Consider the following 72,089-nt stretch of genomic DNA (forward strand, 5'->3'; position numbering starts at 1 on the left):
CCTGTGGTAAGTGTATTTATCCCAATACTTTTGGTCCCCTGAAATGGGGGGACTATGTACAAAAAGTGCTGTCATTTGTAAACGGTTCACCCAATATGAATAAAAATACCCTGTACTTTAACCTCGTAGTCATTGTATAATTTCAAATCCAAAGTGCTTCAGTCCAGAGCCAAAACTACGGAAAATGTATCACTGTTCCAATAATTTTGAAGCTCACTGTATATTTAGCTGTTTGCTGTGAAAATGCCTGCTACATATTAATTTTTGATGGGTACAGAGGTGCAACATAAAACTAGAAACGGTCAGGGTCTTTGGCTCAGCAGGGGGGAAAGTTATTTTAGGGCTCAGGTAGGGTGAGGCCATACTAGTAATAACAATATATATATCTGCATATGTTAAACATATTATCTTGTCTTGAACTGTTTTGTGAGAAAAAGCAGGTTCAAATCTCGGTGGGGCAGTGTGGCCATAACGGACTGCACACAAAATATATTGCACAGGAACACACGTAGCAAGGGTTCAGAGGGCCAAAAACATAGGCCAAGTGTATATATATTGAAATATATATATAATTGTTGATGCAAGGAAATGGTGCTTTGTAGGACACTCTTTCAAGGTCTAATGGCTACATGGAGCTCAGTTTGTGCTGTGAAGTCAATTACCAGCCGCAATTACCCTGAGTGCTATGGGTAGGTTAATCACAATCGTTTAACATCCAGCTGACACTCCATTTTTCATAAATTCTCCAAAGACGTCCCGTGATGCAAAAGCAACCTTCAGTATGTATAGTATATTAGGGGTTAGGTACAAATGCACAGACTTTCAATGGCTTACTGTGGCTCACAGTAAGTGTATGGTCACTTTTCTGGGCGGGAAAATATACTGAGGGTTAGGCGTTAGTCTGAACGCTTGAAGTTATAAAGTTTTGTTGACTAGGTTTGTTGACCTATTTTGCCATCTTGTAATTCACAGAGTGCACAGGTTATTGACTGCCTTTGCAAATTTTACAGTCATGGACGTCTCCCCAGAGTGACTGTGTGAAAATGTAGTTATCCACGTGCATTACTGAGGCTGTCTTTGACTCAATGTCTTTTTGTTTACCTTCCAGGGCCCCTACACTTATCCAGATTTGGCCACACTTCCAAGCTTGTCCGAGGAGTCCAGTTGAGAAAGACAAAAATGGGTACTAAAAGCTTTTTAGGGTGTGTCTTCCTGACTCTCCTTCTCAACCTCTGCCAGGCTGGGCTGGTGAGAAATTTACTTAGGCATAAACGGGCGACCTTGACCACCCCTGGCGGAAACAATGTGACCCTGACCAGCGCTGACCAACCAGTGGTCTTCAACCACGTCTACAACATCAACGTCCCTTCCGGCTCACTATGCTCAGTGGACCTGGATGCCCTAGGAAGCACCAGCCTCAAGCCCCAGGACGCAGCTCCACCTTCAGGCCTCCGCACCACCGAACATACCCTGGATGGGCAGAACCAGATAGTTTTCACTCACCGCATTAACATTCCTCAGCAGGAGTGTGCATGCACTGATGGGCTCCCGGATCTGAAGGACCTCCTGAGCAGATTGGAGATGCTGGAGGGAGAGGTGTCCACGCTGAGAGATCAATGCGCTAGTGGAGACGCTGGCTGCTGCAGCGTTCAGCCAGTCACAGGTACTGTATACATGTCAACCTAACCACCCCCAGCTTCTGATTGGCTCATTCATCCCCTCTCCTAGTTTAGCATACTTAGTATGAATGTCACCTATAGAGAATGATAGAAGACTCAAAACTAAGGAAAACTACGGAATCTGTCCCAATATGGCATCTGTCCCATTATGGCACCTGTGAGCACAAGGGCAGTGCCATTGATGCCATCACCATTTTGAAGTAGTACATGGTCTTCTTCTCCTACTTCTATGAGTTGGTAAACAAACTGAAAGGGTGCATACTGCCACCTGGAGTGTGTTTAAACAGTTATAAAGCCAGTGTTATTGATTTACTGCCACCTGCAGTTATGGAATGTTTGCTCACAAGTATAATTAATTGGCTAATCCCTCCTGATGACCTGGATGGAATTATGTGGTCCTTCCTTATCCCATAGGAAGTCTCACCCAGTTGACTACTTCAAAATGGTGAATGTCTTGAATGGCACAGCCCATGCTACAATGGACTTTTTGGCACTAGAGTCCTCCGTCATTCTCTACTCTGTCACATCACCTCTCCTTCCTTCAGAGGCACATCTATTTTACTCAACCTCTAGGAAGTGTCAATGGAATCGAATGTGGGATTGGGTTTAACAGTGCTTTCTCTTTTACACCACAGAGAAAGGGAATGGAGTGGAATAGAGTGGAATAGAGGCATAGACATATTCTGTACGGATTAGTACTGTAGGTTGTTATTCAGAACATCATTGGGTGTCCTGTCTATGATTACAGTCCTGACTTGATTACAATATTTTAAAATGAAATGTCTTAGTGAAAAGGGGGAAGATAGGGATTATGATTCAGAGGGTTATAATCTCTAAACTCTGCTCTTTTAGGTGAGGTGGGGACCAAGCCTTATTGCAATGGCCGTGGCAACTACAGAGCTGACACCTGCGGTTGCATTTGCGAGCCTGGCTGGAAGGGACCCAACTGCACCGAGTCTGAATGCCCCAACAACTGCCAGGACCAAGGTCGCTGTGTGGATGGGAAGTGCGTCTGCTTTGAGGGCTTTGGCAGGGACGACTGTTCACTCAAGGTTTGCAAAGTGGACTGTGGTGGGAACGGACAATGTATTGGTGGGGTCTGTGTCTGTGCCAAGGGTTACACTGGAGAGGACTGTTCTCAGACAGACTGCCTGAACAACTGCCTAGGCCATGGAAAGTGTGTGGACGGGGAGTGTGTGTGTGAAGAGCCCTGGACGGGCTACGACTGCTCCGAACTCATCTGCCCCAATGACTGCTACGACCGCGGCCGCTGCGTCAATGGAACCTGCTACTGCGAAGAAGGATTCACCGGGGTGGACTGTGGGGAGAAAACCTGCCCAAGCGACTGCCTGGGAAATGGTTTCTGTGTGGACGGCCAGTGTGTCTGCAGCGCTGGCTACACTGGAGAGGACTGCTCTAAGCTCACCTGCCCCAGTGACTGCAACGATAGAGGTGTCTGCTTTAATGGAATGTGTATCTGTAATGCTGGCTACCAAGGAGAGGATTGTAGCCAGCTGGCTTGCCCCAACAACTGCCATAACAGGGGACAGTGTGTCAACGGGCAGTGCGTCTGCAATGTAGGCTACCAGGGAGAGGACTGTTCTGAGCTCTCCTGCCCCAACAACTGCCAGGACCAAGGTCGCTGCGTGGATGGGAAGTGCGTCTGCTTTGAGGGCTTTGGCAGGGACGACTGTTCACTCAAGGTTTGCAAAGTGGACTGTGGTGGGAACGGACAATGTATTGGTGGGGTCTGTGTCTGTGCCAAGGGTTACACTGGAGAGGACTGTTCTCAGACAGACTGCCTGAACAACTGCCTAGGCCATGGAAAGTGTGTGGACGGGGAGTGTGTGTGTGAAGAGCCCTGGACGGGCTACGACTGCTCCGAACTCATCTGCCCCAATGACTGCTACGACCGCGGCCGCTGCGTCAATGGAACCTGCTACTGCGAAGAAGGATTCACCGGAGAGGACTGTGGGGAGAAAACCTGCCCAAGCGACTGCCTGGGAAATGGTTTCTGTGTGGACGGCCAGTGTGTCTGCAGCGCTGGCTACACTGGAGAGGACTGCTCTAAGCTCACCTGCCCCAGTGACTGCAACGATAGAGGTGTCTGCTTCAATGGCATGTGTATCTGCAATGCTGGCTACCAAGGAGAGGATTGTAGCCAGCTGGCTTGCCCCAACAACTGCCATAACAGGGGACAGTGTGTCAATGGGCAGTGCGTCTGCAATGTAGGCTACCAGGGAGAGGACTGTTCTGAGCTCTCCTGCCCCAACAACTGCCTCAACCGGGGCCGCTGTGTCAACGGACAGTGTGTGTGCGATGAAGGGTTCGGTGGTGAGGACTGCAGCATCAAGATCTGCCCCTCAGACTGCTATGGCAGTGGAGATTGTGTGGATGGCCGGTGTGTCTGCTATGCTGGCTTCACCGGTGAGGACTGCAGCGAGCTGAGCTGCCCCAACAACTGCCTGAACCGCGGACGCTGCGTTGACGGGCAGTGCGTCTGCGACGAGGGCTTTACAGGGGAAGACTGCACTGAGAAGCACTGTCCCAATGACTGCCTGGACAGGGGATACTGCGTGGATGGCAAATGTGTCTGCCTGGGGGGCTATGCGGGTGTCGACTGCTCTGAACTCACCTGCCCTGATAACTGCAACAACAGGGGGCACTGTGTTAATGGGAAGTGCATGTGTGAGGAGCGATACATGGGAAACAACTGTGGAGAGCTGAGCTGCCTCAACAACTGCCAGGACATGGGCCGCTGTGTGAATGGACAATGTCTCTGTGATGAGGGATACATCGGAGAAGACTGCTCAGAAGGTAAGAACGGTTTCTTTCAACTAAGAAAAATAATCTATGTGTGGATAATTGAGTTCAGTTCATTTGAGTAATTGTTCTGTTTGATATTTCCATGTGCTTGTTGAATGACATATTAAATCCAAAACTGAATCAAATCCCAAAATAATGAAAACCATTTTTAAAAAATTGAAAGAGATTGAGAAAAGGATTAAAAGTTCCATTGTGATTTCCTCTGATTCCAAAAGCTGTGCACTTAAGTCTGTATTTCTGTCTCAAAGATCTTTGGCAGTCCAGACCACTGCCATATGTAAGTCTGGGGAATGCATTTTCTTTGTGTAGAGGACTGTTAGCGGATGAGTGCATGGGAAACCAAGTGTCTGAGACAATAGAAAGGTCAAACTATTTCCTGTCTCTTTCTTTTTCTTTCTTTCTCGCTCTCTCTAGTTTCACCTCCAAAGGACCTGACTGTAACAGAGGTCACCACCGAGACAGTGGATCTGACCTGGAACAACGAGATGCTGGTGACAGAGTATCTGATTGCATATGTGCCCACTAGTCCTGGGGGTCTGTACCAGGAGTTCAGAGTGCCCGGAGACAAGACTGCTGCCACAGTCAGCGAGCTGGAGCCCGGCATCGAGTACCTGATCAACGTCTATGCCATCCTCAGCAACAAGAAGAGCATCCCAATCAGCGCCAGGGTGGCCACAAGTAGGTCAGACCTTCTTAATGGAGCTCAGATCTGAAGACTTCGCTGAGCAGCCTGCGTTCATGGGAATGCGGTCCTCTTTGGACTGTCAGGAAAAGACCATTAGCACATATTAACCATAATCAAAATGCTATCCGGTACAGTGGATGAACTTTCACAGCACAATATTAACACAAGGCTTTCCTTTTAGAATAGGCGATTTAAAAAAAACAACAACTACATTTCATTGATGCTTCACAACGTTTAAAACCCCACACTGTCTCGACGTACAATATTTTGGCATCAGGCATAATACATTCCTTTGTCTCACTCTGTCCTGTCAGATCTACCAGAGCCAGATGGCTTGAAGTTCAAATCGGTGAGGGACACCTCAGTAGAGGTGTTGTGGGATCAGCTGGACATTCCCTTTGATGCCTGGGAGCTCTATGTCCGTAACACGGTGAGTCTGTCCTTCTCTCTCTGGCAATTTATCCATCTCTATGCAAGCGATCCCTGCTAGGTCTTGCCTAGGATTTCCCTAAACCTTAGGGACAAGACAGCAGATCTGCACAAGCTGCTCTTTTAGTGAGATCTTGGCATGCTTGGCTAGTTATCGTGTCCAGCAAAGTAGCAATAGCTATCAGGGTTGAGGTCAGTTCAGCTTTCAATTCATCTAACTCAGAATAACAAAGGAAAACATTTAACACACACAACAAACCACAAATTGCCATCACACTACCAAAGTGTGCTGTACTTTACACATTACACAATGATGTTGATGTGAACCGGTACATGGAAAATAACAAATCACAAATCTGCTTAGCTGCAATATGGCAAAGGTCTGTGCAACCATAAACCATAAATCCCTTCTTATTGTCCATGAGTACATTTTTACGAAGGGCTGTGTAACCTCGTTTTAATACTCCTCAGGGAGGTCTCGGGATGCCAGGACATTCTCAGTGGTGTTTATTCCTTTCACTGTCCTTAACCCATTCTCCTGTGCACTTTGGCTTTATTGTCCCCATACATAAAATGGAAGGACCTGTAATCGATGATCAGCACTCAATCACTATCACCATGGGCCAAATGGGCTTTGTTTGCAGCATTCTTATGTGAAGCAATCAAAGACTTACAAAAGATTCCGCTGCAAAAAATGAAATATTGTAATAATTGGTATTGTTTAAGTCAACATTAACTGTGTGAAAGATTTATTTCCTTGATCCAAAGAAAAAATTGATGTGGCTTACCTCAGACTGTTGGGTATGTAAGTAGGCTATGTATGATTCCAGAAGTAGCGTTGTTTTAAAACCGTATATGTCTTTGACCTTTCAGAAAGAGGAGAATGGGAAGATCCTGACAACCCTTCCATCCTCCCAGACTATGTATGAGCAGTCCGGGCTTGGTCCTGGTCAGGAGTACGAGGTCTCAGTGGGCATCATCAAGAACAATACCAGAGGACCTCAGTCTACTAAAATCATTACCACCAGTAAGCTTACACCACATTTGAATGTGTGTAATGTGCTTTTTCCCAGCCTGGTGTAGATCTGCATGTCCCAGCTGAGAACTCAACTCTTCTGACATTGTCATGCCTTACATGAATGAATCTGGACCAGGCTACTCCCATTCATCCTGGCGACTACACATATCCCATGGGTTAGATAAGGAAAATCCTTCCACCTCACAAATCACACAAGCAGACAGAGGAACAACTGAATAGACCAATTTAACTTTCAGTCATAGTATTAGGTCTATATGGAAAAAGTGGCTAAACTCCCATTGTTGTTTTACACAGTTAAATGTAAGCCTTTTTGCTTGAATGAAATACGCTGAATTTCAGGCCAACCAACATTTTGCAATAGAGTCTTTGTATTTTTCAAGGAGCCCTGCCATAAACTCTTGACGGGGGTTTACCGTAGCAGTTCCTGCACACTGTTACTCCATACATTAGGGTCAAATTCTCCTCTTAATTTATGGAATAGGAATTTCTTTCTAGCATGAACTACCTCCTTGTGTATGGAAAATTCATTTAATTTACAATTCTTCCATGATGGATGGACCCTGTAAATATCTTCTCCTTTTGACTTCTGCATAATGTATTTGCAGACTTAAGATCAGCACAGTTTTCAGGAATAATGAATAATAGAGTCGGTGATTTAGGCTATATGAACCTATATGGCCTATATCACACACTGATGTCACCACAGCACAGAATTTAGCAATTTCTCCTGTGAAAATAAATACAGGAACATATCAAAGGTCCTATCAGAACACAGAACAGTGACATCACAACCAAGCAGTCAGAGTAACCAAACTTAATGACATTTGTTATGCCATAATTATAACATGTTGTACCGGTCTTTAAATGTATTTAAAATATGTGTCCTTGTGTCTTTTGCCCTAAGTGATCACTTAAAAATGCATGGGATCATTGTCCAATACACATAGAACATAACAGCCTATGCACAGATCGGTCATCCTCCTTGTCTCTCTCCCCCAGGGATTGATGGCCCCAGACAGGTAGAGGTGCGTGACGTGACGGACTGCTCAGGCTTGGTCACCTGGTTCCAGCCCGTGGCCCAGGTGGACGGTGTCACTGTGTCCTATGGCCCCAGCTCCCAGCCCACAGAGAGGACCAGCGTGGACCTTTCCACCTCAGACAAACAGTATAGCATCGACAGCCTCAGCCCAGACACTGAGTACCAGGTGTCCCTGATCTCAAGGAGGGGAGACACCACCAGTGAGCCAGTCTCTGAGATATTCACCACAGGTAAGGGCATGATTATATCCAATCCTGATAAGTGTAAACTCTGTTTGATTAAACAACATTTTTACAGTCCCAATTCCATTTCCAAGTCCCTTTTTAAAGTGTTCCTGATAACAGCATGCTTTGGTTTAGTGCATGTTTGGATTTATCAAGGGTTGACTGTAAACAGTCCTCATTATACTCCTTTCTTCTTCTTGCATTGTTACAGACCTGGACGCCCCCAAGGACCTGCAGCCCCTGGGCCAGACAGACGACAGCGTCACACTGGAGTGGAGAAACAGCCGGGCAGATGTTGACAGCTACAGGGTGAAGTACAGCCCCATCTCTGGGGGTTCCCATGGCGAGGAGGTGTTCCCCCGTGGGTCAGGAGACAACACTCAGGCCACCATCACTGGTGAGGGTCAACCATGACCAAATCCTAAAATGCAATTATGTCAGTAGAAGGTTTAAGGGTTTTTCGCACGTTAGGATTTGCTATGACAATAACAACACTGTTATTCTTAATGCCAATCAAAACAGGTACTGAAATCCACCTATGTTCTTCTCGATTACTGGACTGAAACTAATCAGGTAGTCTAATCCATCTTTGTTCTCCCCAATTATAGGAATGAAACCGGGTACAGAATACGGGATTGGTGTGACCGCAGTGAAGAACGAGAGGGAGAGCCTTCCTGCCACTACAAACGCAGCCACCGGTGAGAGCATACATCAACACATTCTCATAGGATAGCCACTGTTCAACAGCTGTCCAAATACCCACCACCACAGTGACCACACACACTCTGCAGCTGTAGATTCAACTTTCAATGCAAACACATCATTATCAAATCAAATTACATTAGTCACATGCGCCGAAAGCAACAGGTGTAGACCTGACAGTGAAATTATTATTTACAAGCCCCTAACCAACAATGTAGTTTAAAAAAATAAGAATAAGAAATAAAAGTAACAAGTAGTTAAAGAGCAGCAGTAAAAAAACAATAGCGAGACTATATACAGGGGGTACCGGTAAGGAGTCAATGTGCGGGGGCACTGGTTAGTCGAGGTAATTGAAGTAATATGTACATGTAGGTAGAGTTATTAAAGCGACTACTCATAGATAATAACAGAGAATAGCAGCGGCGTAAAAGAGGGGGGAGGCAATGCAAATAGTCTCGGTAGCCATTTGATTAGATGTTCAGGAGTCTTATGGCTTGGGGGTAGAAGCTGTTCAGAAGCTTCTTGGACATAGACTTGGAGCTCCGGTACCGCTTGCAGTGCGGTAGCAGAGAGTACCATCTATGACGAGGGTGGCTGGAGTCTTTGACAATTTTTAGGGCCTTCCTCTGAGACCGCCTGGTATAGCGGTCCTGGATGGCAGGAAGCTTGGCCCCAGTGATGTACTTGGCCGAACGCACTACCCTCTGTAGTGCCTTGTGGTCGAAGGCCAAGCAGTTGTCATATCAAGCAATTATGCAACCATTCAGGATGCTCTTGATGGTGCAGCTGTAGAACCTTTTGAGGATCTGAAGACACATGCCAAATCTGTTCAGTCTCTTGAGGGGAATACGTTTTGTCGTGACCTCTTCACGACTGGTGTATTGGACCATATCAGTTTGTTGGTGATGTGAACACCAAGGAACTTGAAGTTCTCAACCTGCTCCACTACAGCCCCGTCGATGAGAATGGGGGCGTGCTCGGTCCTCCTTTTCCTGTAGTCCACAATCATCTCCTTTGTCTTGATCACGTTGAGGGAGAGGTTGTTGTCCTGGCACCACACAGCCAGGTCTCTGACCTCTTCCCTATAGGCTGTCTCGTCGTTGTCGGTGATCAGAACTACCACTATTGCTTCATCGGCAAACTTAATGATGGTGTTGGAGTCATGCCTAGCCGTGCAGTCATGAGTGAACAGGGAGTACAGGAGGGGACTGAGCACGCACCCCTGATGGGCTCCTGTGTTGAGGAACAACATGGCGGATGTGTTGTAACCTACCCTTACCACCTGGGGGCGGCCAGTCAGGAAGTCCAGGATCCAGTTGCAGAGGGATGTGTTTAGTCAGGTTGGTCAGGATGTAGGTGGTGAAAGTTGGGCAACAATGTGAGGCAAACATTTATGGTTTTGAAGGTTCTGATATTTCCAAGTGGTTTGGCACAGAAACTTGTAAAAAGAAAGTTAAAACCTCAGGACTACATGGAGCAGATATGATAGAAGAGAATGAAATATGAAAGAACTGTCCTATCCACATTTGAAATACTAAAATTATGTTCTGCCTTTCACTATCCTATGAGTTTACTAAAGGCTTGATCATTGCTGATTGAAAACTTGACCACTTTCCCCCACAGATCTCGATGGGCCCAAGGACTTGGAAGTGAGCGAGTCCACAGAGACAAGCATGAACCTGGTGTGGAGGACACCCAGAGCCAAGATCACCATCTACAGGCTGGTGTACATCTCCAGGGACGGTCGAAGGGAGGAGGTGGAGGTCCCTGGAACTGCCACCACCTACGTCCTGAACAACCTGACCCCCGGCATGCTGTACACCATTACCCTGGTCGCTGAGAGGGGCTCAAAGAAGAGCACACCCGTAACCCTGTCCGCATCTACAGGTGAGGGTTCAAATAGGATCTCTACAACTGACTCCACCCTCATATTGCAAGGCACAAATATGTGTGGGTGATCCGTAAAGAAAATAGTTTTAGTTCTGTTCCAGGCATGGATAAAACCATTGTATCAGGTGGGAAACATTCAACATGCTGAGTGCTAAATGTAAGGATCCTGTTGCACCCACTAACAGTTTTGAATTGCATTTTATAATCCTAAGAGAAACATAAAGAAAGATGTCTGCTCTTCTGGCTTGGGATGCAATACTTCACCAATCCAAACATATGTCAGAACACAAGCTCTTTCTCAGATACATACCAATATTTGACAGAAGAATGTGGAAAATGACTAAGGGCAACGGTCCTGAAGATGTAGGCTATAACATACTTTAACTGGGGGGCAGAAATGGACAGCACTGCCTTCAACACTAACAGTGCAGTAAGACACTGAGACTAACAGTGCAGTAAGACACTGAGACTAACAGTGCAGTAAGACACTGAGACTAACAGTGCAGTAAGACACTGAGACTAACAGTGCAGTAAGACACTGAGACTAACAGTGCAGTAAGACACTGAGACTAACAGTGCAGTAAGACACTGAGACTAACAGTGCAGTAAGACACTGAGACTAACAGTGCAGTAAGACACTGAGGCTAACAGTGCAGTAAGACACTGAGGCTAACAGTGCAGTAAGACACTGAGACTAACAGTGCAGTAAGACACTGAGACTAACAGTGCAGTAAGACACTGAGACTAACAGTGCAGTAAGACACTGAGGCTAACAGTGCAGTAAGACACTGAGGCTAACAGTGCAGTAAGACACTGAGGCTAACAGTGCAGTAAGACACTGAGGCTAACAGTGCAGTAAGACACTGAGGCTAACAGTGCAGTAAGACACTGAGGCTAACAGTGCAGTAAGACACTGAGACTAACAGTGCAGTAAGACACTGAGGCTAACAGTGCAGTAAGACACTGAGGCTAACAGTGCAGTAAGACACTGAGGCTAACAGTGCAGTAAGACACTGAGGCTAACAGTGCAGTAAGACACTGAGGCTAACAGTGCAGTAAGACACTGAGGCTAACAGTGCAGTAAGACACTGAGGCTAACAGTGCAGTAAGACACTGAGGCTAACAGTGCAGTAAGACACTGAGGCTAACAGTGCAGTAAGACACTGAGGCTAACAGTGCAGTAAGACACTGAGGCTAACAGTGCAGTAAGACACTGAGGCTAACAGTGCAGTAAGACACTGAGGCTAACAGTGCAGTAAGACACTGAGGCTAACAGTGCAGTAAGACACTGAGGCTAACAGTGCAGTAAGACACTGAGGCTAACAGTGCAGTAATACACAGAAGTTAACAGTGCGGTAAGACACAACCTCTAAAAGCTCCCTTATCTGAATTTGTGCATTTTTGTTTCTGTTGAGGCATCTTTAACATTTTATTTAGCCAACCCGGTCCCTGAGTTTACCACTGTCATATGATCGGAGAACAATATCATTAGCTTTGTGTCGTTAGACGCCACAAACCCAGACCGACAGATCTCAGGGATGGGGTTGAGCTCGAGTATGAGCTGGCAGATCTGACGGTCTCAGTTGTAACGTCCAAAGGATTTGAATTCTCGTGGGAACCAAAGGCACATGTTGTCTATGATAGTTATGTTGTAGAATGTAGAGACAATCTGGGATTATGGGTATTAAAAGAGGTCCATCTCTGTGGAGATGCCACCAGTTCTACAATTCGAGGCCTGAGGGAATCCACTGAATATTGAGTAAAGCTTTATGGAGGAAGCAAAGATCCTTGACACTTGAAGCAGTCACAGTTACAGGTATACTGTGTGCTTTTCTTTTGGGCTGCATGCCTTCAGTATGATATATATCCCTTTGTTGTTGAAAGATCTCTCATTTTAAGTCTACCTGGATAACAAAGTTAGGATTTGAACGAAAGAGTTGCGAAGTTCAAAATCAAGCCTTTCATGTTTTGCATGATGGTATTGCAATTTTAAACTGCATTAGAGCAGACAGTACGCATGGCAATTCTTTACAAAATGGCCATTTGGCTTCATTCCATCTAGTCACTTCTTGCATGCTGAGGATGGCACTCCTAAAACAGAGAGTGTTGCTTTCAAACTATGAAGAGGAATCCATGCCATTTCTATTCCATAGAAATTCAGTTGAAGGATCTTACTAAAATTGGGTGTAGCAAATATAGCAATGCATACCGTGATTGTAAATGCTGTAATTTGCAGGGCATCAATACATATGGGTTGTTTAAAAACACCTTGTGAAAATAGAAAAGTTGACACCTTAGCTGAAGAGAAAATGCATTAAGAAAACCCGTCTTCCCCGGAATGGCTATTTCAGTGGTCACAACCACTGTTTCCCTGCAGATCAGCATGTCATTCAGAAAAGTTGATTAGACTACATTTGCACACCAATTTACTCCTTCAGTAGCAATTTTAAAAGCAACCATTTGCGCTCTGTAGGTATATGCCAAGTTCTCAAAAATCCATCCACTTCACTGTCATTGCTTGCGCCCCATTCACATTGCATTTTCATCCACAGATGTTCATGGTATTGCTTGCGAAGAATAATGTTATAGTGTACTTTGCATCTTGAACCAACTGTACAGGTCCTGCAGCAACAAGACTCTCAAATTGAACCCTATGGTGTTTGACCAGGGTCCTGTTCCAATATCGACATTAGCATACCACATAGTGCTTACTGTATGTATTGATATTGGAATGCAGACAAAGCCGTAGGATAACTTTGGCAGTGCATGGCTTCTTCATCTGTTTGAAGTGTACTGGGTACTGTCACTACGGTGGACTACTCAGAACCTTCAAAAATTAATGGCCCTCGTTCAGGGGCCATTAATGCATTAGCTGCTCAGTGTAAATGTACGTCTCTGATGCATGTGGATGTTTATGGTCCCTGACAAATGAACCTGCACAGTGCCATAGAGAGAAAATGGTGATGAATGGAGAATTATCACTTCCAAACCTCAATAGGAGAAAGTTAGTCAAAAGGTAATGAACCTTTTGTTACTGTAATTGTGTTTGTGTGGCTATTTATGTTTCAGCTTTTACTCCACCAGTTATTTCTTCTATCCAGATCTTCTTCACACAGGTTAACCACTCTTTTTTTTTCTTCTGCCCTCTAGAGGTTACAGGTTACACTTTTAATCCTTTTGGATGTACTTTGATTTAGCACCCAAGTCTACCTCTCCTGATGTAGTCGCTCTGAATGTCAAAAGTGCTCAGGCGACAGCTCCTGACACAGGAGCTGTTCATCCAACAGTCCTTCCCCTGGCTCCTCTGGTCACAGAGGGACCTCCATCTCTGTTCTCCACAGGGGACCTCCTATCTGGGGCTGAACCTGAACCAGAGGGCTCCAGCTCCAGCCTGGAGATTCTAGGGGACCGCCTGGTCAACCCCAGATGAAGCCGTTGATAGCTTTTTGGTGGAGGTGAATGCTCTGTCAGGGATGGCACAATTTCATGTGACCAAGGTACCAGGAAGTGCCAAGATGGCCCAAATAGAAGGCTTGTCCCCTGGGACATGATATTAGGTTTCATTGTATGGGAAGTTGGAGGGGGAGCAGTCTCTGCCTCTTTATGCTTATGTCAATACAGGTACACATAGCAGTGATTCTTTGCTATAGACATCCATAGCCATCGGTCATCTCTCGCTCTCTCCATCCCATCCCATCCGTATTCATTTCATCCATCATCTGATTCATCCACCTGTCTTTGTATTCATGTGTTCCGTGTCATCAAAACTGACTAACAAAGTTCTGCTGAAACACATCACAGTTTAATCCCTGCAATACATTGTATAGTTGATGTGATATGTCAATATAACATACTGTATATGGCATATACAATATGATGTGAAAAATCTATTTAGGATATATTTCACATATATATTTTATTGACTCTACCATGATCTGTTTTTCTACTAGAGGACCTGAGGCCTGTGGTGGCCAACCTCACAGTCTCTGACGTGACATGGGACAGCTTCAATGTGTCCTGGACTCCCGAGGACGGGGAGTTTGAGAGCTTTGTCATTGAGGTGACAAACTTACAGGAAGGTTTAGAGAGCGAGAACCTCACCTTGTCTGGTGATGCCTTCAGCCTGGGCATTTCTGGCCTGAGTCCTAACACCTCGTATAGGATTGGCCTGTACGGGCTCCACAAGGGCTCCTTCCAGGAGCCGGTGTATACCGAAGTCACTACAGGTACCTGCGAATGGAGGTGTCCCCCAGGGTTCTGTCCTTATCGCTCTTTCTTTCTTATTTTTTAAAATCTTTCTTCCCTGTGCCTTTTAATCAGTTTTTTTCTATTCTAGTTGGGATCTGTGGTGAGCCACACACACACACGCAAACGCGCGCACACACACACGCACACACACCTCTGCCTGTTTCCTTTCACACTTAAGCATTCACAGCACTGTACTTAGCAAGCAAGTGAGATCACTGACATAACCCTTCAATTTTGCCTTTTATCACCAATGACAATGTTCCATTCTAACAACACCATGCCATGTGCCATTCTTACCCACCAGCCACTGTGTCAGTCTTGTCACCACAGGGCAGGGTGCTGGGCATCACCCACACAAACCCTTTAACCAAAACAAGCAAGCTGCCCGCAAGTGACCAACCTGACCCTGTCTCTCCTTGCCCCATCCTCACATTTCGTGCATGAAGCCCTCCCCTCCTCCCATTAGATGTATTGTGGTGAGTTTTGATGTGCTGCAATAAATGCAAAAGAAAAACAACCAACAGCCCACCACCTTAAACAGCGTCCATTCATCCTTATACCATAAATCCCCCCCATCCTCATAGACTGAGTCATTAACCTTGATAGCTCATTTGCCTGCTGGAGTCATGCCTTAACTGAGTGGACAGAGCGGCTGAGTAACCTGGGACGTTCTGGTCACTCAGTTAAGGTATGACTCCAGAGGGAGGCGTATGTGATGAGTCAAAGTTAGTGCAGAAAGGGTAAATGCAGAGAGTCCGGGTAGCTATTTGGTTAACTATTTAGCAACCTTTTGCTTGGAGGTAAAAGCTGTTCATGGTCCTGTTGGTTGCAGACTTGATGCATCGGTATTGCTTTGCTTGCCGTGCGGTAGCAGAGAAAACAGTATATGACCTTAGTGGCTGGAGTATTTTACAAGTTTAGAGCCTTCCTCTGACACCGCCTGGTATAGAGGTCCTGGATGGCAGGGAGCTCGGCCCCAGTGAGGTACTGGGGCATACGCACTACCCACTGTACTGCCTTCGTTCGGATGCCAAGCAGTAGCTATACCAAGCGGTGATACAGTCAGTCAATAGGCTCTCAATGGTGCAGCTGTAGAACTTTTTGAGGATCTGGGGCCGGTGCTAAATCTTTTCAGCCTCCTGAGGGGGAAGAAGTCTTGTCTTGCACTCTTCACGACTGTGTTGGTGTGTGTGGACCCTAATAGATCCTTAGTGATGTGGACACCGAGGAACTTGAAGCTCTCGACCTGCTCCACTACAGGCCCCGTCGATGTGAATGGGGGTCTATTTCCTGTAGTCCACGATCAGCTCCTTTGTCTTGCTGACGTTGAGGGAGGAGTTGTTGTCCTGGCACCACACTGCCAGGTCTCTGACCTCCTCCCCATCATCGTTGGTAATCAGGCCTACCACCGTACTGCCGTCGGCAAACTTAATGATACTGTTGGAGTCATGAGCGGCCACACAGTCGGGGGTGAACAGGGAGTACAGGAGGGAACTTAGCACAAACCTCTGAGGGGCTCCTGTGTTGAGGTGATGTGTTGTTGCCTACCCTCACCACCTGGGGACTGCCCATAAAGAAGTCCAGGATCCAGTTGCAGAGGGAGGTGTTCAGTTCCAGGGTCCCTAGCTTAGTGATGAGCTTGGAGGGCAATATGGTGTTGAATGCTGAGCTGTAGTCAATCAACAGCATCCTCACACACTGTAGATGGGAAAGGGCAGTGTGGAGTGCAATAGAGAAAGCGTCATCTGTGGATCTGTTGGATTGGTATGCGAATTGGATTGGGTTCAGGGTGTTGTGACCAGCCTTTCAAAGCATTTAATGGCTACAGATGTGAATGCTACGGGGCGATAGTCATTTAGACAGGTTACCTTCGCATTCTTGGGAACACAGGGACTTTGGTGGTCTGCTTGAAACATGTAGGTATTACAGACTGGGTCAGGGAGGGGTTGAAAATGTCAGTGTCACTTGCCAGTTGGTCAGCACATGCTCTGAGTACGTGCCCTGGTAATCAGCCTGGCCCTGCAGCCTTGTAAATGTTAACCTGTTTGAAGGTTTTACTCACATCGGCTACGGAGAGCGTGATCACACAGTCGTCCAGAATGGCTGGTGCTCTCATGCATGGATCAGTGTTGCTTGCCTCGAAGAGAGCATAAAAGGCATTAAGCTCGTCTGGTAGGCTCATGTCACTTGGCACCTCGCGGCTAGGTTTCCCTTAATAATCCGTGATAGTTTGCAAGCCCTGCCACATCTGACAAGCATCAGAGCCAGTATAGTAGGATTCGATCTTTGTCCTGTCATGATGCTTTGTGTTTGTCGGAGGGCGTAGCGGGATTTCTTATAAGCATCTGGATTAGTGTCCCAATCCTTGAAAGCGGCAGCTCTAGCCTTTAGCTCAGTGCGGATGTTGATTGCAATCCATGGCTTCTGGTTGTGATATGTATGTACGGTCACTGTGGGGACGTCGTCGTTGATCCACTTTTTAATGAAGCCGGTGACTGATGTGGTAAACTCCTCAATGCCATCGAATGAATCGCGGATCATATTCCAGTCTTTGCTAGTGAAACAGTCCTGTGGCTTAGCATCCACTTCATTGGACCACTTCTGTATTGAGCACTTGTACTTCCTGTTAAAGTTTTTGCTTGTAAGCTTGAATCAGGAGGCTAGAGTTATGGTCAGATTCAACAAAATGGAGGGTGAGGAAAGAACTTGCATGTGTTTCTGTGTGTGGAGTAAAGGTGATCTAGAGTTTATTCACCTCTAGTTGCACAAGTGACAAGCTGGTAGAAATGAGGTAAGACGGATTTCAGTTTTCCTGCATTAAAATCACCGGCCACTAGGAGCGCCGCTTCTGGTTGAGCATTTTCTTGTTTGCTTATGGCCCTATACAGCTCATTGAGTGCAATCTTAGTGCCAGCATTGGTTTGTGGTGGTAAATAGACAGCTATGAAAAATATAGATAAACTATTTTGATAAATAGTATGGTCTACAGCTTATCAAGAGGTATTCTAACTCAGGCGAGCAGAACCTCGAGACTTCCTTAATATTATAGATTGTGCATCAGCTGATGTTGAACAAAGAGCTTATCCAACGCTGCCATTCTGTTCTGCCGATTAAACAAAGGCGAAAACATTATGTAAGTAACATTAAGTTAAGATCATTGCAAAAAATGTAATAAATAGCAGAATTGGTCAGGAGACGGTAAAACCAAAAATGTCAACAAAAAATTATCCAAATCCTGTCATGGTGAGCTAGTGGGCTTGCCGCCTTTTGTTCCAGTCCAGCACTAAGTACAGGTGAATAATTAATTATTTGAAACTGATGTGTTAGTGCTGTGCTGGAACAAAACCCTACATTACACACCCAGCAGCTGTTCAGCACTGAAGTTGGAGACCCCTGCCTTGCTCACATTTTTACACTAAATTTAACGGTACAGTTTTGTCAACCATAATTGTCAAGTCTAGCAAATCCGAAGCAAACTTTTACTGTCAAAGATTCCCTGTCCTGTCCTCTTTCTCTCTCTGAATCTATGTCTGTCTGTCACTCTCCTGGTTTGTGTCAATGTCAGTGTCTTCCTCTGTGTCTTGTCTGTGCACTAAACAAAACCTAGGCTATACATCTATTTTGGAATACAAGCTGGTCCTGACCTGGCTCAAATTGAAATAATGATGATACACTTATATGCCACACGTCATTATTATTCACGTGACACATGATCAGTTCTGATTTGTTACACTGCAATACATGATCTTTATTCTTCACCACATAATCCAAAAGCTTTCCGTTGTATTGTCAAAATGAAAATGTTCACATAATACATTTTTCATTATATTCAAAGACTATAGAGAATGGCAGGTGGGAGGGGAGTGCCATGTGAAATTGCACTTATTATTCTCATATCAAAATTATCCACAATCTGTTTTCTTCACCTTAAATAGATAATTGACTATGTTACAGCCAACAGCGTGACATTATAGGCATATTGTATTGCACATTTTAGCTTATTTGGAAATACAACAACTGTTTCTCCCTTTAGTGAGCGAACCAACGGTTGGCAATCTGTATGTATCTTACTTAACGTCCGAGACTTTCTCCATCTCCTGGAATGGCACTGAGGGAGAGATTGGCGGTTATGTCCTGGATATTATTGATTGATTCTAACTGGCTGAGGAAGCCAGATGAATATAGCATTTCCCAGAATGCAATGTCCCATGTCATCACAGGGCTAAGTGTAACGGATGTGAAATGGCTAGCTAGTTAGCGGTGGTCCGCGCTAATAGTGTTTCAACCGGTTACGTCACTCGCTTTGAGACCCTGAAGTAGTGGTTCCCCTTGCTCTGCAAGGGCCGCGGCCTTTGTGGAGCGATGGGTAACGATGCTTCGTGGGCGACCGTTGTTGTGTGCAGAGGGTCCGTGGTTCGCGCCCGGGGCGAGGGGACGCCATAAATTTATACTGTTACAATAAGGCCCAGTACTGACTATATACAGTTGAAGTCGGAAGTTTACATACACCTTAGCCAAATACATTTAAACTCAGTTTTTCACAATTCCTGACATTTAATCCTAGTAAAAATTCCCTGTCTTAGGTCAGTTAGGATCACCACTTTATTTTAAGAATGTGAAATGTCAGAATAATAGTAGAGCGAATTATTTATTTCAGCTTTTATTTCTTTCATCACATTCCCAGTGGGTCAGAAGTTTACATACACTCAATTAGAATTTGGTAGCATTGCCTTTAAATTGTTTAACTTGGGTCAGACGTTTCGGGTAGCCTTCCACAAGGTTCCCACAATAAGTTGGGTGAATTTTGGCCCATTCCTCCTGACAGAGCTGGTGTAACTGAGTCAGGTTTGGAGGAGCCTTGCTCACACATGCATTTTCAGTTCTGCCCACAAATTTTCTATAGGATTGAGGTCAGGGCTTTGTGATGGCCACTCCCATACCTTGACTTTGTTGCCTTTAAGCCATTTTTCCACAACTTTGGAAGAATGCTTGGGGTCATTGTCCATTTGGAAGACCCATTTGCGACCAAGCTTTAACTTCCGGACTGATGTCTTGAGATGTTGCTTCAATATATCCACATAATTTTCCTCATGATGCCATCTATTAAGGTGCACTTAATGGCATTGCTCCCTCCTGCAGCAAAGCACCCCCACAACATGATGCTGCCACCCCCGTGCTTCACAGTTGGGATGGTGTTCTTGCAAGCCTCCCCATTTTTCCTCCAAACATAACGATGGTCATTATGGCCAAACAGTTCTATTTTTGTTTCATCAGAACAGAGGACATTTCTCCAAAAAGTACGATCTTTGTCCCCATGTGCAGTTGCAAACCATAGTCTGGCTTTTTTATGGCGGTTTTGGAGCGGTGGCTTCTTCCTTGCTGAACCGCCTTTCAGGTTATGTCGATATAGGACTCGTTTTACTGTGGATATAGATACTTTTGCACCTGTTTCCTCCAGCATCTTCATAAGGTTCTTTCCTGTTGTTCTGGGATTGATTTGCACTTTTCGCACCAAAGTACTTTCATCTCTAGGAGACCGAATGGGTCTCCTTCCTGAGCGGTTGTAAAGGTCTGGGTGTAGCTGGTGCAGAGGAGTCAGGCGCAGGACAGCAGAGATGAGTAATAAAAGTAACTTTACTCAAAATTACCAAATATATGTAGTAATACCAAGCCCACACAAAAGGACCGAAATACATAAAACAAACATGCACAAAAACCATGGGGAAAACAGAGGGTTAAATAATGAACATGTAATTGGGAAATTGAAACCAGGTGTGTAAAACAAAGACAAAACAAATGGAAATGAATAGTGGATCGGCATGGCTAGAAGGCCGGTGACGTCGACCGCCGAACGCCGCCCGATCAAGGAGAAGGACCGACTTCGGCGGAAGTCGTGACAGCGGTATGACGGCTGCGTGGTCCCATGGTGTTTATACAATTGTTTTTTTGAGGTCTTGGCTGATTTCTTTTGATTTTCCCATGCTGTCAAGCAGAGGCACTGAGTTTGAAGGTAGGCCTTGAAATATATCCACAGGTACACCTCCAATTGACTAAAATGATGTCAATTAGCCTATCAGAAGCTTCTAAAGCCATGACATAATTTTCTGGAATTTTCCAAGCTGTTTAAAGACACAGTCAACTTAGTGTGTGTAAACTTCTGACCCACTGGAATTGTGATACAGTGAAATAATCTGTCTGTAAACAATTGTTGGAAAAATTGCTTGTGTCATGCACAAAGTAGATGTCCTTACCGACTTGTCAAAACTATAGTTTGTTAATTAGAAATGTGTGGAGTGGTTGAAAAACTCCAACCTAAGTGTATGTAAACTTCCGACTTCAACTGTAGTTTACCTCACTGGGATTGTCAAAGGATCTCGAACCCATGCTGTCATTTGTTTTGCATCAATAGGTTTTTTTTTTTATATGAAAACCAAAATGTGTTGACTACTCATTGACTTATTCATTATAACCTGGATCACTTGAAGTGTATGAGACTGGATTAAAAGGAAAACAGATCATTGAGGGAAAAATAGGACAGTAACATTGTGCCACTTCACTGACTTTTCTCTCCTATGTAGCTGCAGAGCCTGTCCAGGTTAGCTGTTTCTAACATTACCTCAGACTTTCACTGTCGTGGAGGACGGGGAGAAGACTGTCAAAAAGATCATCTCAGATTTTATATCACATTCCTCATCTCCACTATTTGAAAATCACTATTATCTTTGTCCAGAGGCTGTCCCACAGTTGGGCGCAATAGCTGTGTCGGATTCTAGCCCAGATAACTTCACCCTGTCCTGGGGCACACATGCCGGTCACTTTGATGACTTTATCATCCGGGTCAGGTCACCCTGAACATCTGTTCGATACCCTGGAGTTCACATCGTCTGGCGAGGTCCGTAAAATGACTTTCACTGGCCTAGTAGACGCCATTTACTACGACCTTGAGCTGTACGGTATTTCTCATGGGCGCCATACCCCTTCCCTCTTAGCATGTGCCCTCACAGGTACTATGTAAGTTACTCATATCTTTAAGGACCAGTGCAGTCAAAAATGAGATTTTCAGTTTTTTATATATATTTCCACACTATGAGTTTGGAAAAATATAGTGAAATTGTGAAATTTATGATAATGCCCTTTTAGTTTAAGAACTGTTTGAAAAGACCACCTGAAATTTCCGCCTGTTTTGGTGAGAGGGAGTTTTGGCCTTCCATCACCATCCCAGCTAGCACAGTGGATCTGGGCCGATTCCGGCTAAGAGTCGGGGCACTCAGCTGAGAGTCAGACTCGGCCGACGTCATGTGGCCCCAGTCTGGGCCACCTTAGGCAGTATTTCTTATGGCTAGGATGCAGGGAATGAGCTTGGGACGATTCCGGTGTGAGTTATCTGGCCCAAATGTATTACTTGGGGCTCGGGCCGATTGGGGCTACTCTCTGGCAGATGATTACACAGTCTGCTTTATATAATTAACATTTCATTATTTATTTATTTTTCCATATTTTCTCGTTGTTCTGTGATCAAAAAATACAATTAACATTTCAAATGAATTCTTTAAGAGTCCTGTTTAAGTTGTATTTTAGTATTTTGATGTTGCTTGATTATGGCAATTGATAAGCATTAAAAACTTTGTGGATGGAGCCTCCCGAGTGGCGCAGTGGTTTAAGACACTGCATCGCAATGCAAATTGTGTTGCTACAGATGCTAGTTCAATACCCGTGCTGGCTGTGACCGGGAGACCGGGCCCAGCGTCATCCGAGTTTGGGGAGGGTTTGGCCGACCGGGAAGTCTTTGTCCCATCACGCTGTAGCGACTCCTGTGGCGGGCCAGGTGCATGCACTCTGACATGGTAACCAGGTGTACGGTGTTCCTCCGACAATTTTTTGGGGGGTGGATAGGTATAATTTGTATGCATAAAATGTATAATAGTAATATTTAAAATTACTAAATCGGGTAATTTTGTATACATTTATTTAAATTTGCATCGGGCTGCTTCTGGGGGGATTCTGATAAGATGCCGGCAAAGTCGGCTGAATTCCGGTAGACGGAAATGGCCGATTCTGGGCAGTCATTCATTTTGATTCCGGGCCGAGTCCGACACCCGATTCCGGGCTGATTCAATCAGTTCCAGCCCCCCAGAAGAGGGCCGCTTCTGGGCCGATTCCTCATTGCTAGCTGGGATGCGATAAACCAGTGGGGGGAAAGAATCTTCATACATTTTTAACACACACAGGACAGACAAATCACTACATTTCCCTTTGCTTAGAAGGTATTTTTGACCATTTTAATTGAAAACAATCATAGTAAGGTACTTTTTTGTTACCCAGAAATAATTTGATATGAGATAAAAACGGCTGCATTGGACCTTTTAAAACTTATTTTGAAACACTGACAAGGCAGAAATGTGTGCCCCAGTAGCAAAATAATTGATAATGACCTCTCCAGGGACACAGCCAAGTTTAAGAGGGACTAATTTGCAAGATTTGAATACTGTGTTCCAGTGAACATTACAAAAAGGTCTGTTCTGGACACAATATTCTTTTATGAGAATCTTCACTTTTTAGCGTTTCAACACCCCCTTGTCTGCATGACATTTTACAGTTTTATTGTGAATTTATCACCCATTTATAAACATGATATCAATATATTTTGCTATGTGCATGACTAGATTCTGCTTATTGAATTTGGGTTACCTTTGCAATCATTGCACACATCAACTACCATATGTATTCTAACCACGTCTTATCCTTCCCCTATTCGACCATAACCACCCCTCCCCCCAAAAAACTCTCACTCTCTTCAGCATCCTTACCCAAAGTTGAAAACTTGACTCTTTCAGCGATCACCTCATTCGGCTTCCTTGTGTCCTGGGAGCCGCCTCATCCTCGACAAAAGGAAGGGGCTCCCTCTGCTTTTGGCTTCAGCCACTTTCACATAGGGCTGTCAGACAGGCTGGCTACTGGAGGCCCAGGAGTTCACTGTCCCTGGCAACCAGAGCTTCCTGAACATCTGGGGCCTGATCACTGGCATAGCCTATGAGGTCAGGCTTACTGGGGTGTCCAGTTCTGGGCTGGTCTCCCGACCACTGACCACAGTGGCTGTGACTGGTACCACCCACAGAGGCCGTTGAAAATTAGAGGTTATGAGCAACCTTTCAATTTGTAGGATAAAAGATATAGATTATTTCACACGCAATTCATTCAAATACATTGAATTTGGTACTCTGGCCACACTACACACTGTAGGCCAAATTCTGAGATATACTCAAGTAACACAAGTAACTTGAAAGGATAGTTCACCCAAATTACAAAAGGACACATGGTTTTGCATTTGTGGCTCAAATCCCATCCAAGTCATGGGACCGATATTAGCATTTTTCGGGCATCATGCGTGACTTTGGTGAGCTTCACAACCAATTTGAGATACTTTCGGATTATTTAGACATGATACGCGAAAAATGCTTATCGGTCCCATGACTTGAATGGGATTTGTGCCACAAATGCTAAAACATTAGCATTTGCAAACCGTGCCAGCGAAACTAAACCAAGGCATGGATTGCTGTTATACCTTGTCTATAGACTGCTTAAAGGGTAAGGAAACCAGTACAGTATGTAATTTTGTAATTTGGGTGCCCTATCCCTCTAGGATTTGGCCCTGTACAGAGGTGCTTCTCCATCACAGTGAGGTGTCATTGGGACAGCTTGTGGGATCGGTCACCATATAGTTGAAGTGAAAACACAGGTGTACTTTACTTAGCCTACTGTTTTGATTCTGATGACAATTAAGCCATTAGACTTAATTGCCATATTCAACGGGGTGATTGGTTCCCAACTTGAACTTTTACTGTAGACCTATCACAAAAACGAGTAGCCTTTACACTGTAATCTTCTGAGAAAGGATAAGAAATTGATGCCATAAATTCCTTGCTTTGGTGGAGAACCCTCAACACACAACCCAACTCACCACCTCCAACATTTCTCATCCTTTTCCAGAGTGATCTGATTACTCTCAATCTCTTCTTCATCCTCTTCCTCCTCCTCGAGGTTTTGCTTGTGTTTTCAGTTTGAAGCTTCATTGTTACAGTGAAGCAGTGCGTGGTGCTCTGCTTTTTCCTCTTTCCAAAATATGAATATGTGTTTTTATATTTTAAACTGTGTTTTTCCTCAGATTCATCATAATGTGATGCTAAACTTTACGGTGTAAAGGATGCTGTTTTCAGTGGACACATCACTGTCACATCACTAAGAATTGCTTGACATAATCAAGCAATATCTAAGTTTCACCTGTAAATATTAGACTGATAAGGCATTAACAAAACCAGTCTTTGTTTCCAGTTGAAAACGTCAGAGGATGGTTAGGAGTTAGCTCAGATTGTAACGAGCTAACGCTCCATTAGCATTATAGGTTAGGTACTGTTTGGCGTAGCCATGCCCTAGGGTTCAGTCTGGAGCGTGAAGTCAGGAGTTCTGCTTGTTGGCTTCTGCATAGAAACCTAGTGGTGCCAAAAGCCTTGGTCTGCCCTAGAAAGCCTATGTTTATTATGATCGCCAGAACAGACTCAAACATTTTTTTTAGGCGGCCATTTTGGGCTCTAAAATGTGTTTATTATGATCAAGTTCGATCCCCACGGTGAATTATTTAAAAGTTTACTACAAATTGAGATATTTAAATAATGATCCATTCTGAGCACTACATTTGTCGTCACATTGGACAATGTGCTGACACAGACCAATCACGGGCCGGCAGGCTAAGAGGAGGCTCCGGGTTGACTCTCTCAGGCAGGATGAAAACGACTACATTGACCATGATCCTTTTGTTAGTTACGGCCACTTTCATCATGATTCGTAGCAATTGTTTTGGAGCCATTCAGCCCCATTCAGCAATATGGCGCACTTCAAATTCAAATACTTCCGGCTTCATGAGCCATTGAGAGTTTTCCATAGGAATACGTGGATAACTGCAGCGCTATCACTATCTCCTGGATTTAATGTCTATGGGCGTAGCAGAGAATTTTTGACCAACCTTAACTTAGCGATACTTCCTCAATTCCTCAACTTTCAAAATGTCCACGTCTAGTTGAAGGGGGTTCGTTTGAATTAAGAAAATTAAATAATTTATTTATATATATATATATAACGATTGTTGAATTTCTTATCTAGTAAACCTATGCCATTCACCTGGATTTCGCTTACAATAGCAGATGTTCCAGAATAGCCTTAGCCAAATACATTTAAATTCAGTTTCACAATTCCTGACATTTAATCCTTGTAAAAATTCCCTGACTTAGGTCAGTTAGGATTACCACTTTATTTTAAGAATATGAAATGTCAGAATAATAGTAGAGAGTGATTTATTTCAGCTTTTATTTTCTTTCATCACAGTCCCAGTGGGTCAGAAGTTTACATACACTCAATTAAAATTTGGCAGCATTGCCTTTAAATTGTTTAACTTGGGTCAAATGTTTTGTGTAGCCTTCCACAAGATTCCCACAATAAGTTGGGTGAATTTTGGCCCATTCCTCCTGACAGAGCTGGTGTAACTGAGTCAGGTTTGTAGGCCTCCTTGATCGCACACGCTTTTTCAGTTACAGAATGTAACTTCCAACTTCAACTGTATCTACTGTTTTCGCCTTTTTCAAGCCATTGTTTTCTGGACCTTATAAAGGCTCCTCTAGCCTTTTCCTCATAAAATGTATCTAGTTGATACTGTAAATCATTCATTAAGATCAAGATGCTCAATATCTGTGATATCAGCAATGTACTTAGAAAGCTCAGATACCTAATCTCCTCCTTAAAGCAAGCCGTTTCCCATAAGTAATACAGGCTGAACGGATTTTAAATTTCAGCAGTTCCCAGTATTTCCCATTTCTGCATTAGAGGTAGCTAAATTCCAATAAAAATAAAATGGATTATTGAATTAAAAAAATTAAATCATCATGAAATAACAATGGGTTATTACATTTCCAATAACCACCAGAGTATTTATTTTCATCATTAATGTCATGTTTTGTCTTTGATCATCATGTCTTGTCCCTGTGCTTCCCTCTGCTGGTCTTATTAGGTTCTTTCCCTCTTTCTATCCCTCTCTCTCCCCCTCCCTCTCTCCCTCTCTCGCTCTCTCTCTCTATCGTTCCGTTCCTGCTCCCAGCTGTTTCTCATTCTCCTAACTACCTCATTTACTCTTTCACACCTGTCCCCTATTTTGCCCTCTGATTAGAGTCCCTATTTCTCCCTCTGTTTTCCGCTTCTGTCCTTGTCGGATTCTTGTTTGATGTTTGCTGTTCTGTGTCCTTGTTCCGCCCTGTCGTGTTTTTGCCTTCTTCAGATGCTGCGTGTGAGCAGGTGTCTATGTCAGCTACGGCCTGTGCCTTCCTGAAGCGACCTGCAGTCTGTGGTCGCGTCTCCAGTCGTTCCTCTCTACTGACGAGAGGATTTCAGTTTCCTGTTTTGGATTTACCTAGGATAATATCCAGGAGTATCATTGTTTGTTAAAGACTGGAATAAAGACTCGGTTTCTATTAAGTCGCTTTTGGGTCCTCATTCACCAGCATAACAGAAGAATCCGACCAAGAATGGACCCAGCGACTACGGATTTTCGCAACACTGCCGTCGAGATCCAGGGAGCAATGCTCGGCAGACACGAGCAGGAATTGTCTGCTGCTCGTCATGCCGTTGAGACCCTGTCCGCTCAGGTCTCCAATCTCTCAGGACAGTTTCAGAGTCTTCGTCTCGTGCCACCAGCTACTTCCTGGTCTTCCGAGTCTCCGGAACCTAGGGTTAATAACCCACCATGTTACTCTGGGCAGCCTACTGAGTGTCGCTCCTTTCTCACCCAGTGTGATATTGTGTTCTCTCTCCAGCCCAACACATACTCAAGAGAGAGAGCTCGGATCGCTTACGTCATATCACTCCTTACTGGTCGGGCTCGGGAGTGGGGCACAGCTATCTGGGAGGCAAGGGCTGAGTGTTCTAACGTTTATCAGAACTTTAAAGAGGAGATGATACGGGTTTTTGATCGTTCAGTTTTTGGGAAGGAGGCTTCCAGGGCCCTGGCTTCCCTATGTCAAGGTGATCGATCCATAACGGATTACTCTATAGAGTTTCGCACTCTTGCTGCATCCAGTGACTGGAACGAGCCGGCGTTGCTCGCTCGTTTTCTGGAGGGACTCCACGCTGAGGTTAAGGATGAGATTCTCTCCCGGGAGGTTCCTTCCAGCGTGGACTCTTTGATTGCACTCGCCATCCGCATAGAACGACGGGTAGATCTTCGTCACCGAGCTCGTGGAAGAGAGCTCGCGTTAACGGTGTTCCCCCTCTCCGCATCTCAACCATCTCCTCCCACCGGCTCAGAGACTGAGCCCATGCAGCTGGGAGGTATTCGCATCTCGACTAAGGAGAGGGAACGGAGAATCACCAACCGCCTTTGCCTCTATTGCGGTTCTGCTGGACATTTTGTCATGTCATGTCCAGTAAAAGGCCAGAGCTCATCAGTAAGCGGAGGGCTACTGGTGAGCGCTACTACTCATGTCTCTCCATCAAGATCCTGTACTACCTTGTCGGTCCATCTACGCTGGACCGGTTCGGCTGCTTCCTGCAGTGCCTTGATAGACTCTGGGGCTGAGGGTTGTTTTATGGACGAAGCATGGGCTCGGAAACATGACATTCCTCTCAGACAGTTAGGGAAGCCCACGCCCATGTTCGCCTTAGATGGTAGTCTTCTCCCCAGTATCAGATGTGAGACACTACCTTTAACCCTCACAGTATCTGGTAACCACAGTGAGACCATTTCCTTTTTGATTTTTCGTTCACCTTTTACACCTGTTGTTTTGGGTCATCCCTGGCTAGTATGTCATAATCCTTCTATTAATTGGTCTAGTAATTCTATCCTATCCTGGAACGTTTCTTGTCATGTGAAGTGTTTAATGTCTGCTATCCCTCCTGTTTCTTCTGTCCCCTCTTCTCAGGAGGAACCTGGTGATTTGACAGGAGTGCCGGAGGAATATCATGATCTGCGCACGGTCTTCAGTCGGTCCAGAGCCAACTCTCTTCCTCCTCACCGGTCGTATGATTGTTGTATTGATCTCCTTCCGGGGACCACTCCCCCTCGGGGTAGACTATACTCTCTGTCGGCTCCCGAACGTAAGGCTCTCGAGGATTATCTGTCTGTTTCTCTCGACGCCGGTACCGTGGTGCCTTCTTCCTCTCCCGCCGGAGCGGGGTTTTTTTTTGTTAAGAAGAAGGACGGTACTCTGCGCCCCTGCGTGGATTATCGAGGGCTGAATGACATAACGGTTAAGAATCGTTATCCGCTTCCCCTTATGTCGTCAGCCTTCGAGATTCTGCAGGGAGCCAGGTTCTTTACTAAGTTGGACCTTCGTAACGCTTACCATCTCGTGCGCATCAGAGAGGGGGACGAGTGGAAAACGGCGTTTAACACTCCGTTAGGGCATTTTGAATACCGGGTTCTGCCGTTCGGTCTCGCTAATGCTCCAGCTGTCTTTCAGGCATTAGTTAATGATGTACTGAGAGACATGCTGAACATCTTTGTTTTCGTTTACCTTGACGATATCCTGATTTTTTCACCGTCACTCGAGATTCATGTTCAGCACGTTCGACGTGTACTCCAGCGCCTTTTAGAGAATTGTCTCTACGTGAAGGCTGAGAAGTGCGCCTTTCATGTCTCCTCTGTCACATTTCTCGGTTCTGTTATTTCCGCTGAAGGCATTCAGATGGATCCCGCTAAGGTCCAGGCTGTCAGCGATTGGCCCGTTCCTAAGTCACGTGTCGAGTTGCAGCGCTTTCTCGGTTTCGCTAATTTCTATCGGCGTTTCATTCGTAATTTCGGTCAGGTGGCTGCCCCTCTCACAGCTCTGACTTCTGTCAAGACTTGCTTTAAGTGGTCCGGTTCCGCCCAGGGAGCTTTTGATCTCCTCAAGAAGCGTTTTACTTCCGCCCCTATCCTTGTTACTCCTGACGTCACTAAACAATTCATTGTCGAGGTTGACGCTTCAGAGGTGGGCGTGGGAGCCATTCTGTCCCAGCGCTTCCATTCTGACGATAAGGTCCATCCTTGCGCTTACTTTTCTCATCGCCTGTCGCCATCGGAACGCAACTATGATGTGGGTAACCGCGAACTGCTCGCCATCCGCTTAGCCATAGGCGAATGGCGACAGTGGTTGGAGGGGGCGACCGTCCCTTTTGTCGTTTGGACTGACCATAAGAACCTTGAGTACATCCGTTCTGCCAAACGACTTAATGCACGTCAAGCTCGTTGGGCGTTGTTTTTCGCTCGTTTCGAGTTCGTGATTTCCTATCGCCCGGGAAATAAGAACACCAAGCCTGATGCCTTATCCCGTCTCTTTAGTTCTTCTGTGGCTTCTACCGACCCCGAGGGGATTCTCCCTGAAGGGCGTGTTGTCGGGTTGACTGTCTGGGGAATTGAGAGACAGGTAAAGCAAGCACTCACTCACACTGCGTCGCCGCGCGCTTGTCCTAGTAACCTTCTGTTCGTTCCTGTCTCTACTCGTCTGGCTGTTCTTCAGTGGGCTCACTCTGCCAAGTTAGCTGGCCACCCCGGCGTTCGGGGTACGCTTGCTTCTATTCGCCAGCGGTTTTGGTGGCCTACTCAGGAGCGGGACACGCGCCGTTTCGTGGCTGCTTGTTCGGACTGCGCGCAGACTAAGTCAGGTAACTCTCCTCCTGCCGGTCGTCTCAGACCGCTTCCCATTCCTTCTCGACCATGGTCTCACATCGCCTTAGACTTTATTACCGGTCTGCCTTCGTCTGCGGGGAAGACTGTGATTCTTACGGTTATCGATAGGTTCTCTAAGGCGGCACATTTCATTCCCCTCGCTAAGCTTCCTTCCGCTAAGGAGACGGCACAAATCATCATTGAGAATGTGTTCAGAATTCATGGCCTCCCGTTAGACGCCGTTTCAGACAGAGGCCCGCAATTCACGTCACAGTTTTGGAGGGAGTTCTGTCGTTTGATTGGTGCTTCCGTCAGTCTCTCTTCCGGGTTTCATCCCCAGTCTAACGGTCAAGCAGAAAGGGCCAATCAGTCGATTGGTCGCATATTACGCAGCCTTTCGTTTCGAAACCCTGCGTCTTGGGCAGAACAGCTCCCCTGGGCTGAGTACGCTCACAACTCGCTTCCTTCGTCTGCTACCGGGCTATCTCCGTTTCAGAGTAGTCTTGGGTACCAGCCTCCTCTGTTCTCGTCCCAGCTCGCCGAGTCCAGCGTTCCCTCCGCTCAGGCTTTTGTCCAACGTTGTGAGCGCACCTGGAGGAGGGTCAGGTCTGCACTTTGCCGTTACAGGGCGCAGACTGTGAGAGCCGCCAATAAACGTAGGATTAAGAGTCCTAGGTATTGTCGCGGTCAGAGAGTGTGGCTTTCCACTCGTAACCTTCCCCTTACGACAGCTTCTCGCAAGTTGACTCCGCGGTTCATTGGTCCGTTCCGTGTCTCTCAGGTCGTCAATCCTGTCGCTGTGCGACTGCTTCTTCCGCGACATCTTCGTCGCGTCCACCCTGTCTTCCATGTCTCCTGTGTCAAGCCTTTTCTTCGCGCCCCCGTTCGTCTTCCCTCCCCCCCCCCCGTCCTTGTCGAGGGCGCACCTATTTACAAGGTACGGAAGATCATGGACATGCGTTCTCGGGGACGTGGTCACCAGTACTTAGTGGATTGGGAGGGTTACGGTCCTGAGGAGAGGAGTTGGGTTCCATCTCGGGACGTGCTGGACCGTTCGTTGATTGATGATTTCCTTCGTTGCCGCCAGGGTTCCTCCTCGAGTGCGCCAGGAGGCGCTCGGTGAGTGGGGGGGTACTGTCATGTTTTGTCTTTGATCATCATGTCTTGTCCCTGTGCTTCCCTCTGCTGGTCTTATTAGGTTCTTTCCCTCTTTCTATCCCTCTCTCTCCCCCTCCCTCTCTCCCTCTCTCGCTCTCTCTCTCTATCGTTCCGTTCCTGCTCCCAGCTGTTTCTCATTCTCCTAACTACCTCATTTACTCTTTCACACCTGTCCCCTATTTTGCCCTCTGATTAGAGTCCCTATTTCTCCCTCTGTTTTCCGCTTCTGTCCTTGTCGGATTCTTGTTTGATGTTTGCTGTTCTGTGTCCTTGTTCCGCCCTGTCGTGTTTTTGCCTTCTTCAGATGCTGCGTGTGAGCAGGTGTCTATGTCAGCTACGGCCTGTGCCTTCCTGAAGCGACCTGCAGTCTGTGGTCGCGTCTCCAGTCGTTCCTCTCTACTGACGAGAGGATTTCAGTTTCCTGTTTTGGATTTACCTAGGATAATATCCAGGAGTATCATTGTTTGTTAAAGACTGGAATAAAGACTCGGTTTCTATTAAGTCGCTTTTGGGTCCTCATTCACCAGCATAACAATTAATGCACATTCTTACAGTCAGCCATTTGACTTTATGATCCGTCAGGACTGCTGGCAATATTTTTACCTCTACAGTGTTGGGCTCAAGGCTAGAGGTTATCACCCACAAGTCAATTCTTGATTGTACTGAACGATCTCTATTGCTCCATGTGTACTGTTTCTCTCCAGGGGTTTTAATTCTCCGTATGTCAATTATGTCCAGGCTCTGGCAGAAATTCACCAATTTGTTCACACCATTGTTAGGCCTAAGGGGCAATCTATCAGTCTCATTAAAGTTAACCATATTAAAATCCCCACCAACTATAATCTGACTGGATGGATAATTTCTCAGAAGGCTTTTAAGAATTTCCTCAATAAGTAAGTCATTTGGAGGACTAGAACAGTATCCATATACATTACACAACACAAATAATCTGTCCATATGGTTGATGACCGCTACTACCCAATGTCTATTGGAGTCCATTTGAATAAACAAAAATGGCCCATTGAAATTGTGTGGTAAAATTGTAGCCCCAGCTGAGTGATTAGTCCCGTAGGCCAAGAAAATGTCACATTTTTTTTTAAATGATAGTCCTCTTTGCATTAATGTGTTTCTTGAACGAATACAAGATCTGCGCTGCAGTCCTTACAAAACAAAACAAAACAAAACGTTCCACTTCAGCAGGTTTCGTATCCCCCTGGCATTGATTGACATAAACTTCAAGTCCATATATACAAAATAGAAAGGGAAATCCTATGCAATCTCTACTCTACCCTCTCCTATAAAAAGGTGCTTCATAAATATATTAACAGAAGTCTTACATTGTAAACAATAGCAGCACAATTCAAAACTAGAATGCTCAGTATGTTGTTGGGGAAGGGGCTACCTTGTTAGCCTATTGACGGATCAAATCACTCAGGTCAAATTTATTTTCCTGTCGACGAAAAAGGCTCAGATTCCCCTGTAGTGTCCACCCTTTCTTGATTTCGGACCTGTCGGACGAGAGGCCACAACTTTTCCCTTGCTGCCTTGTCTACTGCAGGTCCTCACCGAATTGAAGTTCTCTCTTTCAGAAAGGTGCTTAACTTTGCTTTCTTCCAAACTGCATCTCTTGCTGTGCGGAAAGTAAACTGGATAAGGATCACGCAGCAGTCGATGGCATTTCACTTCTTCCCAATACAATGAGCGACATTCACAGTCATGTACATATATCCTTCGGGGAAGTCCGGGGCCACACGGTTACACATGTCACTTACTTTGCGCTTTACATTCTAACCCTGGTCCTCGGGGACACCATAAAGCCGTAGCTCCCACCTTCTCAGGTATCGCTCTGCTTCCAACAATGCTTTTGCATGTCAGCCATGGTCTTCTCCTGTGCAGTACACATTTAAGATCTTCGATACTCTTGTATGCATGATCCAGAGAGGTCTCGAGGTCACCGAGGTCTCAAGGTCACCGTTTTTTTTTTATGTTGACCTGGAGTTTGCACACAGACATTTCTTTCTGTGTATTTTTGGGTGCAAGGCTATTGAGTGGAGTTTCTGAATGAACTGAATTTCCAGATTCCTCAATTTCTTCTCCTGAGGAGTCAGGTGGCGGTTTCTCTCTGGTTTATGAGTGGTCAGCTAGCAACTGCATTCTCCTCCCTTTGCTCTTTCGCGCATTATTTTCTTCCACTTTGCCAAGTTTCAGATCAAATTAGCAGTCTACTGAGCGTTCTCTGTTGTGTTTCCTGTAAACCGAGTTTTGTTACATTTAAGTAAGTTTGAGAGGGATAAAAGTTAAGGTTACTCTGAGCAAGACAAATTATTGTCTGCACTCGACGCCATCTTCTTCTCCCCCCAGAAAATGCAATAAATGTTTTGTTCCATGAGGTAATCCAACAATGTGTACACCGCCATCTTGTCTATCTTCAAAACCGGTGTTGCTCTTCTCTCAATTTTCTAAATTCAATCGAACCCCATGCAATTAGACACAGACGTTTGGAAGACATTGGTTGTCTTCCAAGTCAGGAATTGAGGAAGTATCGACAAGTTAAGGTTGGTCGAAAATTATCTGTGCTATGCTAAACAGTACCTATCTAATAATGCCTATTCACCAGCTTAAACAGAGTAACGGTCTGACTAGGCAATATTTTTTATAGCTAGTTAGGCCTTTGGACCAGGAAAACACAGACAAATCAACATGCCATTTTCAGCATGAAATGTCAGTTGACCTATCGACTCATTTGTTTCTTTACCTTTGAATGCACTGAATGTAGGACTGGCATTAAGGATGCATGCGGGTGTGGATGGATTGTTTAGCCAAAATCCTTGGCTTGTTACAACAATAATGGAGAATCGTGGGCCTGTAAGTGGATGTCAACTTGCTAACTGACTTCAATAAATGTCTCCACAACCATGAGCGTGTCTATTTCTCAATAAAATATCAAAGGAATGCAAAGCACCTTGACTGTGACCGCACGCTAACGATTTGAAAGCATGGCAGAGTGGCGGCAAGTTAATGAGAATGTAACCAACAACTGGTATGTCTACTCACCTTTTCCGTCTGATCACCAAAAGGATGCCTTCCTCAATTTTGCTTTCTAGTAATTGGATGTATGTTTCTCGACAAATGTGACAAATTTAAGTGTTTTGCGTTTCCAACCAGAGGCTGAGCCAGAAGTGGAGCACATGTTTGTCTCGGACATCACATCAGACAGTTTACACCAGGCCTCGATTACGGATGAAGAAATGTTTGATAGACTTGTGATCAAAATTAGGGACTCCACAAAGTTTGAGCATCCACAAGAATGAAATGTCCTCGGTGATGAGCGAACCAAAGATTTAAATTTAACAGGACTCACCGGCGGCACCGAGTGTAAAATCGAGCTGTACGGTGTTACATTGGAATGGAGCTCCAAACCAATTACCGATATTTTAATAGAGGATCTATTGTGCCAAAGCACAATGTGGTCTATATCTCACACAACTTTTAACTGTCTGGTTTTTCTGGAAACGGGTGTCTACAAGAAACAATAGGCTACTGTTCTTTGTTTGACTGGGTTTTCTAATAATACATTTTGTTTTGACTGGTTTTATTTTTTCAAGGGGTATGCCTTCAAGGAAATGTCTTAATTGCCACTGATCATTCTTTGATGTGCTAATAATCCTAGGCCTGCTGAGCATACTTCAGGGTTTAAGGTGCATAACAATTGGTTTTTCATGTTTCTTTTTCCCCATTTGATATTATTTTCAGGAATATGGCGACACCATCTTTTTTTGCATTCGATCTGTGGTGCTTCTTATGCTTTAAATGCAGATCACATTCCATGTGTTTTGATGCCCATTGTAGATTCATTTTCATTGCCTATACATTTTACTGATTAAACTGGTTAAAGAGTTAAAGACACATTCCCTTTTGCAGCATGTTCGACAAAAGTTGAATGTACTGGTATTCATGCATCGAAATGTACTCATTAAATGTACTCCCCTTGATAGCCTATAATAGGGATGTATGATATGCACCACTGTTGATATGTAGATTGTGGGTTGCAGCACATGTTTCAAACCTACTCTGGCTGGGGTGATTGTGGTGGGCCTTTGTATGTTTTCAGGAACTGTGTTTTCTCACTGGAATTTCATGTCTTTCTGGAGTTATCATTTTAGCAAAGTCTTTGAGTACATTTGTGTGCTTTTCTGATTTCTCACTGCGCATATTGACACACCATAGGCAATAGGACTATTGCATCAAATAAACTGACCTCAGTAGAATCGATTCCTGATCAAAAACCAAACTCAAACAGATCAATCTAACTTTTGTTGTTTTTGTGGTTGCCTTTTTAACCCTGACCCCATCGCCGTGCCAGGCCTGGGTGCTCCAAGGGGCATCCGCTTCTCTGAGGTGACCGAGTCCTCGGCCATAGTCCACTGGACCATGCCTCGTGCCAGAGTGGACAGCTACCGCATCATCTATGTGCCCCTCCAAGGAGGTGAGTGAACAGGCTTTAGTAGTGACAGTGAAGTCTACCCATTCTAATAAGGATATTGGACTGCATTTAGTACTTTAGGCCTCAAAAGGGCTTAATGTTGGATGGGTTAGGAGGAATCTTCTCTCTAATTTTCTCTCTAATTGGACAAAGCACTCCCTCTAGTGGAACATAGGTTTCTTCACACAATCACAGTAGTCTCTCCAACTGCTACCAAGGGAGAGAAAGGAAACTATTTACTTGAAGTGGATTTAACAGTACAATTTAACAAAAAGGAAATCTGTTTTTGAAAATTGATTGACTCTTGAGTAGAAGAATGTAATGTGACAAAAAAAGCTATATTTTCTCTCATCAACAGGTAGCCCAATGACAGTGCTAGCGGATGGGACTGAGACCCAGGCCTTGCTGCCTAACATGTTGCCAGGGGTGACCTACCAGGTGACCATATTCTCCATGAAGGGCCTGGAGGAGAGTGACCCAGGGATAGACACCATCACCACAGGTGTGTGTGACTTCTGTTTAGCCTACATTTATATCAATCTGAATTGACCTTTTACTAAATACATGAAATTACATATACATTTACATTAAAGCCACACTTCTATGATGAGAATAGACAGAAATGTCTGGGTCATACATAGACATTATGAGCCTTTCATAATTCATTAGCTTTCATACATTCTTACTCAGTAGCAGATATAGTACTTCTCTACTTGTCCCAACCAGTCAATTATTTCATGAAAAAGTATCACACCATTGTATAGAGGCAGTCGTAGTGCCATTGCGGTAAACCATATTACAGACACACAGGCAGTCATGAGTCATGACTGCAGTAAAATTCCACGTGACCATTGAGTCACGATAATCTCCTTTATGCACTCTGGTCATGCTTTTGTAGTGAGTATCCAATTTGCTAACGACCACCAGGTCCATATCACCTGGCACTCAGGGCTCTATTGTTCCTCTAACCACTCTGACGTCAATGCAAATGCTTTCGAAAATCATATCAAACACATCTCATCAAAACAGTAGGCCTACAGTGCTTTTAAAACTCATCCCACCGTGATGATCAATTTAAAGAAAGAAGTTCAACAGCAGGTTGAAACGGTGTAAAACATGGTCGTTGTGGGTGTTGTTTCAAAGCCTAACAAAACGAAATGAACAGCGCTTTCTAAGGTGATGATTAATTAAAAAACACACATATGCATATTATAGCTTATGCATATGCATAGGCTTATGAGCCCTAAAAGAATACTGTATTAAAATGATGATTGTGCCGTTATACAATACATAGTCTACTGCATATTACGCATGGCAGAAAAACATAAAACAAAACTGATTTAAGATGTCTTTGGTACATAATTGGTCTAGCCTATACTCCAAAATCAAACAAATTTGAGTAATTGCCTTTGAGTGTGAACTGTGTTATTATGCATACTGGATGGACTGGTTACCTTGTGCTACGCTCCAAAATGTGTATCCATGAGTCTGGAAGAGAACGTATAGCCATAGGCCATGCTGTTGGTTCATTGATTGTGCAGGGTGGTTTACAGTTAGCCTACAATTAGTGAATTTGTATTTGATAATGAATAGCCTAGTAATAGGGCATTTTTAATATATTTTCATTATTCATTAAGTGACATATTACCGTTAGCTATAGGCCTACAGAATAGCTCCCCTTCATGCGTTTCCATCTTCTCTCTCTCCTGTGTTACTTTCTCGAGCGCGCAGGCGGGCTGTCAACAGTTTAGTGAAATATGTTTCGTTGCGAAAACATGTTACTATCGATGTTCCCGAACAGATTTCATTTGGTTTCCCAAATTAAGCACTGGGTGGCAGCAGGACTTATAAGCATACTGTATCTTGTCAGCTAAATGAACTCGCCTACAGCCTATGTCATGGAGCATAGACAGATACTGTAACATAGGCCTACAGTAAGCCAAGTCATATTATTTTCTTCTGAAATACATTTTCTTCATATCACAATGTTTCTTTGGAGCTGACTAAAAATAAATAATGGATTTATTGTGATGATGTAGCCTACATTCAATTGATTTATTAGACTTTTTTTTATCTAGATGTTCCAAAGGCGCTCATCAGCGGCTTGTATGGGTGGAGGCCTGTAGATGCTAAACATATTTATGTTCATTAACGGTAAATTAGCGTGAGACCGGCAGTCGTTTGCATGGCAAGAAGCTGCTGACAAAATGTAATGACCGCCACAGCCCCAGGCAGTCCCAAGTCACAGTATTGTCAGTACACACGTTTGTTTGCTGAAGCTGTTGTGGCTGCTGGCCTGTGTCTGTAACAAGCCTGTGTTTTCCTCCTCCGTAGCTCTGGACAGGCCTCAGGGTCTTTCTGCTGTCAACGTCACTGACACGACCGCCCTGCTGCTATGGCAACCCACTCGGGCCACTGTCGATGGCTACGTCATCACCTACAGTGCAGATTCAGGTGGGTGTTTCGCAAGAGTCCCAAGGCACAGATTGCCAGGAGCCGACCTGTATTTGTGTACATGATGTATCTATCGAAGGTATCCCTCATCATTAACCAAATAGACACAGCACAACAGGAGTGTTGGTAGTGGTAACCTAGCGGTAACACTGTTCTCTGTCCTCTGCTGTCTGCAGTGTCCCCAGTGATGGAGCATGTTTCTGGGAACACAGTGGAGTTTGAGATGGGCTCTCTGGTCCCTGCCACCCATTACACAGTTGGGGTATACGCCATGAGGGAGGCACTGAAGAGTGCCACCACCACCACCGAATTCACCACAGGTAATGCTCCAATTAGATGCTTTATACATGAGCATTGGGTCTGATTTTAAATCAAAAATCTAACTCTGTGTGTAGTATTTTATTGTTCACACACTTGATTCTGTGCAGTATTGTATTGTCCATAAATTCAATAATAAAGTAATAATAAAATATTTTGCATTTTGCAACACGATGATGTGGCTGGTGACATTTTGCCTCTTGAAAGTCCAATATCTTGAAAACTTGACTGCTCACATGCAAAACATGTTGCTGCTGTATCAACAGTGGACTAATGAAAAACATACCAAAAGATAGTTTTGAGTGGATTCTCCCTTTTACATGTGTTACATATCATATGTAACACACGTACTGTATATGATCCTTTCTCACTTTTTTGTCTGTAGATGTGGATTCTCCTCGTGACCTGGCAGCCAGTAACGTCCAGACAGACAGTGCCACTCTCACTTGGAAGCCCCCGCGTGCCGACATCACCGGATACGTCCTCACCTTCACCTCATCTGACAGCACAGTCCGGGTACGTAGGTCTTTATATGAGTCAGCACACTCTGGCTTCAATTCAATCAATCGCCCGTGGCTATTTTACAGGTACATTTTCCAAAGTGCTTTACATGATGAATAAAGATTGATTTGATTTGAATTGAATACAGGAAGTGGTTCTGAGCCCTACAGCCACATCATACAGCATGACTCAGCTGAGTGGCACTACCGACTACAACGTCAGGCTACAGGCCATCGCTGGAGCCCAGCGGAGCCGCCACGTCACTACCGTCTTCACCACCAGTAAGTAGACTGCTACACACCATTTTCTACTCCTCACAGCTTTGCACTGCATAGGAAATAGGATATAATTTGACAACTGCCCAGTGTACTGTTTTTGACAACTGTGTGTGTGTACGCGTGCCTTCCTGCACGTACGTGTGTAGTCGGAGTGTTGTACAGATACCCTAAGGACTGCTCACAGGCTCTGCTGAATGGAGACACCACCTCTGGCATCTACACCATCTACGTGGGAGGAGAAGAGAGCCAGCCCATCCAGGTCTACTGTGACATGACCACCGACGGAGGTGGATGGATGGTGAGGAACGCACACACACACAGGTCTAAACACCAGGTTTGATTGGAATTACCTTTACATGTTTGTGAAAGCCAAAGACACCAGGGCTTGTATGACAGGTCCTGTGAACTCTCTTTACAGGTGTTCCTGAGGCGCCAGAGTGGAAAGCTGGAGTTCTTCAGGAACTGGAAGAATTACACTGGTGGCTTTGGGGACATTAATGGTGAATTCTGGTTTGGTGAGTCCACATCTCTCCACCCCTCCTTGTGTTTCTCTTTTTATTCAGCGTTTGTGGCCCATGCGGGAATCAAACCACAGTCCTGGTGTTGCATCACCATGCTCCAGCCATTTGAGCCATCAAATCAAATCAAATGTTATTGGTCGCATACACAAATTTAGCAGATGTTATTGCGGGTAGAGTGAAATGCTTGTGTTTCTAACTCTAGCAGTGCAGTAATATCTAACAATTCACAACAATACACACAGATCTAAAAGTAAAATAATGGAATTAAGAAATATATAAATATTAGGACAAGCAATGTCAGAGTCTGGAGTATAAATATATTAAAGTGACCAGTGTTCCATAATTAAATTGACCAGTGATTCCATGTCTATGAACATAGGGCAGCCGGGTTGAGTAACAGGGTGTAGCCGGCTAGTGACAGTGACTAAGTTCAGGGCAGGGTACTGGGTGGAGGCTGGCTAGTGATGGCTATTTAACAGTCGGATGGCCTTGAGATAGATGCTGTTTTTCAGTCTCTCAGTCTCTCTGTCCCAGCTTTGATGCACCTGTACTGACCTCGCCTTTTGGATGATAGCGGGGTGAACAGGCCGTGGCTCGGGTGGTTGATGTCCTTGATGATCTTTTTGGCCTCCCTGTGGCATAGGGTAGTGTAGGTGTCCTGGAGGGCAGGCAGTGTGCCCCCGATGATGCTTTGGGCAGACCTCACCACCCTCTGGAGAGCCCTGCGGTTGCGGGCAATGCAGTTGCCGTACCAGGCGGTGATACAGCCCGACAGGATGATCTCAATGGTGCATTTGTAAAAGTTTGTGAGGGTCTTAGGGGACCAGCCAATTTCTTCAGCCTCCTAAGTTTGAAGAGGCTCTGTTGTGCCTTCTTCACCACACTGTCTGCATCTGTGGACCATTTCAGATCGTCAATGATGTGTACAACAAGGAACTTGAAGCTTTTCACCTCCTCCACTGTGGAACCGTCAATGTGGATGGGGTTGTGTTCCCTCTGCTGTTTCCTGAAGTGCACGATCAGCTCCTTCATTTTGTTGTTGTTATTTTTCTAGCACCACTCCGCCAGGGCCCTCACCTCCTCCCTGTAGGCTGTCTTGTCATTGTTGGTAATCAGGCCTATTACTGTTGTGTCGTCTGCGAACTTGATGATTGAGTTCGAGGCATGCGTGGCCACGCAGTCATGGGTGAACAGAGAGTACAGGAAGGGGCTGAGCACGCACCCTTGTGGGGCCCCTGTGATGAGGATCAGCGTAGTGGAGGTGTTGTTTCCTACCTTCACTACCTGGGGGCAGCCTGTCAAGAAGTCCAGGACCCAGTTGCACAGGGTGGGGTTCAGACCTAGGGCCCCAACCCAGGAACCACAGAATAGCACTGTGATGTCATTTCCTGTTGTTTCAGGTCTAGCCAACCTCCACAAGATGACAACAGCAGGCCAGTACGAGCTGCGTGTGGACCTGAGGGACAACGGGGAGTCGGCCTATGCTCAGTATGACAAGTTCACGATCGCAGAACCCCGTAGCCGCTACAAGATCCACATAGGAGGGTTCAGCGGCACAGCAGGTAAGGACAATGATGATAATAGCTTTATTTACTAGTGTTCCTGTATAGAACATCAAATCAAATCTGGATTTTGTTCAACTCCATTTAGATATCCCAATACACTTTACAGTAAACTGTATAACTCTGATTGACCTATTCACATTTGTTCACACCAGTCACTGTGTGCCCCGTATTTCCTAGGTGACTCTATGACTTATCACCAGGGCCGGCCCTTCTCCACGTATGACAATGACAATGACATCGCTGTCACCAACTGTGCCCTGTCCTATAAGGGTGCCTTCTGGTACAAGAACTGCCATCGTGTCAACCTTATGGGAAGATATGGTGACAATAGTCACAGCAAGGTACGGAAGCCATCTTTCTGCTTCACAAAATCAACGTGTGTTGTGTGTGTGGGAGTATTATATTCTGATCAGTGAAACAAGATTATTGCAGGCTTGTAGTTATACTGCGGTGTGTAAAACAATTATAATCTTTTCAGGGTATCAACTGGTTCCATTGGAAGGGACACGAGCATTCAATACAGTTTGCCGAAATGAAGATTAGACCAGTCAACTTCAGAAACTTTGAAAGTCGAAGGAAAAGATCATAGACTTTATACTGCCCTCCTCCCCCTAGCTCTCTCCAAAGCCCCCCCCCCCCCCCCCCCCCCCCACCCACCCTCCCAGGAGCATCACCCCTTGACCCTCTTTTGACCCTTAATCTTCAGTTCACCAAGTCACACATCAAGCAAGGACAATCATGTTACTGAATGTGTTTTTATCCAACTAGCTGTCACTATTGGGATGGATACGTTATACCAAAAATGGCACAATTTGACTTTTGTGTGTTTGATTTATTTTATTGTTTGTGTTCATTGGAAAATGTACAAGCAAAACATGGCTCCTTATAGGTCCAAAGATGTTTGAATATGCCGATTAGCAATAAGGCAGATTGATTATGAAATGTGAAACAATGAAAGGTGATTTCAGTTACTATTTTTACAGAAGGGGTAAAAAGAGTCCTATTCCAATTTTGACACTCGCTCTTACATTCTAATCTCCCACACTTTCACGTTCTTTCTCTCTGGCAGTTGATTGAAAAGCTGTCTGAGCATTCAGAACCCATTGTACATTACTGCAGTCGGCACAGTTGAACTTTTCAACTAGCAACATTTCAGAGAAACGTGACATTAATAATGTGGCTTGATGCCACATCCCTCAGTCTTCCTAAGGAGGTCTGAAAATAAAGCTATATAGGTTAACAAAGTTCCCCTCTATTCATACAGTAAATCCTTCAACAGACTTGAGGGAAATACCGACTAAATTAGGCTTAATTTGTTTCATGTTGAGTGATTGATATTTAGAATGACATTTTCTATTATTTCCAACCGATTTGAATGATGTTCTTGAGAAGATCACAGTAGGGGTTTGAACCACGGATATAATTGAATACCGGTTTAAATTATGCTTTAATTCTGTTTTCAACTGAATGAAAAACAGATGTCTATATGTAACCCTCGATACAATAAAAGATACTTTGTTAATACTTTGTTTTTTGGCTGCCCATATCAAATTTACCAGTACCCTTTATATACAGTACCCGTTTTCCATTAACAGCAGATGGCAGTGTTGAGTCTTCATGTGTCATGCCTTCATCATAAGAAAAGTACTAATCAGTATGCAACGTCACACAGATTGAGAGTATATTAACTAATAGGTCTACAATTTAAATAGCAAATGTATTCAACAAAACAATAGCACACGTCAACTAATTAGGCTTCTTCTGTAAAAGTGGCTCTTTAATGTTGTCTTGGTCCCGTGTGGCTCAGTTGGTAGAGCATGGCGCTTGCAACGCCAGGGTTGTGGGTTCAATTCCCACGGGGGGACCAGGGTTCAATTCCCACGGGGGGACCAGGATGAATATGTATGAACTTTCCAATTTGTAAGTCGCTCTGGATAAGAGCGTCTGCTAAATGACTTAAATGTAAATGTCTTTTTGTAATGTAGGGTAAACAATAAAAAAATAAGTGGGAAATCAAAAGGATTAATTGATTAGGAGAATAAATAAATAAAAAATATTTGTTGACAGCAAAAAAAATCAAAGAACCACAGAAGATATCCATGCTAAGGATTTATCACTGTCATCTCAAATTTAGGTTTAGGTTTAATTTATTTGCGCCAAAGAAAATAAGTGATAAACAACAATACAGATAAAAACAAATAAATAAAAAACGGTGTGCAGGTGTGGATGGAAGCCCAAGGGCTTAAATAAAAATCACACCACAAAAAAAACTATTCAATACATAAGTACAAAAATAAAAATGGTTTGTTAAAACAGATAACAAAACCCACTAATCATAAATGTACAAATGAACCAATCAGCAATCACCCCAAAAATGTTAAATGTGTGTGTGCATGTGTGCATGTGTGCATGCGTGGATGTGAGTGTGTGAGAATTGGGCTATATGGAGGAGATTACTGAGTAGTTTGGTTCATCAAGCTTGAAGTTATCCAGGCTGTATCAAATCCAGCTGTGAATGGGAGTTCCATAGGGCGGCGCACAATTGGCCCAGCGTCGTCCGTGTTTGGCCAGGGTAGGCCGTCATTGTAAATAAAAATGTGTTCTTTAACTGACTTGCCTAGTTAAATAAAGGTTAAATAATAAAATACAAAAGTTATTGAGGGATGATGAGGTTTTGCAATTTGAAGATAAGAATTGCAGACTATGGTACCTCTGTATCTGATAGAGAATTGACTATGTGAGGTGCAGCAGTGGGGAGGGTGAAGGTTATCACAGTGTCTTGTGTTATATAGATGCATTTCAGAATGAACCTGGAAGAATCCATGGAAGGGTTTAGGGAAACTGTCTGGGAGGTATGAATATTTGTAGATGAAAATGAATAATTGGCGTACATTGATGTCATAACTAGACAAGATATTGAGTTTCTTAAACAAAGGTGCAGATGGAACCAGGTAATTAGAGGAGGTGGTTAGTCTTGCAGATGTATTTTGTATGATGAGTAATTTGTGTATGTAGGAGGCATATGTACTGGCCCAGACAATATTACAGTAAATTAGATATTGGCAAATTAAGCTATAGTAAAGAGTTAGGAAGCAAGCGGGATGAACCGAACCACTATTCTTTCTGATGATACCAACAGACTGGCAGATCAAACAAGGAATTTGACAAAAAAGTTATAATAATTGAACAAATCCACTACTATACTTTTTTTTGTGGACAGGTCAGTTCTCATACAGCGTGAGTCATAACTTCTGTACCACACCATGTTCTACTTGCTGATCAGGCCTCAACCAGCTCCATGGTTTATTATCTCTCTTTCTTCTGCTGCTGCTTGATCCTTGTCATTGTGTTTGCATTGTAATCTGGATGAAGCTGGGCCCTGACCCGATTCCTGTCATCGCAATCTAGGTCATGAGAAATATGAGTCTATCCAGCCAGCTAGATAGATAGATAGCTAGAAAGATATAATCCTGCATCAAAGATCCGCCATCATATTTTACAGTCAGTATGAGGTACTTTTCTGCATTGGCTTTGCGTGGTTAAAAACCTCTATGTTCTTGTAATCTGTCCATAGCACCGCCTGGAGTTTGATAAACGGCATTGGCACTTGGATTGGAAGTTCATGATGCCGTTGACCTTAACAATGGCCCCAGAACCAGTGGAAGCAAAATAGCCCCACGCACAACAGCGTCGAAAAGAGGAATCATACGCAGAAAAGAACCCCATATGTACTGGATCTTTGATGTTGTAACGCTATTTTGCTTGTTAAGGTCAACGGCATCCATAACTTTACCCAGTACTAGGCCATTTTAGCCCAAAACTTTGTTGCCTCTGCCAGGCGCCAGAAACTTGGCTGCAAGTGGATCTCCCAGCAATACAATAACCCCAAGCACACATCAAAATCCACAAAGAAATGGTTAATTGACCACTAAATCAACATCTCAGTCTCCGGACTTGAACCCCATTGGAAATCTGTGGTTTGACTTGAAGTGGGCAGTCCAGAAACGCAGACGAAGGATAACCGCTAGGCTACCTGCCACACTGTACTAACAACATGGTATTTGCAGTATGTAATTGCAGTCTTTAAATTTGATAGTAATGTCTATTATATTGTATACATGATAATTATACTAAAAATGGCTACTCAAATGACACCCTATTCCCCATATAGTGCACTACTTATGATATGGCTCTGGTCAAACACAGTGAACTATATGAGAAATAGGGTGTAATTTCAGATTTACCCTGTATTCCCTGAAACAAAGCGCATTTGTTTGGCAACGTCTCACCTCCAAAAGGTTATCCCTAAGTCATTCACAGAGGCAGGCCTCACTCTGAAAGGCTCTAGGCCCCCCAGGAGACTATAAAACACAATATATACAACGGATGTGATCCAAAATTAGAAAATGATTCTCGGAACCGTCATGGCGCCGCTGCGTATTGTGCCTGTCAATGTTAACTCAGAGTTATGTCATTATTTGCTCAAAGAGTCTATTAGATAAGCTGTTCCTACGGATGTAATGTAATTCATGACCTATCCAACCTAACAGTGGTGCTTTTTCAGAAAGCCCAGTTTCAACGTTTGGTAGTTTGTTCTGCTTTCCCATGTCATGTGAGTCAAATAATAATGTATGTGCATGTGTACATATTTTCCATTCTTCATCAAAAGCAAATTAGTGATGACATTATCATTGGTGGTAAACTACTCTGTATGCAAATTCAACAATGCTTTGTATTACCCGATACATACCCCTTTATTAGGCCCCCCCCCCCGCCCCCCACTTATTGTCCAGCAAGTGTTTAAAGGCCTTGATTGTTTAATTCTAACATTATATTATTCAAATATGTAATACAAATCTCCAAACTTCTTTTTTTGTTTTGTTTCGTTAGCATTTTGGCATGTTTTTCTAGATTTAGAACATAAAACAACATTTATAAAGCAAACACTGTCCCTTAGTTCTAGCACAGCAAATACTTCAATTCTTTAAGCTTATGTTGCAAAACAGTGATTAAAATATATTTTCTGAATATTGACAAAAAACATTGACTCCATCAGTGACGTAGTTGACAAACCACTGACAACAGATACTTAAAACAGACATATTTTTACCTCTAAATATAAAAGTTCAATACAAACATTTGTAAAATATGGAAAATTATTAATTTGAAAATCCCCAGTAAAATCCCCAATGTTGCGCTACATGTAATGAGGACATGAATAAGGGGTCCTTATGGTATAGCTGACCCTGCTCATTCTTGATTCATTTAGGATTTTAGACAAAAAAGTTGAACAAATCTCCAGACACATCTTTTAGGAATCACAGTTTTGAGAGAAATATGCTTTAAAGTCACAGATTGCTATTGCAAGAAACTACATAAGAACATTTTTCAGTTAATATCCATTATTTTTGGAGAGTTTGGAATTGGGATCCTTTGCTCTGGACAAAGGCATTTCCAGGCATAGAGCCGATGGAAATTAATAATATTAAAAGTATTTTGAAAATTCCAAAAGAAAATATTTTCCCTAATAAAATTCCCCTAAATGTAAGTTTTAAGCTCACATAATGCAACAAAATCAATTGTTTTCAACTATAAAAATAAAATGTCCCTTTCGGATAGGGATTGCCCTGAATTTCAAGAATCTCTGAGCTAATTTCCTGCTATTCTACATTTTGCCATGAGGCTGAGAGAAAATGTTGCAGTTTAAAGCAAATTTCCTGTAATTCTAAACATTTCTTTCATGGCTTATGACATGCCCAAAGCTCGTGGGCCCCCATGACTTGCGGGGGTTGTGCTATGCCAGTGTGTAGGCCTATTCCGCTTTCATCGTTTATCCTATTGAATCAAATCGGCAATGAAGAAGTAGTTCCACATTTCCACATTGTACTAGTCCACATTGTGCAAAGGTTAGCGTGTGTCCGGAGGGAACCTGTTTACATTGGCCATCACATGTGGCCTCAGAGGAACTCATTGGATTGTCATTAATCACGTTTTTCAAGGAAATCTTTTCCCAAGAGTTTGTTGTATGTCTGTGTTATATTTGAATTGGCTGTACTCTCACAGTCCAGAGTCCCTGACACTGTGGCCCAACACATCTGACACAGGGCTGTCACTGTACTTCCACACTTTCCACACTACTGTAAGAAATTTGTTATAGAAAAAATTCCAAATAAGACAGGGAATACTCCATTTCGTCCTTCATAAAGGCTTAAAAATGTGTGTTTGTATAAACAAAAGATTTAATTTAGAACACTGTCATGCCCCTTCAAGAAAGAGCTAGACAGGCTAGGTTGGAATTGAAGCCAAAGCTAAATCTCCCAATCTTAACAACTACATCCATCATGTTTGAAATTAAATATGACATAGATGACAGGTTTGAGGATGAAGACAGCCTGAGCCTGGGGATCCAGTTGGAAATGATTGCATTCAAGGAACTCAATATTTGCCTTCTAGGAACACTATTCGCCTTCTTGGAACTCACTTGTTCAATTCACGTGTCTCTGCCAAGAATGATCAGCCCATCCTTTTTGTTGTTGGATGGAGCCCATGTTCAACCCAAAGACATCCTGGTCCAACCAGAAACAGACACCAGATGAAAGGGGGGAGTATTTGGAGATAATAGGAGCTTTATAGTCAAGGTTATCTGGGATGGTTTGAGTGTTTTACAAGGGCTTAGTGCATTAATAATGCAACCAATAGGCTGGCATAGGTGAAAGATGATCCGACAACATGCTAGGATATTACAATTTACATAAAAAATACACACTCTCATTAGCTTTTCATGATCAGTATCTATCTTTCATAGAGGCTTTTCCATTCCCATGCTTAAGAATCGATAACAGAGAACATGAGACAATTTGTCCACAATACACAAAGGGTCATGAGGAATAATTTGCAGGACCTGCTGACATATTGGAGATTTAAAATGGATGTTTATAACGAATGTGTGCTGGTAATTATGGGTAAGAAAATAAGAGTAGACCTTGCATGATCAGTGTGGCTGAGAGTATCAGTGACCTCCCACACACACACACACACAAACGTGGAGGTTATTGCCTATCAAAAGGCTGAATGATCCCCTCTAATAAACCAAAGGGGTGTCATACCAGATAAACAACGCTGCCCATTAAGTTAATTGCTCAGGATCAAATGTATGGATTTCTGTTGCTATTGTTCATTTTTGTGGAGCGGAGCAATTGTGCCCAGGCACTATAGGGCTAGATGGGCAAGGAAGGGAGGGACGGGAGCAGAATTAAATGGTAAATTAATAATTTTATTTACGTTTTCTAAGTAACGACGGTCATTGTAATGTCTGAAACATGATGGCATGGTAAAGCCGTGTTCTTTTGCTTCCGTGGCAATTACGTTTGTTGTTACGCGACACCAACGCTAATAAGGCTGTATAGATGATATATGAGAGAGAGCGAGAGAGAGAGAGAGAGAGAGAGAGAGAGAGAGAATTTCAGACTCTTTCGCTGCATGCTGGTTGAATTACAATTCATCCTTTTGTTCTGGTTGAATTGGTATACTTATTCCTTTTGTTAGGTTGTACAACAGCACTAGTGAAATTAATATTCCTGCTTGTACTACAGGATGTATGAGAATAAAATACCTTAATTGTACATCCAATATTCTATGGTGATGGAAAAATTTGATGTGCTGAAAAAGGAGCACATAAAGTTAAACATTTTGCAAAGGAAATTGAAATGGAGTTGCTGTACATGAAGAAGCCAGTCCATTGAGGGTTACACACAGCAGGGCCATAACCTAAATGCCGTTATACCCTAAAGTACCCTGACTCAACTCATTGACTCTATAAAAGCATTTTCCAATATTTAATCTAAGGTGATGGCATAGCTGACATAGTACATTATATAAAGTGCTGTACATGAATTGTATATGTTGGCCTGTGGCCTAAGAAGATTTCAACTGTATTAGAAGAGCATGGCATGCAGTTACTGTAGGCCTAAAAGACAATCTACTGATGAGAATCTAGTCCATGGGAGGGTCGTACATTCGGAAAGTATTCAGACCCCTTAACCTTTGACACATTTTGTTACGTTACAGCCTTATTCTAAAATGGATTCAATAGTTTTTTCCCCTCATCAATCTACACATAGTATCCCATAACGACAAAGAAAAAACAGAAATAATACATTTACATAAGTATTCAGACCAATTACTCAGTACTTTGTTGAAGCACTTTTGGCAGCGATTACAGCCTCGAGTCTTCTTGGGCATGACGTTACAAGCTTGGCACACCTGTATTTGGGGAGTTTCTCTCATTCTTCTCTACAGATTCGCAGATCCTCTCAAGCTCTGTCAGGTTGGACGAGGAGTGTCGCTGCACAGCTATTTTCAGGTCTCTCCAGAGATATTCAATTGGGTTCAAGTCCTCTGGCTGGGCCACTCAAGGACATTCAGAGACTTGTCCCAATGCCACACCTGCAATGTCATGGCTGTGTGCTTAGGGTTGTTGTCCTGTTGGAAGGTGAACCTTCGCCCCAGTCTGGAGCAGGTTTTCATCAAGTATCACTCTGTACTTTGCTCCGTTCATCTTTCCCTCAATCCTGAATAGTCTCCCAGTTCCTGCCACTGAAAAACATACCCACAGCATGATGCTGCCACCACCATACTTCACCGTAGGGATGGTGCCAGGTTTCCTCCAGACGTGACACTTGGCATTCAGGCCAAAGAGTTCAATCTTGGTTTCATCAGATCAGAGAAACTTGTTTCTCATGGTCTGAAAATTCTTCAGGTGCCTTTTGGCAAACTCCAAGCGGGCTGTCAAATCAAATCAAATCAAATGTTATTGGTCACATACACGTGTTTCGCAGATGTTACTGCGGGTGTAGAAATGCTTGTGCTTCTAGCTCCGACAGTGCAGTAATATCTAACAAGTAATATCTAACAATTACACAATATATACCTAATATACACAAATCTAGTAAAGGAATAAGAAATTAAAATATATGGACGAGCAATGTCAGAGCGACATAGAATAAGATGCAGTAGAAAAGTATAGGATACACTATATACATATGAGATGGGTAATGCAAGATATGTAGACATTATTAAAGTGACTAGTGTTCCATGTATTAAAGCGGCCAGTGACTTCAAGTCTATGTATATAGTCAGCAGCCTCTATGTGCTAGTGATGGCTATTTAACAGTCTGATGGCCTTGAGATAGAAGCTGTTTTTCAGTCTCTCGGTCCCAGCTTTGATCCACCTGTACTGACCTCGCCTTCTGGATGATAGTGAGGTGAACATACCATTGCTCAGGTGGTTGTTGTCCTTGATGATCTTTTTGGCCTTCCTGTGACATCAGGAGCTGTAGGTGTCCTGGAGGGCAGTTAGTCCCCCGGAGGCCCATCTGCTAGCCTTCTAGCCCCAGCCCGCTAGCTGTCTGAATCGCCGTGTCTCCAGCTCGCCTAGCTACTCACTGGACCCTATGGTCACTTGGCTACACATGCCTCTCCCTAATGTCAATATGCCTTGTCTATTGCTGTTTTGGTTAGTGATTATGGTATTTTTTCACTGTAGAGCCTCCAGCCCTGCTCAATATGTCTTAGCTAGCCCTTTTGTTCCACCCCCCACACATGCGGTGACCTCACCTGTCTTAAATGGTGCCTCTAGAGACAAAACCTCTCTCATCGTCACTCAATGCCTAGGTTTATCTCCTACCATACCCTTGTCTGTACACTATGCCTTCAATCTATTCTTCCGTGCCCGGAAATCTGCTCCTTTGACTCTCTGTTCCGAACGCACTAGACGACCAGTTCTTATAGCCTTTAGCTGTACCCTTATCCTGCTCCTCCTCTGTTCCTCTGGTGATGTAGAGGTTAACCCAGGCCCTACAGCCCCCAGCACCACTCCCATTCCCCAGGCTCTCATTTGTTGACTTCTGTAACCGAAAAAGCCTTGGTTTCATGCATGTTAACCTGTTGAGGACAGAGGGCGCTGTTTTCACTTTGGGGGAAAATCGTGCCCAATTTAAACGGCCTCGTACTCAATTCTTGCTCGTACAATATGCATATTATTATTACTATTGGATAGAAAACACTCTCTAGTTTCTAAAACCGTTTGAATTATATCTGTGTGTAAAACAGAACTCAAGTTGGAGCAAACTTCCTGACAGGAAGTGTAAAATCTGAAATCGATGCTCTGTTCTAGGGCCTGCCTATAAATGGGCTTCATATATATCAGTATACATGCACTTCATACTTCTTCCACTAGATGTCGACAGGCAGTGAGAGAAGAAATGGAGTGTATAACTTGATCTGGGGTCGAATAAAAGCTCTCGGCATGACGTGTCACCAGTTTCCTGTTTTCTGGAGAGCGCGTGAAGGGACCTGGTTTTGCCTTCTGAAAAGCTGCCGTTATAGACGACTAATATCTCCGGCTTTGATTTTATTTGATACTTGTGACAATATCATCGTAAAGTATGTTTTTTCAATATAGTTTTATTAGATTATTGAAATTTATTTGGGACGTTAGGCGTGTTGTGTTGTGTGCCTTTGTTCAGGAAGGAGAGCTTCGCGCTACTTTGCTAGCTTTCCGTGCTAATTGACTGGAGAAGAGGACATTCTAAATCCAAACAACGATTGTTCTGGACAAAGGACCCCTTGTACAACATTCTGATGAAAGATCATCAAAAGTAGGACCCATTTTATGATGCTATTTCATATATTTGTCGAACATGTGAAATAGTCGTTTACGCCCAGATTTTGGGTACTCTCTCGCTATAACTAAGCTGTATGTCGTAATAAAGTTATTTTTAGAATTCTAACACGGCGATTGCATTAAGAACTAGTGTATCTATCATTTCCTATACAACATGTATTTTCTAGTAACGTTTATGAATAGTTATTTGGTCAGAATAGTTGAGTGTCGTAAAAATATCCGCACATTCTGGGAAAAAGATGCTACGTTAGCACAATGTATAACCACTGATTTCAGCTCTAAATATGCACATTTTCGAACAAAACATAAGTGTATGTATAACCTGATGTTATAGGACTGTCATCTGATGAAGGTTTATGAAGGTTAGTGAAAATTAATATCTTTTGCTGGTTTATTCCCTATCGCTAACGTGCCTATTGCTATCGCTAACGTGCCTTGATGAATGAATGCGGTAGTGTGGTAGGCTATTGTAGTAAGCTAATATAATGCTATATTGTGTTTTCGCTGTAAAACACTTAAAAAATCGGAAATATTGGCTGGATTCACAAGATGTTTGTCTTTAATTTGCTGTACACCATCGATTTTTCAGAAATGTTTTATGATGAGTATTTAGGTATTTGACGTTGGTGTCTGTAATTACTCTGGCTGCTTCGGTGCTATTTCTGACGGTAGCTGTGATGGTAGCTGCAATGTAAAACTGATTTATACCTCAAATATGCACATTTTTCGAACAAAACATAGATTTATTGTATAACATGTTATAAGACTGTCATCTGATGAAGTTGTTTCTTGGTTAGTTTGGTTGGTTCTTGGTTAGTTAGGTTGGCTTTGTGCATGCTACCTGTGCTGTGAAAAATGTCTGTCCTTTTTTGTATTTGGTGGTGAGCTAACATAAATATATGTGGTGTTTTCGCTGTAAAACATTTTAAAAATCGGACATGTTGACTGGATTCACAAGATGTGTATCTTTCATTTGCTGTATTGGACTTGTTAATGTGTGAAAGTTAAATATTTCTAAAAAATATCTTTTGAATTTCGCGCTCTGCCTTTTCAGTGGAATGTGGGAGGTGTTCCGCTAGCGGAACGCCGGTGCCACACAGGTTAACATTAGAAGCCTCCTCCCTAAGTTTGTTTTATTCACTGCTTTAGCACACTCCGCCAACCCGGATGTCCTAGCTGTGTCTAAATCCTGGCTTAGGAAGGCCACCAAAAATCCAGAAATTTCCATCCCTAACTATAACATTTTCCGAAAAGATAGAACTGCCAAAGGGGGTGGAGTTGCAATCTACTGCAGAGATAGCCCACAGAGTTCTGTCATACTATCCAGGTCTGTGCCCAAATAATTCGAGCTTCTACTTTAAAAAATACACCTTTCCAGAAACAAGTCTCTCACCATTGCCACTTTTTATAGACCCCTTTCAGCCCCCAGCTGTGGCCTGGACACCATATGTAAATTGATTGCCCCCCATCTATCTTCAGAGTTCGTACTGTTAGGTGACCTAAATTGGTACATGCTTAACTCTTAGGGATCCCTTCACCCCCATTCCCGCTCGAATCCTGGTAACGGGATTGATTTGACAACATCCAGTGAAATTGCAGTGCGCCAAATTCAAAAACAGAAATACTCATAATAAAAATTCACAAAACATACATGTGTAATACAGCATAATAAAGCTTAACTTCTTGTTAATCCAGCCGCAGTGTCAGATTTTAGGCTTTACGGCGAAACAGACCATGCGATTATCTGAGGACAGTGCCCCGCATACAAACACATGAAAATCATATTTCAACCAGCCAGGTGCGACACATAAGTCAGAAATAACGATATAATTAATTCCTTACCTTTGAAGAACTTCTTCTGTTGGCACTCCAAAATGTCCCAGAAACATCACAAATGGTCCTTTTGTTCGATAAATTCCTTCTTTATATCCCCAAAATGTCAATTTATTTGGCGCGTTTGATTCAGAAAATACACCGGTTCCAACTCGCCCAACATGACTACAAAGTATCTAATAAGTTACCTGTAAACTTGGTCAAAACATTTCAAACAACGTTCCTAATCCAAATTTAGGTATCCTAAAACGTAAATAATCACTCAAATTTAAGACTGGATATACTGTGTTCAATACCGGACGAAAACAAAGTGAAACGCGTTCCAGGTCATGCACACCAAAAGACTTGAGTCCATCTGAGTGACACATGGGAAGAACAGGACTACTTCTTCATTTCTCAAAAGAAAAACATCAACCAATTTCTAAAGACTGTTGATATCTAGTGGAAGCCATAGGAACTGCAAGCAGATTCCTATTAAAAAGGGCTTACCATAGAAACCTAATGGAAAACACATTGACCTCAAAAAAAAAATTCCCTGGATGGATTGTGCTCGGGGGTTCGCCTGCCAAATCAGTTCTGTTATAGTCACAGACATTATTCAAACAGTCTTAGAAACTTCAGAGTGTTTTCTATCCAAATCTAATAATATGCATATCCTAGCTTCTGGGCAGGCAATTTACTTTGGGAACGCTTTTCATCCGGACGTGAAAATACTGCCCCCCTAGCCCAAAGAGGTTTTTAACACCCCGGCCGTCCTACAATCTAAGCTAGATGCCCTCAATCTCACACAAATTATCAAGGAACCTACCAGGTACAGCCCTAAATCCGTAACGATGGGCACCCTCTTAAATATCATCCTGAACAACATGCCCTCTAAATACACCTCTGTTGTCTTCAACCAGGATCTCAGCGATCACTGCCTCATTGCGCGCATAATGGGTCCGCGGTCAAACAACAACCCCTCATCACTGTCAAACGCTCCCTAAAACACTTCAGCGAGCAGGCCTTTCTAATCGATCTAGCCAGGGTATCCTGGAAGGATATTGACCTCATCCCGTCAGTAGAAGATGCCTGGTGGCTCCTTAAAAGTGCTTTCCTCACCATCTTAAATAAGCATGCCCCATTCAAAAAATGTAGAATTAAGAACAGATACAGCCCTTGGTTCACCCCAGAGTTGACTGCCCTTGACCAGCACAAAAACATCCTATGGCGTTCTGTATTAGCATCGAATAGCCCCCACGATATGCAACTTTTAAGGAAAGTCAGGAACCAGTATACTCAGTCAGTTAAGAAATCTAAGGCTAGCTTTTTCAAACAGAAATTTGCATCCTGTAGCACTAATTCCAAAAAGTTTTGGAACAAAGTCCATGGAGAATAAGAGCACCTCCTCCCAGCTGTCTACTGCCTGGGGGATAGGAAACACTGTCACCACCGATAAATCTACGATAATCGATCATTTCATTTTGCATTTTCTACGGCTGGCCATGCTTTCCACCTGGCTACCCCTACCCCGGCCAACATCTCAGCACCTCCTGCAGCAACTTGCCCAAGTCCCCATCCCTTCCCCGCTTCTCCTTCACCCAAATCCAGACAGTTGATGTTCTGAAAGAGCTGCAAAATCTGGATTAGACAATCTGGGCTAGACAATCTGGACCCTCTCTTTCTAAAGTTATCTGCAAAAATTGTTGCAACCCCTATTACTATCTTATTCAATCTCTCTTTCGTATCATCTGAGATCCCCAAAGTTTGGAAAGCTGCCGCGGTCATCCCCCTCTTCAAAGGGGGAGACACTCTAGACACAAACTCTTAGAGACCTATAACCATCCTGCCCTGCCTTTCAAAAATCTTCAAAAGCCAAGTTAACAAACAGATCACCGAGCATTTCGAATCCCACCGTTCCTACTCCACTATGCAATCTGGTTTCCGAGCTGGTCATGGGTGCACCTCAGCTACACTCAAGGTCCTAAACGATATCATAACTGCCATTGATAAAAGACAGTACTGTGCAGCTGTCTTCATCGACCTGGCTAAGGCTTTCGACTCTGTCAATCACAGCATTCTTATCGGCAGACTCAATAGCCTTGGCGTCAAAAAATGACTGCCTCGCCTGGCTCACCAACGACTTCTCAGATAAAGTTCAGCGTGTCAAATCGGAGGGCCTGTTGTCCGGACCTCTGGCAGTGTCTATGGGGGTGCCACAGGGTTAAATTCTCGGGCCGACTCTTTTCTCTGCATACATCAATGATGTCGCTCTTGCTGCTGGTGATTCTCTGATCCACCTCTACGCAGACGACACCATTCTGTATCTGGCCCTTCTTTGGACACCGTGCTAACAAACCTCCAAATGAGCTTCAATGCCTTACAACACTCCTTCCGTGGCCTCCAACTGCTTTTAAATGCTAGTAAAACTAAGTGCATGCTCTTCAACCGATTGCTGCCCGCACCCTTCCGCCCGACTAGCATCAATACTCTGGACGGTTCTGACTTAGAATATGTGGACAACTACAAATACCTAGGTGTCTGGTTAGACTGTAAACTCTCCTTCCAGACTTACATTAAACATCTCCAATCCAATTAATCTAGAATCTACTTCCTATTTCGCAACAAAGCCTCCTTCACTCATGTCGCCAAACATACCCTTGTAAAACTGACTATCCTACCGATCCTTGATTTCGACGATGCCATTTACAAAATATCCTCGAACACTCTACTCCCCAAACTGGATGTAGTCTATCACAGTGCCATCCGTTTTTGTCACCAAAGCCCCATATACTACACACCACTGCGACCTGTATGCTTTCGTTGGCTGGCCCTCACTACATATTCGTCGCCAAACCCCTGGCTCCAGGTCATCAATAAGTCTATGCTAGGTAAAGCTCCACCTTATTTTAGCTCACTGGTCACGATAGCAACACCCACCCGTAGCGCGCACTCCAGCAGGTATATTTCACTGGTCATCCCCAAAGCCAACACTTACTTTGGCTGCCTTTCCTTACAGTTCTCTGCTGCCAATGACTGGAATGAATTGCAAAAATCCCTGAAGCTGGAGTCTTATATCTCCCTCTCTAACTTTAAGCATCAGCTGTCAGAGCAGCTTACCAATCACTGTACCTGTGCACAGCCAATCTGTAAATAGCACACCCAACTACCTCATTCCAATATTGTTACTTATCCTATTGTCTTTTGCACCCCAGTATCTCTACTTGCACATCATCATCTGCACTTCTATCACTGCAGTGTTAATGCTAAATTGTAATTATTTTGCCTCAATGACCTATTTATTGCCTTATCTCTCTACTCTTCTACATTTGCACACAATGTACATACATTGTTTTATATTGTGTTATTGACTGTATGTTTGTTTATGTTTAACTCTGTGTTGTTGTTTTTTCCGCACTGCTTTGCTTTATCTTGGCCAGGTCGCAGTTGTAAATGAGAACTTGTTCTCAACTGGCCAACCTGGTTAAATAAAGGTGAAATAAAAATAAAACATTTAAATTGTTTGCCCCCGGTGATGCGTTGGGCAGACCGCAACCCCCTCTGGAGAGCCCTGCGGTCACGGCGGTGTAGTTGCCGTTCAAGCGGTGAAACAGCCCGACAGGATGCTCTCGATTGTGCATCTGTAAAAGTTTTTGAGGGTTTTAGGTGACAAGCCAAATGTCTCCAGCCTCCTGAGGTTGAAGAGGTGCTGTTGCGCCTTCTTCACCACACTGTCTGTGTGGATGTACCATTTCAGTTAGTCAGTTAGGTGCTCCCTCTGCTGTTTCCTGAAGTCCATCTCCTTTGTTTTGTTGACATTGAGTGAGAGGTTATTTTCCCAGAACCACACTCCCAGAGCCCTCCCCTCCTCCCTGTAGGCTGTCTCATCATTGTTGGTAATCAAGCCTACTACTGCAAACTTGATGATTGAGTTGGAGGCGTGCTTGGTCACGCAGTCATGGGTGAACAGGGAGTACAGGAGAGGACTAGGCACGCACTCTTGTAGGGCCCCAGTGTTGAGGATCAGCAAAGTGGAGGTGTTGTTTCCTACCTTCATCACCTGGGGGGCGGCCCGTCAGAAAGTACAGGACCCAGTTGCACAGGGCGGGGTTCAGTCCCAGGGCCTCGAGCTTAATGATGAGCTTGGAGGGTACTATGGTGTTGAATGCTGAACAGCATTCTGACATATGCATTCCTCTTGTCTAGATGGGATAGGGCAGTATGCAGTGTGATGGCAATTGCATTGTCTGTGGGTCTATTGGGGCGGTAAGGAAATTGAAGTGGATCTAGGGTGATAGGTAAGGTAGAGGTGATATGATCCTTGACTTGTCTCTCAAAGCACTTCATGATGACAGAAGTGAGTGCTACGGGGCGATAGTCATTTAGTTCAGTTACCTTTCTTGGGTACAGGAACAATGGTGGCCATCTTGAAGCATGTGTGGACAGCAGACTGGGATAGGGAGAGATTGAATATGTCCGTAAACACACCAGCCAGCTGGTTAGCATATGCTCTGAGGACGCGGCTAGGGATGCCTTGCGAGGGTTCACATGCTTAAATGTCTTACTCACATCGGCCACGGAGAAGGAGAGCCCACAGTCCTTGGTAGCGGGCTGCGTTGGTGGCACTGTGTTATCCTCAAAGCAGGCAAAGAAGGTGTTTAGCTTGCTGGAAGCAAGAAGTCGGTGTCCGCGACATGGCTGGTTTTCCTTTTGTAGTCTGTGATTGTCTGTAGATCCTTTCACATACGTCTCGTGTCTGAGCCGATGAATTGCGACTCCGCTTTGTCTCTATACTGACATTTTGTGCCACGCCCTGACCATAGAGAGCTGTTTATTCTCTGTTGGTTGGGGTGCCCGGAACCTCCAACGTTCCACGGTCCGGAACCTTCTGAGACGGTCCGCGGTCCGGAACCTCCTGAGACGGTCTGCGGTCCGGAACCCCCTGAGACGGTCTGCGGCCCACCCGGACCCTCCCCTATTGAGTCATCTTTTCGCTGTCGGAGTCCGCACCTTTGGGGGAGGTACTGTCACACCCTGACCAAAGAGAGCTGTTTATTCTCTGTTGGTTAGGGCGTGATAGTGACTAGGGTGGGTCATCTAGGTGTTTAATGGTTTATGTTGGCCTGGTATGGTTTCCAATCAGAGACAGCTGTTTATCGTTGTCTCTGATTGGGGATCATATCTAGGCAGCCATTTTCACTTTGTGTTTCGTGGGATTTTGTCTACAGATAGTTGCCTGTGTGCACACCAGTAGCGTCACGTTTCGTTTGTGCTTTTTGTTGTTTTGTTTGGTGAGTTTCTGTTTATTAAAAGATGTGGAACTCTATGCATGCTGCGCCTTGGTCCAATCCTTACGACGATCATGACATTTTGCGCGTTAGATTTTTTTGATTGTATTTTGCCATATTCCCAGAGAGTGTAGTTATTCCCTTCGCAAGGCAATACAGGATTGTGTTGAGGCACATGTACTTGGAAGGTTCTCCCATCTCCACAGAGGAACTCTGGAGCTCTGTCAGAGTGACAATCGGGTTCTTGGTCACCGCCCTTCTCCCTCGATTGCTCAGTTTGGCCAGGCGGCCAGCTCTTTGAAGAGTCTTGGTGGTTCCAAACGTCTTCCATTTAAGAACGATGGAGGCCACTGTGTTCTTGGGGAACTTCAATGCTGCAGATATTTTTAGTACCCTTCCCCAGATTTGTGCCTCAACACAATCCTGTCTCGGAGCTCTACAGACAACTCCATCGACCTCATGGCTTAGTTTTTGCTCTGACTTGCACTGTCAACTGTGGGACCTTATACAGTGGGGCAAAAAAGTATTTAGTCAGCCACCAATTGTGCAAGTTCTCCCACTTAAAAAGATGAGAGAGGCCTGTAATTTTCATCATAGGTACACTTCAACTATGACAGACAAAATGAGAAAAAAAATCCAGAAAATCACATTGTAGGATTTTTAATGAATTTATTTGCAAATTATGGTGGAAAATAAGTATTTGGTCACCTACAAACAAGCAAGATTTCTGGCTCTCACAGACCTGTAACTTCTTCTTTAAGAGGCTCCTCTGTCCTCCACTCGTTACCTGTATTAATGACACCTGTTTGAACTTGTTATCAGTATAAAAGACACCTGTCCACAACCTCAAACAGTCACACTCCAAACTCCACTATGGCCAAGACCAAAGAGCTGTCAAAGGACACCAGAAACAAAATTGTAGACCTGCACCACGCTGGGAAGACTGAATCTGCAATAGGTAAGCAGCTTGGTTTGAAGAAATCAACTGTGGGAGCAATTATTAGGAAATGGAAGACATACAAGACCACTGATAATCTCCCTCGATCTGGGGCTCCACGCAAGATCTCACCCCGTGGGGTCAAAATGATCACAAGAACGGTGAGCAAAAATCCCAGAACCACACGGGGGGACCGAGTGAATGACCTGCAGAGAGCTGGGACCAAAGTAACAAAGCCTACCATCAGTAACACACTACGCCGCCAGGGACTCAAATCCTGCAGTGCCAGACGTGTCCCCCTGCTTAAGCCAGTACATGTCCAGGCCCGTCTGAAGTTTGCTAGAGAGCATTTGGATGATCCAGAAGAAGATTGGGAGAATGTCATAGGGTCAGATGAAACCAAAATAGAACTTTTTGGTAAAAACTCAACTCGTCGTGTTTGGAGGACAAAGAATGCTGAGTTGCATCCAAAGAACACCATACAAGCAAGGGCATTGAAGATGAAACGTGGCTGGGTCTTTCAGCATGACAATGATCCCAAACACACCGCCCGGGCAACGAAGGAGTGGCTTCGTAAGAAGCATTTCAAGGTCCTGGAGTGGCCTAGCCAGTCTCCAGATCTCAACCCCATAGAAAATCTTTGGAGGGAGTTGAAAGTCCGTGTTGCCCAGCAACAGCCCCAAAACATCACTGCTCTAGAGGAGATCTGCATGGAGGAATGGGCCAAAATACCAGCAACAGTGTGTGAAAACCTTGTGAAGACTTACAGAAAACGTTTGACCTCTGTCATTGCCAACAAAGGGTATATAACAAAGTATTGAGATAAACTTTTGTTATTGACCAAATACTTATTTTCCACCATAATTTGCAAATAAATTCTTTAAAAATCCTACAACATGATTTTCTGGATTTTTTTTCTAATTTTGTCTGTCATAGTTGAAGTGTACCTATGATGAAAATTACAGGCCTCTCTCATCTTTTTAAGTGGGAGAACTTGCACAATTGGTGGCTGACTAAATAATTTTTTGCCCCACTGTATAGACAGGTGTGTGCCCTTCCAATTCATGTCCAATCAATTGAATTTACCACAGGTGGAGTCCAATCAAGTTATAGAAACATCTCAAGGATGATCAATGGAAAGACGATGCACCTGAGCTCAATATCGAGTCTTATTGCAAAGGGTCTGAATACTTATGTAAATGTGTTTTTTCAGTTGGTTGTTTTACATTTACAAACATTTCTACAATCCTATTTTTGCTTTGTCATTATGGGTTATTGTGTGTAGATTGATGTTTAACATTTTTTTTTATACATTTGAGAATAAGGCTGTAACGTAGCAAAAATGTGAAAAAAGCCAATGGGTCTGAATACTTTCAAAATGCACTGTATAGTGCAGGGCCACAATCACAATTTCTTTATACCACACATTGATATCAGGGCTAGTAGCATGTTAAACATTTTGATTGTTTCATCCTTCCAACTAAAAGTCCCAATACAACATATCACTTCACATTTTAATATTGGGAGACATGTATATTTTATCCGAATTTTATTTGATCTGAATTTGATCAAAGTCATGTCGAAAAATGTAAAGAGGCACACTACACGAGCAGCCAATTTGAATTTATTATGGATCCCCATTAGCTGTTGCCAAGGCAGCAGCTACTCTTCCTGGGGTCCACTTTTTTTTAAACATTTATTTAACTAGGCAAGCCAGTTAAGAAGAAATTCTTATTTTCAATGACAGCCTAGGAACAGTGTTCCTTGTTCAGGGGCAGAATGACAGATTTTTACGTTGTCAGCTTGGGAAGTCGATCCTGCAACCTTTCAGTTACTAGTCCAACGCTCTAACCACTACGCTACCTGTCGCCCCATTAAGTCAATTATATTATATATAAAACAAAATATAAAACAGTACATCATATAACATTATTACACCACTACATACCTACAATACAAAATGAAGAATACCACCATACAACAATATTACAATGTACGTGTGTGTAGAGTGCGTGTGCTAGCGCTTGTGTGCGTATGCGTTTGTCTGTACCTTTGTGTGTGTCTCTTCACAGTCCCCATTGTTCAAAATTATGTATTTGTACCAGTTCTTTTAAATCTGATTCTACTGCTTGCATCAGTTGCCTGATGTGGAGTAGAATTCCATGTAGTCATGGCTCTATGTTGTGCTGTGCGCCTCCCATAGTCTGTTGTGGATTTGGGGATTGTGAAGAGACCTCTGGTGGCATGTCTTGTGAGGTATGCATGGGTGTCTGAGCTGTGTGCTAGTAGTTTAAACAAACAGCTCGGTACATTCAGCTTGTCAACACAAGTAGTGATGAAGTCAATTGCTCTTCCACTTTAAGCTATGAGAGATTGACATGCATATCACTAATATTAGCTCCCTGTGTACTTTTAAGGGCCAGCTGACCTGTTCTGAGCCAATTGTAATTCTCCTAAGTCCTTGTGACAAAACTAGGGCCTTTAGGACCTGCCCTGATCATAGTGTTGTAAGAAGGCATTGCAACGCTTTATTATGGACAGACTTCTCCCCATCTTAGCTACTGTTGTATCAATATGTTTTGACCATGACAGTTTACAATCCAGGGTTACTCCAAGCAGTTGAGTCACCTCAACTTGCTCAATTTACACATTTTTCATTACAAGATTTAGTTGAGGTTTAGGGTTTAGTGAATGATTTGTCCCAAATACAATGTCTTTCGTTTTTGAAATATTTAGGACTAACTTATTCCTTGCCACCCATTCTGAAACTAACTGCAGCTCTTGTTAAGTGTTGCACTCTTTCTCCACAATATAGCAGGGGGTGTAAAGCCATAACACATATGTTTTTCCAGCAGCAGATTATGATTGATAATGTCAAAAGCCGCACTGAAGTCTAACAAAACAGGATTGGTTGTTTAGCAAGAAAATCAACGCGTGCGCAACTAAAATTGCCGTTACCATTATAGTAGACATTGAGCGTCTATAACCAAAATGGCTTAAACTCTGTTGTTGGCGGTTGGTAGCTATAGCTAGCCACATGCTAACCTGAGTGCTAGTACTAGCAGCAGTAAATCCAGGTACAATGGCTAAAACAAACATTGGCTGCCATGATATCCTGTAAGTTATATTTGCAAATAAAGATCGGGCAGTTCAGCAAAAATAAAGACACACCTTGAAATAAACAATGACATTAATCCGATTGGTATTTAACCACTAATTTCTGCAAAACGTGCCGTATTCTGTTGATGGAGTTGTTATAGCTTACTTTCTAGCTAGCTTATTCCGATTTTTAAAATGTTTTACAGCGAAAACACCACGTATATTTATGTTAGCTCACCACCAAATACAAAAAAGCACAGACATTTTTCACAGCACAGGTAGCTTGCACAAAACCAACCAAACTAACCAAGAACCAACCAAACTAACCAAGAAACAACTTCATCAGATGACAGTCTTATAACATGTTATACAATAAATCTATGTTTTGTTCGAAAAATGTGCATATTTGAGGTATAAATCAGTTTTACATTGCAGCTACCATCACAGCTACCGTCACAAATAGCACCGAAGCAGCCAGAGTAATTACAGACACCAACGTGAAATACCTAAATACTCATCATAAAACATTTCTGAATAATACATGGTGTACAGCAAATGAAAGACAAACATCTTGTGAATCCAGCCAATATTTCCGATTTTTTAAGTGTTTTACAGCGAAAACACAATATAGCGTTATATTAGCTTACTACAATAGCCAACCACACAACAGCATTGATTCAAGGCAAACGGTAGCGATAGCGACAAAACCAGCAAAAGATATTAATTATTTCACTAACCTTCATAAACTTCATCAGATGACAGTCCTATAACATCATATTACACAATACATATATGGTTTGTTTGAAAATGTGCATATTTAGAGCTGATATCCGTGGTTATACATTGTGCTAACGTAGCAGCTTTTTCCCAGAATGTCCGGGTATATTTATGACACTCACCTATTTTGACCAAATAACTAATCATAAACGTTACTAAAAAATACATGTTGTATAGGAAATGATAGATACACTAGTTCTTAATGCAATCGCCGTGTTAGAATTCTAAAAATAACTTCATTACGACATCCAGTTTACGTTATAGCAAGAGAGCGCACAAAATCTGGGCGCAAACTAATAGTAAACATGTTCGACAGATATATGAAATAACATCATAAATGGGTGCTACTTTTGATGATCTTCCATCAGAATGTTGTACAAGGGGTCCTTTGTCGGGAACAATCGTTGTTTGGTTTTAGAATGGAATTTTTCCCTCTTGAATTAGCAAGCACACTAGCCAAGTGGCGCGAAGCTCTCCTTCGTCACCAAACGCAAAGAACGCAACACGCCTAACTTCCCGAAAAAATTTCAATAATATGATAAAACTATATTGAAAAAACATACTTTACAATGATATGGTCACATTTATCAAATAAAATCAAAGCCGGAGATAGTAGCCGTCTATAACGACAGCTTTTCAGAAGGCAATCCCCGGTTCCTTCTCGCGCCTTCCTGAAAACAGGAAATTGGTGTCACGTCATGCCAAGAGCTCTTATTCGACCTCAGATCAAGCTATACACTCCATTTCTTCTCTCACTGCCTATTGACATCTAGTGGAAGGCGTATGAAGTGCATGTATACTAATACATATCAAGCAAATTAATAGGGATGCCCTGGAACAGAGCATCGATTTCAGATTTTCCACTTCCTGTCAGGAAGTTTGCTGCAAAATGAGTTCTGTTTTACTCACAGATATAATTAAAACGGTTTTAGAAACTAGAGAGTGTTTTCTATCCAATAGTAATAATAATATGCATATTGTACGAGCAAGAATTGAGTACGAGGCCGTTTGAAATGGGCACCTTTCATCCAAGCTACTCAATACTGCCCCTGCAGCCCTAAAAAGTTAAGAAATAATGATTAGAAAACATACTGAGTAATGGTGATGGTGAAATATGTATGAATGCAGATAGTTGTGTAGGGGTTCAAATGTGAGGTGTCAAGTTTAGGTATAATGTCTTCTTATGTGACAGTTATAAAGGCTTTATGAATGCCTACATAAGAACAGCTACAAATAAAATTGTGTCATGTTATTTTTATAGCTGTAGGCTATCTCTACAGTGGAAAAACATTTTCAGTTGGCAACTTTGCTTTTTGTGGTTATCTTCTAAGTAATTCTGATTTATATCCCAGCACGAAGAGTTAATGTATCAGTTTTATGGCTTATGAAATATGTGTTATATTATACTACTGCTATAAGGATATTTATAAAGGCTATTCTTCACCTTGAGAGACAAGATAACCAATCAAGGTAATACTGGAGAACGTATCAGTAAAACAGGACTGTGAGGACGGGTCATTGAAGGGATTATTGATTACTCAGGAGGTAAAGATTGCTGCCTATAAGCACGGAAGAAGGTTAGGATAGACCCAATGGCCACCTCAAGACCTCCACGGCATTGTATGCTCTGACATACTGTAATATACGCAGGGAGTCAGGAAGCAGGTGCAGAAGGTGAGTTTAATAATAAGAAACATGAAGATATCAAGCCAGGAGTAGCGTACTGAACGGAAACAAAACCAATACTGCCTGAAGACTGAGGCTTCTGAGGGCTAAATAAAGTGGAAGTAATCAAGGTAATGATGAATTCCTGGTGTGCATAACGATGGGGAGCAGGTGTGCATAATGATGGGGAGCAGGTGTGCATAATGATGGTGGCCAGGTGTGCGTAATGTGGGTTGCCAGGACCGGATGGTTAGTAGACCGGCGACATCGATCGCCTGAGTGGGAGAGTGGGAGTAGGCGTGACACATAAATAACTTACTACAATTTTCCATTGGAACTTGCAGTATGTGAAGAAATGTATCAGCTGCATTGAGACAGAGCAATAGTTATTGTTGCATGGTCAGTGACAGAATTTGTATTTACTCCTCCAAGCCAAACCTTTTCTTTTGAAATACTGTATATCCTCAATACGAGGTAAACATCTCCACTGACTATTTCCTCTTAATAAAGCCAAACCAACCATCAATGCAAAGGTGACCCCACTACACAATGCATGACACCAAACATAAAATGCTTCTAGCAAAAGACATGTTACAATATTTAAGGTTGTATTACTGGACACATAGAAATTCCATCATGTTATATTGCTGGTGACTCTCTTTACGCCTCGCATCAGACTGTTTTCCACATATCAGAGGGCACAGTCATTTAAGTGCCTTTAGGTTGGGAGGTACTGAAACTGGAGGGAATGCTAGAGGCACGCACCATGGATGTTGACTAGAAGGTAGTATTTTCAACAACTGTCTCTGTTGGTGATACTGAATGTAGATCATGTCCACTGCCCCAGGTTCCTTAAACTCACCTTAGCTCCATGCCTCAAGAACCCCATGGAATGCAAAAATAAGTAATAATCAAGTATTGAGCAGGGCTAATAGTGCCGAATTCTCATTTGAAATGTGTATAACTCAAATGTCTATTTCCTCTCCCATTGAGAGGAAATAGCAAGGAGTTGGTATACTAGGTGAAGAGCTAGCATGCCACTCAACATTGGATAAAATGATGGAAGTCAGCATTAGCCTCATTCTCCCCCAAAACTCATTCCCCTATCGGTGACCTGTCTGTCTGTCTGTCTGTCTGTCTGTCTGTCTGTCTGTCTGTCTGTCTGTCTGTCTGTCTGTCTGTCTGTCTGTCTGTCTGTCTGTCTGTCTGTCTGTCTGTCTGTCTGTCTGTCTGTTCTGTTCTGTTCTGTTCTGTTCTGTAAGAAATACTGTAATACTGCAGAGCAAATATAGGACATCTATATTGGACTTTGGGTAGCTCAGATGTTCGTGACAGCTGCTTACAGATCATTTACCATATACTAATCTTATGGTCGGAGAATATTGGTATATTGATCATGGATCCTTCTGCTGTTGATGACCTATCGCCCTTCTTCATATTCAAAGTTCCAACATTTCCTTAAAGGTTAGCCCTACAGCCTTTGGCAATTTGCAAATGTCTCAGAAATGTAAAAGGTTAGACTTGTACATGCAGAGAAGAACCATTGCCTATAGTCAAATCTTAGCCTCAGCCCCAGCCCTGTCCCCATGTCTTGGTTGACTTGGAGGGGAGGATAGCTATCCGGAACCAGTTTCTGATGGAGAAAACTGATTTACAGTGACAGTTGAATACAAAACTGTCAGTTCAAAATGTATCTTGAAGAGCCAGCCTTTTTTGGTGGAGGCAGCTACAATTAATCCATAATCCCAATTTAACCCTTGTCTGCACTCAATTCATGAAACCAGCAGGGGACTAAAGCCAAGAAATCCCACGCCATGCAATCATGAAATTGTACTTTGTTCAATTTCAACACAGTCTTAAATGTGTTGTAGGATGATTTGTTTGTGTCTGGGGTAGGCTACATAAGGACCAATGTCCTTAAGATATCACTCATAGACATTATGGATCCTTTGTGAATTAGGGTCATTGCAAATAGGCCTATTTGATTCTCCAAATCAGACATGACCAATAAAATCCTTTGCAGCCCTTAAAACAGGATTTCTTTTAAAGCAGACGTTACAAAACCATAGGACAACAGCAAAGCTTCTGTCCTGTTCAATGCACACATTGATCTCGGGTCAGCCCTGTGAAATGCATGCATTACGCCATTACCAAGCGTAATTTATGGTGACACACCCGTGTTTCATACAGTACTACAATTCACTCTCACTAATCAGAGCTAATGCCATCGCTGTCATTTCCACAGTGCCTATTTGATTACCAGAGACCAGAGAAAGACACCCTGCTGTACTGTACCATCAGTCACGCGCAATTAGATATTCAGGCCCACTTGTGGACTGTCATCTTTCAGTGAAAGTGAATTAAAAACACCAATGCTGGGTATCTTGAGATTGAGGCTATCATCTATAGGTAAAATTACATTACAGCATTACAGAGGTTTACATTTTTTATCCCTTAGAAAGTATGATATTATTCCCCCATATCGATCTCTAATTAAAACGTGCCATCAATTATCCACGGATAGCTCGTATATCATTACTTTGTTCATCCATGACCCGCAAACCACTTCCTTTTCAGAGAAGTGATACGTGGTGGCTTTGACTTTGAAACGGTATGTTCTCCAAGTAATTGAAATGAGGTAATCGTCAGAAGGCTTTGATTTCAAAGAAACCCAAAGATTGTTGGATAGATGTTTCTTTGTCTTAATATCCATCCACCATTATTCAAGTGGCTACTGCTCCAACTGCCAATCATCAACCGTCAAAGTTCAGTCAACTCCAATAACCTTAGGTTGTTGCACAGGAGGTTGGGGGCACCTTAATAGTGGAGGACACAGCAAAAACATGGTTTACATGTGTTTGATACCATTCCATTCGCTCCATTCCAGCCATTATTATGAGCCGTCCTCCCCTGGGTTGTTGCATATGAAATGGTTAGCAGTCAAGACAGGGTGCGTCCTATCATGACACCAACCAGACAGACACTATGGAACCTATTGCTTCGAGGCAAGCTGCCATGTCAGCACAATAAACACTTAATGGTTAACTCTATAGGAACATTTACAACATGCATTCTATTACAAGCATGTGAGTTGGTTCTGAAGTCATCTTAATTCCCCTTTAATTATATTTTATTATGACAGGTGACAGAGTTGGTTGTTGGCTATCTGGGCATCAGGGTATGAGCGATGTAAAGTTGAGCAGAGGTTGAGCTGATGTATGCTGTTTTCTACTCTAGCCCTACAGTTTGAGTAGGGACCGTTGTTTTCCCTGTCCATGTCAACTGACCAGGAACAATCTATGAGTTAAGGGAAACTCCTGACCCTACTAATGAGCCTTGTGAGCCTTATAGTATCCAGGCAGGCATTCCATCCAGCCAAAGCATTAAGCCGTCTACCGGCCTTTAACTAACTAAGCATGGACTTACCAGCTTCAGTGTCCCACTTTAGCTCAGGTGGTGAGATAAGAAGATGAATCATGGCAGTAATTAAAGCCTGGAGGGACTGTGAGAGTGTTTCAGTAGTGTAAAGTGGCTTCCTTTATCCTCGTCCCTTTCCTTTATTTGGTGTACTAACGTGATAGGACTGGACAAGTGAAGGCCGATTTTCAGCAGACCTGGGTTCAAATACATGCATTTTTGTATTTGTATTTTAAATACTTATTTTCTGTGTAGTTGAGAACTTTTTTAACAATGTGGCCATATCAACTACTTCTATTTAAAGTATTTTAAATAATTTCCAAATAATTTCCAATAAATACTTTTTGGAACTATTTTCAAATACTTGTTATCAAATACATTTCAAATTCCCGTAGGTCTGGGTTCAAATGCATAATGAGTTTTTAAATATTAAATCTGTGTATTTTAGCATTTTCAAATACATGCCAAAACATTCCAAGTGTATTTCAAAATACATTCCAATATTCAACTACTTGAATACTACTACTACAAGCTTATGTGAGCTGTTGTAGCCATAATATGGACTTGGTGTTTTACCAAATAGGGTTATCTTCTGTATACCACCCCTACTTTGTCACAACACAACTGATTGGCTCAAATGCATTAAGAGGCACACCTGTTAATTGAACAAGGCACACCTGTTAATTGAAATGCATTCCAGGTGACTACCTCATAAAGCTGGTTGAGAGAATGCCAAGAGTGTGCAAAGCTGTCATCAAGGCAAAGGGTGGCTACTTTGAAGAATCTAAAATCTAAAATAGATTTTGATTTGTTCAACACTTTTTTGGTTACTACATGATTCCATATGTTATTTCATAGTTTTTCTAGTTATTCTCATAGTTTTTCATAGTTATTCTACAATGTAGAAAATAGTAAAAATAAAGAAAAACCCTTGAATGAGTCAGTGTGTCAAAACTTTTGGCTGGTAGAAAGTTTGTCAGGCAGTGACATCACGGATTCTAATAATCAATTTCCTAGAAGAAGGAGATAGAAGAAGGAGATTAGAGGCTTATCATCACTCTGACTGAGTTAAAGCTTATTCTCACTGAGTAGAGTTATCGGGACAAATTCACATTAGTGTCAGGAATGTCACAAGCCGAGACAAGGTTCGGATGTGGTTCTTGCTTCGCAGCTAAAAGTACCATAAATGGCAAAGGAGCCACTAGCCATTGCAAACTACTAGCTAACTTTAAACAAGTTACTCTTCATTTATATACCATATTACACTCTTAATTATTGCAACAAAACCATATTACACACTTGAATAATGCAACAATTCACAAGCATGTACAGACAATTAAAGGGTATATTTTCTTGTCTGTACACACATTACATTTTAGCTTCAAGACAAGTTATTGCTACCTAAAGCTCACACCATGTCTTCATCAAGTAATGTTAGTCTATCAAAAATTATCGATTACCCCTCTAATAAAAATATAAAAGTACATTACAACAAACCATGCTTAATTTTAATCAATATAATGCAAATCATTAGGCTATATGTGGTAAAAGCAAATTGGGACTGAAAACACAGGTATGATTCACTGGAGAGTTGAGATGTTGAGCTGTTACATATGGAAGCCAATGTCTGCCACCCAAAAATAAAATAGATATAGGTTATGTTTCTTCATTTGTAGCATTGAGTGGCGATTTCCATTTGTCCACTTTGAAGAGATCAGAACAGCAGGGCCGTCGGCAAACCAGTGGCGAGCTGGCAGTTGGGTCACGGATCCCCCCGGTTCTGCTGCTCATTACGTTCACCAGCTCCGGAGGTCTACGTCACCTGCCTTCTAGGCGTCACTGAACTGGATCATTACCACCAACCCCGGACTGTCTTGTCTCATTACGCACACCTGGTTCCCTTTCCCCCTGATTAGTATGTGTATATATGTGCCCTCTGTTCCCCATTGTCCTTGTCGGTTATTGTTACCATGTCCGTTGGTCGTGTGAGTACCTGTGCTATTGTATCGGCTTCCATGCTACGTGTTAATTGTACACTTGTTTTATAGGTCTCGTCCCGTGTATTATTTAGAGGTTTACACCTCGCTCTTTTGTTTGGGTGGAGAAAATAAAAAACCCTATTATGTATTCCTGCGTCTGTCTCCAATCATTATACAATGTGACAAGTTGCTCCAGCACTTTTGATTAGGTTGAAAAAAAAATATTGTCACAAAAGAGTTGAAAAATGGGACAAAGTATTGTTGTTTAGATAGATTCACCTCATGATTTGTTTGACAGGGTTGTAATATTTTCATCCTCCGTAGGGCCAGGATTTTTTCCAGGAGTAAAAAAACTAACATGTGACCTGATTAGAAAAAAATGGCCATTATACCGCATATAAAACAATTATTTTTATAGCTGATTTATTACTATGTCATACCCAGAGTTTTACCTGGTTAGCTTAACCTGACAGATCAAGAAAAACTCTGGGTGCCACTCCAACACTCTGGGACCCATGGTGTCACCCGCGAAATCACCACACAATGCTACAAATGAAGAAACATATTCTATTTGTATGCTCTACTATCTAAAAATGTTCACTTAAGTAGTTTGACTTGTGTAACATGCTGACCACACCTCCCGCGTTGTGTGCACGATTGTTACAAAATAAATGTACACATACTTGTCATTCAATAATTTTATTCAA

The 72,089-nt window shown here is 43.3% G+C and overlaps 1 protein-coding gene across 1 annotated transcript; it reads left to right on the top strand.

Moving 5' to 3' along the window:
- The first annotated feature begins 1,179 nt into the window (after positions 1-1,179).
- On the top strand, positions 1,180-42,313 carry LOC120021882 (tenascin-like). The gene is made up of 23 exons (XM_038965723.1): positions 1,180-1,663; positions 2,532-3,340; positions 3,710-4,348; positions 4,427-4,496; positions 4,920-5,183; positions 5,505-5,620; positions 6,493-6,646; positions 7,658-7,927; positions 8,133-8,318; positions 8,530-8,619; positions 10,247-10,510; positions 14,464-14,739; positions 35,968-36,090; positions 36,446-36,589; positions 38,422-38,541; positions 38,718-38,861; positions 39,245-39,375; positions 39,509-39,641; positions 39,785-39,936; positions 40,057-40,153; positions 41,560-41,721; positions 41,902-42,065; positions 42,203-42,313. The coding sequence occupies exons 1-23, from the start codon at positions 1,180-1,182 to the stop codon at positions 42,311-42,313; spliced, it is 5,103 nt and encodes a 1,700-aa protein (XP_038821651.1).
- The last annotated feature ends 29,776 nt before the right edge of the window (positions 42,314-72,089 follow it).

Source organism: Salvelinus namaycush, chromosome 26 (genome assembly GCF_016432855.1).
Source record: "Salvelinus namaycush isolate Seneca chromosome 26, SaNama_1.0, whole genome shotgun sequence".
In the NCBI taxonomy this organism is placed as follows: Eukaryota; Metazoa; Chordata; class Actinopteri; order Salmoniformes; family Salmonidae; genus Salvelinus; species Salvelinus namaycush.

Bases quoted from the DNA above. Each gene is read 5' to 3' on its own strand.
- LOC120021882 (XM_038965723.1), top strand. From the start codon at position 1,180: ATGGGTACTAAAAGCTTTTTAGGGTGTGTCTTCCTGACTCTCCTTCTC. The intron at 1,664-2,531 runs GTACTGTATACA...CTGCTCTTTTAG, and splicing joins CAGCGTTCAGCCAGTCACAG to GTGAGGTGGGGACCAAGCCT. The intron at 39,642-39,784 runs GTAAGTAGACTG...GTACGTGTGTAG, and splicing joins CACTACCGTCTTCACCACCA to TCGGAGTGTTGTACAGATAC.